We start from the raw sequence: 71,356 nt of genomic DNA, 5'->3' as shown, positions 1-71,356 counted from the left end.
GCATTTGAGGTTCGCTGGTCGTGTGCAGCTGAGAAATTGTTTTTTAAGGGGTGCATTTCAGTGAGATATATTTTTCCAGGCGAGGTTGTTCTGGCTTGTGTGAGAAGTGGTCAAGTAGAAGAGGATTTCAAGAGTGGCTGGGATTTCATTGCCACTTTTAGCAGCCTACCCACTACTGCACAGTGCAACAGCATTGGACTGAGGATATTTGTTTCCTTTCGTCGCATTGCATGGGCAGCTCCAGAAGCAGTATCTTGGGTAGGAATGGGCAAGCCTTTTGTTTTTTGCCCACTGGGTCAAGAAGGGAGAAGGGAATTGATGTCTGAGCAGCCGCTAAGGAAATCAGTACACCTCTGTTGGGGAGCTGTGGTGGAAGAGGGCTTTATGCTTGGTAGTTGCAGAGAAATGAATTTTTTTTTACCTGTCGAGGGGGCTGTGTAGCATTTTGATATTTGTTTGGTTGAACCAAATTGGATGTTACAGTTGAAAGTGGGAATAAAAAGCTTACACTAAAAAGTTTGTCATCCCCATGCCTTTAATTCTATGGAAAAAAGTAAGGTTAAACCTGGGCTTAATTGTATTGTCAATGCCAGATACAACAGCATACAGATTTGTTGACCAAATATTGTGGTACGAGCTTAAAGGTTTTAGAGGTTTGCATTTGGCAGCGGTCACATTTCCAGTAGCTTGTTTACATTAGCTAATTTTGGTTCATTGTACAAGTTGCATGAATGTGCAGTTGGGATGTCTTTTTGTGTGGCTGGGGAGAATTACTGGCATGAGAACCATCAGAAGGCATAAAGTTGGGTGTGTTTGGGGCTCCTGCCATTGATGATTTTTAGACATGAAATTAATAGACTTAACAAGTAGCATTGTCGTACGGTATGGAAGTGGCTTGAAAGAATTTGCAGGTATGGACATGAAACACTGGTCACAAAAGCTGCTGATATGCACTCCTACCAGCTGCCCCCCAGAAGTGCCTGTATTTTATGGAGGCCTACTTCTTTCTTTTCATCTTATTAAGTATAGGAGCTCACCTGGATATGGTAGATAACCTATTTTGTTACCTGGATGGGAATGTAAGCGATGTGCTGTATATGTGGCCGCATATATACAGCGAGTACGCTTGTGGAGACATGGGTGTTTTTGGTTGTTAGCCAGGTGAGCTCTGCAGTGCAGAGCTCTCTTTCTTCTGAAATTCACTTTACAGTGTGGTAACGGTGCAGTCACTTTTTTTTATTTTGAATCGTCACGTCATCGCGTTGAATGATGCTCTGCCACCGCCGCTTCCGCAGCTGCTTGCTCCTCTTTCCAAGCATCACTCTAGTGCAGTCACTCGCGGCAAGTCTAGGCATGCCTGGTGCAGCAGTGGCGCACCTTCCCTCTTCCCCTCCACTCTCGTACTCTGGCTCCTTCATGCTAGTTCCAGCTCTTTCAACTTTCTTCAACCTCTGCCATCACTGTGTCTACCCTCTCTACCGTGTTTCTCAGATTGTCTTCCCATTTGTGCATGCTGGCGTCACTACTGCAGCCGCACTGCAGTCTCAGGGAAAGGAGCCATTAACAGCTCTTGCTGTAAGATTGAGCACAGTGCAGGCGAAAAAAAGCTTCTTTACATCAGAAAATCAGTCCAATTCACCCTCTCAATGTGTTCATGTAAAAAAATTGCATTCATGCTCGACGTGATTCTTTAGAAAAGTACAATGCCTTTTATAAAATACGTGTCGTGCTATATGGCACAGCGCAGTCTTCCAGACAAGCGCAGTCTTCCAAGGGAATAGTGGTAAAATGCTATTCATGAAGGGTGAGTCTAGTAGGCATATCTCCCCACTGCTATTCATTGCATGTCTACAGAGGTATTCAGAAGGTTGGATTGGAAAGACATAGGGATAAAAGTTAATGGAGAGCATCCCAGTAACCTCACATTTTTTTTATGACATTGACAGGCTAAGTAACTCAGGGGAGGAATTGCAGTGTATAACTGAGTACTTGGAGACTGAAAAGAGAAGTCGGACTAAAATTTAATACAAGAGCGTAGACTGGTGGGCGAGTTGGTACGACATTCTAGGAAAAAGCAGCGCACAAACACGTGGGGAGAAGGGATGAGACACAGTGCTGCATCTCGTCCCTTCTTCCCTCATGTTTGTATTAGTGCGCCGTTTTTTCCTAAAATTTAATGTAAGAAATTAATGCGCCACAATTTAGGGAAGAAAACATTTTACAATTAGACGGCAAGGTTTTGGATGTGGTGAGGGAATACATCTATCTAGGGCAAGTAGTGGGCACAGGTTAGGACCATGAAACGTTAAATAGCTAGGAGAACAATAATGGAGTGGGGTGCAATTGGTAGGTACTCTCAAATCATGACTTGCAGCCTATCAGTACCCCTCAAGAAGGAAGCATATACTAGCTGCATCTTCACAGTACTTGATTATGGAAAAAACTTTAAGGCTAATAAACATATTTGATATGAAATTGTGAACAGTGCAGTGAGCTAGGGATAAGGAAGTGATAGGGTTGGGATCCCAACCAGCGGCATGCAGTTGTTTTTTCTTCTGCTTTCTAATAAGTTATATTACAGGGATAAATTAATTACACTAACAATTTCCCACTGATCGAGACCACAAATTAGAAAAAGAAACACTCCCTTTCCTTGCTCCTTGATTGCTCCTTCGTATGTATGTTTTAATGAGCCCCTCATTTCCCTACTTTGTCTGCTCAGTAGCTTAACGAGGGCCTTGGTCCTGGCAGTCCCAGTGCCATAGGAAGCATAAGCGGGTTCTCTCCCAGCTTCCATGCTTGCCGTTTGATCACGTTATATGTGACACTCGCAGTAATACAGGACGCATTATGTCCGCCGCTGTGGACGAGGGCGCCACTGGTGAGCACTCTCAGGTTTATTTTACATGTAACATAAATACCCCCTGAAGTAGAAGATTGGCCAGCTGCTGCCATAGCTCAGTTGGTAGAGCACCGGACACTTAATTCGGAGGTTGTGGGTTTGGATCCCACCGGCAGCATGTGGTTGTTTTTCTTCTACTTTCTAATCAATTACCTTTAAGCGACAAAATAATTGCACTATTATTTTTCCACTCATCAAGACCACAAAAAAGATTTAAAAAGAAACACTCCCCTATGCTCCTTGGTTTCGGTGACTGTTGGCTTTCTTCAAACACATAGCAGAATAGGCTAGAGAACTAATGCAGAGCAGGGAATGTGGTCTAGAGAGTAGATAGCTGGTGGCCACTCGGGATAATAGAGTGGATTTTAAGAGATGGCAAAGGTAGCACGGAATGGGAGTGGATCATTGACAGGGGGCAGTTGCAAGTGGCAAACACCGATTCATGTCAAGCTTAGAAAACTGCGTGCATATTTCTGAAGGAAGAAGTACTGTACGTAACCAGTGCATGTATTGTACTGTGCATAACCTACCTGTGTGGCCAGATGGCAAGGGCTAACGAAAAAGGTCAGAAGGAGACTAATACCCGTGCCGCATGTACACAAGAAATGGCAGTAAACGCTTAAGGCCTTAAGTTTCTTAATGCCATTATTTTTGGAGTTGGTGCTATACCATTATTGTAGACGTCCACATTTAATGTCATTAGATTAAAGTCACGATGGCGATGACACTTTTGAACCAGTCAGAAATTTCACCTGTATATAAACAGTGCTAGGAGCACAGTATCTCGGGAATGTTGTTGAAATGTAATATAAAAATTATTTTGCAGAAAACACCGCTGTTCTTGCCTGACAGGTAGCAAAAGTAGCCATAAACTCGCATGTCAGCACACAAGTCGAGAGTACCTGTCAGAAATGCTGGTAAAAATCGCGGCATTCACATCGGATACTCAGTAGAGATGCATCATCTGACTGAAAGGCATGAAATAATCATTTGCTATTGGTTAGGAATTTGCTGCCAACAAAGTTGCATGCTTTTCGCATGTGGAATGAAATCAATTGCTTGGGGGCATTCCCCCAAGCAATGCTGAGTTGTGGCGAACTCAGTAGGTCGCAAATGGCACTAAAGCTAATGCCATTAAATTTTCATATGTCGCACTGTACAAATGCCATTAAACTTTAAGGCAGTAAGCATTTACTGGCATCAAACTTGCCTGTATGGCATGGTTATAAGAACAGTGTGGCGAGGGATGGTAATAAAATGGCCGGGTTGGTGGGAAGAGAGCTGTGTTTATTTATACAATTAAAACAGGTATGGGATACCCTGTTGTAAATTTTGAAAGATCGAGTGGATGTGGGAGGGACATGTATTGCAGAGGACAGATAACCAGTCTTCTGTTAGGGTACCGAATGGGCTTTACCTGAAGCCCATGGTGGATCAGGAGCTTTGACGAACTAGTGATCTCTTGAAAGGTGGTCGGCCAAAGGCCCTTTTCTCAAACATTTCACCCCTGAAAGCCGAGCACTAGGCAAGGGAAAGCTTGTACCCATTAGAAAATGGATGGGTAGCTGGTGGCACTTGGAATCATGGATTGCAGTTAAAGGGAAGCATAGACATCGTGAGGTCAAATTTGGAAATTTGCTGGCGTCAGTTGGTGCAGGACAGGGTGACTGTAGGTCATTGGAAGAGGCTTTTGCCCTGCAACCGACTTAACTCAGCTGAATTGTGCATCTGTGTTGGTGCTTTCTGGCATTTAGAAAAGGGACTAGTACTGTTATTGTGAGCTGGTGGAAAGACTTATAGCCAGGAATTTTTCATATCTGTGGTTAGCATTTTGTCAACGTTAAAATAGAATTGAGTGTAATGGTTACCATTTGTACGGAGCGCTGTGATACAGGATGTTGCTCCCTGAATGGAAAGTTCTCATACAAGAAGTCATTTTGCTTTTGTTATCCGATAGCACGAGGAGCTGGTCGGCCCAAAAGGCGGTGTGGAATGTCACACTCAGTTGGGATGTGAAATGAAAGAAGCAGAGCGAGCAGGATTAGAACCTGCAGTGACATGAACAAATCAGCTTTGATGGCTGCTGATCACAGCAGGTTACCATCGTGTTTAGGCTGCCAGTCTCTCACGCTGTGTTTTGGATGTCGTCATCTTCATCGTCTTCTTATCCGTGCGCAAGGCAGTCCGAAAATAGCATGCGGGTACATGCACATGCAAGCCAATTTTTGAATGCGTGGCCCCTTTACTGACAGGAAAAATATATTTGGCCCCCGATTTACCTAGTTAAGCTAAATATAGCTGTTTGCCTTCGTTTAACGTTGTTTATCTTTGTTTATCATTGTTTACCTTTTTATCAGCTTGAGAGTTCAAGTTGTACCGAAATGTTCTCGCAATTGTTCCTCAGTTTTCCTGTTACGATAAGCCACCTGAGCTGCTTGTTGCAATTTGAGTTGTTGCTCCCTGTGTTCGACGGTCTCTGAAGCAACTTTTACTCAGCTGTCTACTACCCATTGCTCCATCGACTTCATCATTCGCCTCTTTCTCATTTTTTATCTGTTTCCGCGTCCCGTTCAGCAAGTTTGTACTGTCTGCCACTTTGCTTCGGCTTGACGCCTCACTACAGCCACTGGATTGGTTGACTCACATTGGTGCTCTCTTCTTTTGCGTTGCTGTTCAGCTCATCGTGTACATTGTTCATCTTCAGAATCAGTCGAAGGACTGGTTTGAACCGTGATTTACTGTTTACTGCGCTGCACATTTCTCCAGTGACGTTATCCTTCGCCTCTTCTTTCTGGCATCTGCATGTGCACTCAGGCACGTTTCTTTCTCTTCATCTTCACACCCAGCCGCCGCGGTGGCTGAGCGGTTATGGTCCTCGGCTGCAGACCCAAAAGACGCGGGTTCGATCCCGGCCGCGGCGGCTAGAATTTCTTTGGAGGAGAAATTCTAGAGGCCCGTGTACTGTGCAATGTCAGCGCACGTTAAAGAACCCCAGGTGGTCGAAATTTCCGGAGCCCTTCACTACGGCGTCTCTTATAGCCTTAGTCACTTTGGGACGTTAAACCCCATAAAACCAAACCAAACCATCCTCTTCACACCCTCTCTCCACTCAGCTGGTGCAACGCAGCTTCGAGCTTACCAGAGTTACTGCAAGGTTCACATTGATTTAACAGTGACCCATCTAGTGCTGGCGCACTAACAAGCGCCATCTCGCAGGCATGCAGCAAATCACACGAAACAGTGGCAGATTTGAAAGAACAAATTAAATTTTCATTGCTGTGGATTAATTCTACGCTATCGCATTTTGTGGTGGGCTTGGCATCTGTGAATGTTGTGACCTTTGCCTTCCTGCTTTTCAGAGGCTTTCCGCAGCTGTTTCTAGCAACACTCCTCCAGAAGGTGAGGAGAAGGGCAGTATATCTACTGAGTTGATTTGTATCAGTGCCACAAATATGGTAGACACATGGCTAATTGGATTCCAGTGTCTACTCAGGGAAGTTTCTTTTCTGTATTTCCTTCAGGTGGCAAAAGTCTCACTGCTGTTCCAGGACCTGTCAGGCCTCCATAGTTCTGCCCTGCGATTTTTTACTCTTGTGTTTCCTTGTTGACTGTAGTGGCTGTTTTCTGGGTGTTTTTAAATGAATTTACAGTACTTGAAAAAAAAGGGGGAGGGTTCTGGGTTATATAGCGCTGAATATCAGTCTTCTAGTCAAAAAGGCTGGGTAGTCTTTTCGTTGCATTTTGTGGTGCCAGATCGTTCGAACCTTTGTGATTAATTTGCGTGTCATGTCTAGCTTTGCCAGGTCTAGACAATGCATGTGCACTGCTGTACCTGCACCATTTGTTTTAAATTTTCCAAAATCTCGGATGTGTGTGTGTGGGTGGGCATACACAGATACAGAACACACACACCTATTATGCATTCACTTTGTTATTGTTCTGCTGCATTAAGGTTGCCAGTGCAGTTCTGTACATGCTTTGGTAAAAGCCCTACCTAAAATTACTACTTGTGTCTGATGTAATTGGTATGTGATGGCAGATTGATTGCATTTTTCCCCGTAACTGTTCAGAAAGTACGGTTTATGTAACCGGCTTCGCCTTTGCCACAAGGTGGCTTTCAAATGCATCTTGCAGCTCAATTTTTTGTACCCGTGGGAGGGGGAGAGAGAGAGGTTCAGTTACCAGCAAAGGCAGAGAAGTTGGCGCAGCTTTGTGAAAACTGGAAAACTGGCTAATATAGGCTAATTTTAGTCTGCGTAAACCTGCTGGTGCAAATGTTATCCATATGATGATGCTGTAGTCACTTCCTTCCACTGCTATAATTTATTTGTGGTTGTGGCTCTCTCTGAAAGAATTAAGGTGCAAAAACTAAGTACATAGTGAGTTGTGGCAGTAGTGAAAGTAACTTTTAAAGGGGCACTGGTAACAACTCCATTATTGCTCTCGATAAAAATTTATTCTTTGGCTCCTTCTGGGTATGTTGACGTTTGTCCAGCAGCAAAAGATGCATCAATTGGTGAGAAAATTGAATTTAAAAATCTTCCTGCCAGTGTTCTTAAACTCGTGACATCCTTAGCGGAAGGGATGGGTTGCCACCGTTTTGTTGAATTTAATGGCAGAGTAGCGTAGCTTCTGGGATCCATGTCCGACAGTTGATGCTGATGCATGCATTTTACTTGTGAAATTGGCCAGTGATGACGGCACCTGTACTGGCCTTTTCTAGCTTTTAAAAGGTAAGCTTAAGGTTTCGGTGAGAGTGGTCTGTTTGTGATTTCAATGTGGTACCCTATCAATACAGTCAGACTTACACGTGTCTTCGGTGTCCCGTTAAATCACTCAAACGGAGGTTTCTGGGTGGTACAGTCGAGCCCAGATATACTCAACCAAGATATTTTGAGATATTAGATTTATCAACAAGGCAGATTATACCCTTGAAAATCCTGTGTAAAAGTATTGCAAAATTGCATAGTGCATTGAACTATAATTTTGTGGTAGGTACCTGCAGGTGGCGCTTCTCTCAACTATGCTTTTCGATCACTTTTCGAGCCCTGAGGCGGGTCAGATACACGCCCTTGGGTGCCTGCTGTCAGTGCTAGCACTGCGAATTCTTGTGACGAGGTTAATGGGGACCGTTCTTGAGGGTGGCCTTTGATCTGCACTTCGCATCGCTGTCATGTGGTGAAGCCAACTGAACTAGAGCCTATAGTGGTAGCCTTTCGCTTATGTGCTTTGCTACCGAAGGTGTTACTGAAACCTACTGCACTTTAATTTGTGTGAGTGATTAGGTATTCTATACATAGTGTACTGGTAACAGGATTAGGCATCTCATGATAAGCAATGGCTAGTTCCAAGCAGCCATCTGCTGCAGCTGTGACGTTAAGCAGGTTAGGCTTACCAACACCTATCAAGTGGTGCGCTACCATCTGGCTGGCAGGCGCACGTTGTGCAGGAAGCACATTACTAGCATGATTGCAACATATTCTTGCATGTAGGTTACAGGTAAGCCTGTCTGTTACCATGTTTTATATATCGAATAATCGACGTATCGCCACGAATCCTTGTACTGTTTGTTCACGCTCAAAGCCGTTGACACTCGGCTTTACGATTTTGTTTCTGACGCTAGGATTTGCCAGCCTTATCTCAATTGATCACGGCCATGCACAACTGCTTCCGCATTGTTCCAGATCATTGCAGTTGCTTTCGGTAACTTATCGAGAAGTTTCCTTGCCAGAATTACGTTGAGTCCGGCCGAGAGTGGCAGGAATTCTATTCGACGACCGCCAAGGCCGCTTGTTGCTGAGTCATTCAGTTGTTTGTGGGTGTAGGTTAGCCCAATAAACAGCTTCTTTAGTAAACCCTTTTTGCTATCTTCCAAACTGCCAGACTGCTCCACCACTACATGAAACTATAGAACTATTTCGCAATCCTCTTTGATTTCGATATAACGGGGTTTGACTGTATACTCCACTTACACCATGTGTTTTTAGCTGCTAACAGGTTCATTCTCGTTTATTTGTCAAGAGGTATGTGATGTTGGCAAAAAGTCAGATCAGAATATATATTGGGGGTATTTGTCATCTTGGGCTGAGTGCACTCCAAGATTACCACTATGTCTGGGTGTGGCCTTCACTTGTGCCTCCACAATGTGGGCTGATGTCCGTGCAGATATTTTGGGTGAGTTCCCCCGGGTGTACAACTCGGAAGATGTGGAAGCTGGCCGGATCGACTGGTGGGAGGCCATGGGGCTGCATGCGCCCTCCAAGCGGAAGGTGAGTGCAAACATGTGCCGCCATAACCAACACCTTGCTCCTTGTGTGCAATGTGGAGTGTTGGAAATATATTTGCATTTGTTGCCACTTTATTTGCTGTTGCAGAAAGGTCTTGCTTGGCCCTGAAGTTGAAGCACCTTCTTTTCCACTGTGATTGGTGGCAGTCCTGATCTCAGGCTATCATTGAATTGGGCTTGGCCCTCCATCGCTGGTAGGGGCAGTGTGCTGTAGTGTTGCTTAGAAAGCTGTTCATGATTGCAGCAGAGCAGTTTATTGCAGACAGTGAGGTACTGAAGTTGTGAGGCAGTACATCTATCGATGCCACGTGGCTTCCACATGTCCACATTCTTGTATGACAAAGACATCACCGTGAGAGTAAGAGTGTGTTGAAATGCAACTAGCAGGGACACTCAGGTTATGCACAGCAGCTGATATTCCTCAAAAGAGAAATTAATTTTTAGAAACATTGTTATACTTTTTCCAATTTTTTTATTATCATTACTTGTTCGTTTTCTCACTTTCTGTCATCATCGTCACATCACAGTATATCCAACACATTCTGCCAGTACTAACCTGTTGGGCCAAAACTCTGAGCCTAACTAAGAAACCCTGAAATGAGACTGAGGATAGCAGATACAATGTTTGGAGATAGGAGAGCAGTGTGGATTAGAGAACAAACATATCAAGAGGATGCAGTGGACACTGGTATGCCATGGAATGTGCAGAGATGATGGTCTCTGAGAGACATTGGGGATACCAAAGGAAGGAGCGACAGAGCTGGAAGTGGTAGAGTAGTGTGTGGAGGAGAGATCTGGAACCTTGGCTGTGGCTGGTTGCGGAGAGTGGTAATTGAAGAGCACTGGGAGCAGCTCTTGAGACGCAGTGGATTTAAACAGGTTGACAACTGAACGAAATGTGTTATGAGATGAAAGTGAAAATGAAAAGCCTTGCTTTCGTTGATAGACGCATGTGTAATATTATGGGTTAAACAAAGAATCCCTTTTTAATTCAGCACAGAAAGTCACCTGAAGTGATGCCATCATATGGCTTTTTATCAGCTTGCATTCACCCATATATGCCTAGTTTTGTGAAGGAGCTCTAAATACCTGTTGCGTAAATGCTTGCATTCTCAAGCATAGGTTCAAGGGGCTTTAATCTTTTCCTGTGCAAGCTTTGCATTGTGTGCATTCAGTTTTGTGCATTCTGTGCACCAGAAAGAGCTGTTGTTCTCTGAAAGCACTGAGCAGATACGGCATTGTGGTTCTGCAAGAAAATCGGACAAGGTTTGCTCATTGTTACGAGAAATCCGCCACACTGGATGAGAAATGTGACGGTGTAACTTAGAGGTAGCTGTTTTGCCTTGTGTCCTACATTGTAGGATGGCTCAAAAGTTGGTATTGAGAAAAATATTTCTATCAATTAATGGATAATTCTAATTGCCTTAGTGACTGACATTTTGTGTGAAAAGTATATGCATTTTTTTAATTTCGGAAGTGTCGGCGGATATAGGTTAACGTAGGTGCTGTGAAATGGATCACGTTTTTCTTATAAATGGCAGGTTGTACTTTATTACCGTTTCCACTTTTTTCAGAACGTCTTCAACTGCAAAGATTGTTTATGTTGAAAAGTGGTCCTTCATTTGCTTTGAGTAATAATGAGGAATAGCAAAAAAGTGGCAGCCCTTGTATCATGACAAAGCACATAACTACTTTCACACACATGTGAGGATGAAAGAACATGTGATACTGTATGTGCAGAATTCTAAGATGAACTTCAAGAGAACAGAAAACTTCAGCGCTTTATCAGAAGTTTGTCTTATCAGGAGTACCCCCAGACGAGATGTGTGATCATACCAGGCATGGCCAAATATCTCTTGTAGGAAAGCAATGATTGAAAAAGCCTTGCAGTGAGGAGATAATGACAGAAAGAGGATTATTGCATTGTAAGCTGCTGCGGTGGCTCAGTGGTTATGGCACTCGGCTGCTGACCAAAGGATGCGAGTTCGACGTCGGCCGCGGCAGTCACATTTCAATGGAGGTGAAATTCTAGAGGCCCGTGTACTGTGCGATGCCAGAGCATGTTAAGAACCCAAGGTGTTCAAAATTTCTGGAGCCCTTCACTACGGCGTTCCTCATAGCCTGAGTTGCTTTATGACCCCCATACACCACAAACCTGTTACATTGTGCATTTATTAAAAACAGTCAAGCCCATGATCAGAGTGTTGACGATGAAGCTGTAGGACTTAGAGTACCACACTTATAAAAGATTTCAATGTTTTTCCTAGAAGCTGAATATGAGTTAAGCGAGTAATACTTTTTGCAGCCTGCGTTTTGCTTCTTGTCATTTTTATGCTGGCCTCCTCAAGCCCAGATGATTGCAAATGTGTACTTTTTTACCGTCTGAGCAGTACTATAATCCTCTTTGAGCAGAAAAAGCTGTGGTCTCTGTCTGTCTCTGAGTGCGTGCGTGTGTGTGTGTAAAGTCTCCCCCCCCCTAGTGTCCTGCTGGTTTGGGGCACACCCTTTAGAGCACCCTCTGCAGGTGGGTGGGGCACCCATTGGTACTGTAAAAAGCATCCGCCATCTTCAAGCCTCCTCCCTCTAGAAGCCCACACAGCAGTGGAATGCAAAAGGGATGGCATAATGAAATTCAAAGATGCGGTTAGAAGGTGATCAGTGTAAAAGCAAAATGTACAACTGTTACATTTTCGGTTTCATGTTTGTTTTGTGGCGCCACCCGGTGCCGACGGGATAGAACTTGCGAGACAGCAAGGCAATAAAAAGGACACAGCTCTAGGAGCAGTTGTTCGTTGCGCAGTGGAGCGCGGTGCATCATCGTCCGTTTCTTCGAGCCTAGCCGTTGACGGCGACCACCGAGCCGGTCCGCCTCTTGGCATTGCTCGGTCCACTAACTCGTTACAACAACTTATACTGCTAACACAGATTTGTTGCATCACATTGCATGATTGCCTGTGCATTTATTGTTATCGTCAATTGCCGCCACCCTAGTCATCAGTACTCCCATAGCGCACTGCAAATATTTCCAACTTTTGGAAGTGTCAGAGCTGCTGTTTTTCAGTTTGTGGTCTGCACCATGCAGTACTGTTTGCTCTTTTCATCAGGAAAGCACGTTATAGCAACTTAATGCATTTTTCTTCGTGCAGTGAACTGAATGGTTCTACACAAGGCTCCTATGCCTACAGTGGCGCACGTGAACAGCTCCGTGTATTTGTGCTTCTGTCGCCAACCTATGCGTTGCTTGTTTCCCAACAGGCGGAAGCAGGCACAATCAGCATGGTGCTGCCACCACCCAACATCACCGGTGACTTGCACTTGGGCCATGCATTGACCGTCACCACCCAGGATACACTTGAGCGCTGGTATGAGCAAGTTCTCTGTTCCGAGAGACCACTGGCTATGGGTATCAGATGTACAGATCTCATCACTGGCAAATGGAATACGTATCTGAGATGAGGTTGCGTGGCTGCACAACGCTGTAAAGCTTATTAGGTGCCTTTGTATGTGTTTCGATGTCACATTTGAGTGCCATCATAGTGTGTCTATGACCTTACAATGCCCTGCATGCCAGCACCGTTAATTATCAGAGGAAACATGGAGGAAGTGTGAAAATTGACAAGGGCGTTCAAGGTGAGCAAATGACGGAATGGGTGCTGGACTGTGAACATTCTTCACACATCAACAAAGCAACCAAGGCCACTGATAACTCGGAACACTACGTTTCGTTTACTGTCGATGCCTCTGGTTAATTACCACTGCAGCTGCTTGCCATTGTTTTGCTTCTGTACTCTGTCTCTTTCTCTCTGCTTGCACTGTGTCTCACTCAGATTGGGCCAATCCAGTCATTTTGTCTGTCCATTATGCGTGTCTGAAGGCGCAGTGTTTTCTCACATTCATATTATTCAGCACAAACGACAGGGCGAAGGAAAGGGAAAGATGAACGTGGGCACTACTGACAACTGATTTATTGAAGGTTGAACAGAATGGATTCCAAGAGAAGGCAAGCATAGCAGGGGCGGCAGAAAGTTAGGTCGGCGGATGAGATTAAGAAGTTTGCGGGGATACAGTGGCCGCAGTTGGCAAAGGACGGGGTTAACTGGGGAGAAGTCATCATTAGGTTCTCAGTTGTCTTACCGGTCTGTGCTTATGGTTTTTGAAGAGAGTCTGCTCTTGAACAGTGCAGTAAGTTAACATTTACAGCACCATCAATGTTTGGTTGTACGACTCTCGTTCAGGAACTTTTTTGGTTTTAGCAATCACGGTGGTGTGAAGTGAATTGAAAGAAAAATGGAGATGAGAAAAGCATTGGTTCCAATTTTCAGCCAAACTTCATTGAAGTTCACAGGCTGCAATTTCATTCGCAGTCAGCTATCAAGACTATAAATATTACTAGCTTTCTCGCTGCCAATCTTACCTCTACCTTGAAGGATATAATAAGGGGCTAATAATGCTTTACCGTTTGCAGCCATTAGTCGGCTCCCAATTGACATTAAAGAATTCGACAACTAAACTTTTAGCTTTCTGTGCCTTTTCCTACTGCACATGTAGTTTCATCATTTGGAGCTCTTCCTGGACATGCTTTTTTTCGCTTCTTTTTCTTTTATTTTCTTTTTCTTCCTGTGGGGAAGCGCAAAGTCAGTCATGGTGCTAGTTTCATGCTGTTCATTTATGGACTCATCTTACGGTGATTTTTGTGAGGAGGGGCCATATTGACAGTACTATAAATCATTCTTTTTTCTCACTTCATTGTTTTCAGAACGTAAGTTCGTTATATCTGGAAGTAAGGTGCGAATATAGCACAATTTCTTTTTTTATCACTGCTGCTGAAGATAGTAGCTGTAGCGACGTTCACCACCACACTCACGAGCTGTTAGGAGAAGCCAACTTTTTGATGACCTCGGGGCAGCATGGCTTGGCAACAGGCACGCACGGGTGAAGGAGAGGGTGGGCGTGAATGTGGAAAGAAGGCCGATTGTTGAGAAGGAGAAGGTATTGAGAGATTTGTGCAGAGTACGGAAGCAAAGAAGGGTGAACAGGCAGAGCACTAGGCAGCACTAAACACGTAGCAGCGGTCGCACGGCGATGACAGTGCGACCGCTGCATGCGTTGAAGGGCAACTGAAGAGGTTTGAGAATTCGGTGAGCTTAACCCTTTATGAGGCGTCAAAAATCTACTGATGGTTTGTGCACAAGATTCTCCCAAATAAATTGTACAACATGTATGAGCCACCAAAAAATTTATTATTGCTTGTAAAAGAATATTTTCAGAAAAATGGGCGGGACAACACTTGTCCCATTGGCAACTTGGCGACATTAGCAAAGGTGGGACATGCGCTGTCCCTCTGCAGACATTGGCGTTGATCTTTTCTGTCTGTAAGCATTATCCCTGCCAATGGAAAGGCTCAAAGCAAGTAATGCAAAGAGGCACTTGGCAGGCTATGCATAGAAGCTTTGTGCGCTTTTCCTGTGACACCGTCGAGCACCATCGGCACCTTTTGCGCGTAGTGGTGGTGCATGGGAAGTGCCCTTGGCCATTGAAGCGAACATCTTTCGGCACCCCGCTCATAACTGAGCAGTTCTTGCTTCCTCGCTTGTGAAGCACTAGGCTGCGCCGACCTTTCCGAAAGCTCCTTCCACTGATGAGCTGTCTTCCCAGCATGACCCGAAAGAGCAGGTATGCGATGGTGTTCCTGTAGCAATGCTGGATGTAAGCGCTGACAATCGCTGCGTCAAGAATGAAATAAAAAATGCGACTCCACGACCTCTTGGAGCGCCTGTCTAGTGGATACGCATTTCTTTTTTGGTCGAAGCGATCCACCCCTCCCATCCAGAGGTTGTAGTCGCGCACTGCTGCGGGGCACTTCACGGCTTTTTTATGTCCCTGTGGTGTAGTTATCTCGACTTGAACGTCTTGACAGGGGTCATGATAGTTCGACATTATGTGAACGTGCTTGGTGTCCCGCCACTGGTAGGCGGTAACATTCTTTTTTCTCCTCCAGATGTATTCACCACGGTCAAGCTTGTTGTTCACCTTTACTTCTGCTGGTAGGTCCTTTCGATGTGTGCGATATGTACCGCAAGCTAAAACATCTTTGTCACGGAGCTGCTGTAGCAAAAAGGTTGAACTGAAGAAATTGTCAAAAAATAGTTGACTTCCTGGTGTTGAGATCCCTTCTGACAATGACAAGACAACATGTTCTCCAAGTGTTCTCTTGCTTGGTCGCTCCTGGTGCTTACCTGGGTAAATTTCAAACTTGCATAGGTATCCTGTGGACGAGTCCGCAATGCACCACGCCTTGTACCCGCGTTTTATTTTGGGTTTCATAGGCATATACTGCTTCATAGAGGATCTTGCCTTGAATAAAATCATACTTTCGTCGACTGCGAGATGAGATGAAGGCGTGTACTCATTACGAAAATTTTCATTCATCTTCTCGATGAGCGGCCGAACCTTGAAGCAGCGGTCATACTCTTTTAAACCTTTCTTTGGCATCTGCGTGTTGTCATTCAAGTGCAAATGGTTTGTGATTTGTTGAAATCTCTTGTGCGGCATGACCGCAGCGATTTCTTTCACGCAGAATAGGCTGTCAGAACTCCAATAGAGATGTACCTGGTGCATAGGATTGGCACTCATAAGTACCAGCATGCCAAAATAGGACTTTAGTTCCTCGGGAGTGAGTGGTATCCAGCTCCGTGTTCCTTCCTGAGTGGCATAAAGATTGGTATGATGAACTATGTGATTCACCACTTCGTCGGTGAAGAAGAGCTCGAAGGCATTCAACGCCGTGCTCTCCGACGATAGCTTCGCAGAAAAAGTCGGCTCAGTGTCCGTCGGCATCACATCTGCTGGTGTCGTCTCCCACTCGCCTTCTAATACAGAATCATCTGCAGCAGCTGACGAGCCAACAGTTGAGCCGCAACGCCTTTTCTTCTGCTTGCCAGTATACACTCTCCGCGTTTTTTTCTTACGTTTTACAATAGGAACTGGAGGCTGAACATCATCACTTTCACTGTCATTTTCGCTTTGAAGATCACAAGGCAGCTCTTCACAAGATTCTTCACTATCATCGTTGCTTGCACTTTCAAGATCCGGAAGGCTGAAGTGTAGATCAAGGGCCTCCTCTGCAGTCAGATTCCTCTTCTTTCCTGCAGAAACAACCGGCAACAATTTATATAGGCCCCAAGGTTCCACATGAATAATAACTGTGCAGTACGCTCTGTCGAATTATTTGTGTTTTGGTGATACATAGCAGCACAAAATATGAACGAGAATAGCAAAACCGACTTTGAAAATGTCTGGGCATGAAAATTATCTCTCAGGGGGGTTGTTAGGCCTAACCAACCACCACTACGTTCGGAATATTTGCATGCAGCTCGAACAAATTCCTTAGTCTCATGTCAAACCTGCCTACAATTGATCTAAGCGCATTACAGGAGTGCAAGATGCAGTTTTTGCACTTACCGGACATCTTTTTTATGGTGATGGAGCAAGCAAACTCACGCACTTCATGAGCGACGGCACCGAAAAAAACAAGGCAACAGAAAAACAACACGAGCTACTAGCGCCACCTACCAAATGAAGCAAAAACTTAAAAAATAGTTGCTCTATCTTCTACATGATGGCGCTACCCATTTCTGTGGGTCTACATATTTCCCTCTGAGCAGTGGAGGCAGTTTTTGGTTAAGGTTTCGGGCGGGACATATATGTCCCTATGGCCGACAAAGGTTAAAGGCGTAGAATCCGTGAAACCTGTAGTTAAAGCATTCAAAGCCTTTTGGGGCTACGTAATCGCCGATTAAAACTGCGACGGTCTTCAGGCTTCTCTTCAACACACACCACCGAGGAGGGGGGGGGGACCTGACAACGTCATATATGGTAGTCGATTATTTCCAAAACAGAAGTGATTGCTTTTAAGAAAAACAATGCCACTGAAGGCAAAGCCTGTGAAGCGTTGTTTGCCGCATCCAGTGACGCACACCGGGCTGTGGGCGAAGGCAGTGAAATTATAAATCCCGCCTTCCACAGCGTCACCGCCAAGCTTCTCCTCACTTCTCCGACGCTGTGAAGAGAAGTGTGAGAGTTAATCGGTGATTACGTCAACATTTTAAATGTTGGCACAAAAAAAAAAACTTGGCATGCTTTACCTACAGGCTTCATAGGTTTGAATCCTTGAATATTGTGGAATTTTGAAAAAGTGGTTCAGCTGCCCTTTAACGCTGCGGAGGCTTCGCTGCGGTTTGTAATGTTGCGCAAATTTGTGAAGTCTTGTCTATCAAAAAAATGTTGGTGTATCTATTGCGTCAATATTTTTGTGTGCCATCTTCAGTCTTCCAAGCCCTTGGTGTCTTTTCTCTAGTTGGCTTGCACAATAATATGTTGTCACGCCATGAGGTCTCTCCATGAGTAGACAGGAATTGCATGGGGTGACTGCAACGAAAATAAGTCCGATATAAAAGTGATTGCGTTGCACTGCAAGGCATAGCATATGCCCTTGCCTTGATCCAGGAGTACGCTTTCACTGCTTGCATAGAAAGTCGCAGGTTATGCTCGAGTGACGAGCAGACTCATGGGTGTGGCTCAAAAAAACTTTTGTGCACAGCTATCACCTTCACCTTGATATCTGAAATTTTCATGATACATAGTGACCGTAAAGTTGGTAAATTATCGACGATTTGATGATTTCTCTTGTGCTTTGCTGTAGCAAGGCTTCAAACAGGGCTCCACAGCCGCCACCACAGCTGCATCGTAGCTGCCAAGAAATGGGAAAACTGGAGAGTTAGAGAGCCGCTTGCCACTGGAACATGCATGAGCAGCAGGTGGAAAGTACTGCCGGGTCACATTGCACCGAACGGTTGTAGCTGGGGGAGTGCTGAGTATTGGCTGCGTCTAACTGTGTGTGTCAGTTTCCTTTTACCTTTTTGGTCCCCTGACGTAATGGTATCTGAGCGGACTGCCCTCAGAGGCCTCTCTGGGCCAAATTGAGGCCTGCTTCAGAGTGCCACTTGGGCTGACCCTCGTGGTTCTCCGGGAGGTTAAATGAGTCAGGTGACCCCTGGCTTAACTCTCTCTCTACAGCAGCTCGGGATTCCACCCTTTGGTGCGTCGCTCACAAGTGGGGTCTGGTGGTAAGCTGTCGCGGCATTGTGCAGGCAGCGGATGTGTGGCAAGCAAGTCGTTTGGGTCCCCGGGTGTGACCAAGCGGGCATCTCCACCCAGTGTCGCCCACACTTCACGCACTTTTACGTGGGAAGTTCCCTGACACCCTTAGAGCATGTGGGGGTAGTGGTCTCGGACTCAAAGGAGATGCCCTCGACTCAGTGTGGCAAACTCAGCGGAGACCAGCTACCAAGTGACAAGAGGTTTTTGGTCGTTTGGTGCCCAGCTTTCGCCGGTCGCAAGCCAGAGAATGGGTCAGAGCCAAAGGTTTACAAAACAAAACAAGGTTTATACAGCGATGAGACGATACAGAGGATTTCACAATCACTAGTACAGACACATAAAAAGTGATTAATTGAACAATGCAACACATGCAAAGTTAAACTCGAGAGAGAATGCAATACAAAGGCAATATTGCACCTAAAGTGCACTAACACACGAGAGAGAGGTAAACAAACAAAACACAATTTGTTCAGCGGGCACTGCGGCAGTCCGACGACCAGAGTTCCACGACGATGCCGTCCCGCAGACTGGCGAACATTGCCTCGTTGGTCCGATGCTGGCCGAGTGGTGTTTTCCCGGGAGTCGAACGGGCGCGCTTCGATGAAGCTTAAACGGCGGTCCGGACTGACTGATAGTGGTTAACGCCTTCTTTTATAGGCTCGCTTCCACGTCTCTTTGTTCTACGCGCCAGAGTAGGCGCGCACATACACTTAGCATCGGCAGTGCTGTCTCTCTTCCCTCTTCTCACCGGCCGCGCGTCCCCATTGGTCAGAGTACGGGGATCGCATCTCGAAGTTTCGAGCGTGTTCTGGCGTGGCGCCGTCGCCGACGGGCGAGGGGGACGTGTCTTAGTGCACGCAAGGCTTCCCCCTTTTCCCCCGGTCAGCGGTAGAAGCGACTCGGATGTTCTAGAGAAATCTTCGGCATGGATGACTCATTCCCTCGGCGCACGCCGCGTCTGTGAGCGGTGGTGGAGGGGAGAGAGAGCCACGCGCTCAGCGGGGTTTTCCTTCTCCCCCGTTGGCTCGCGCCGGCGAGACGCCGTGCGCGCGGCGGTGTTTTTCTTTGTTTGTTCTGAAAAATGCGCGGAATTTTCTGACACTGCCCCTTCCTTTAAGAATATTGTGCAACAATATTCACAAATCACAAAATTTGCGCGCACATGCATGCGCTCACAAAGTCAAGGGTGAATGCCGAAGTACACACATCAATACCTTGATGCTTTCAAATACATAACACAGTGCAATAGACAGGTTGCCCTTCAAAACTTCACATCAAAACAAGCCGCATTTCGGCGGTGCAATTCGCGCGCACATGCATGCGCTCACAGTCAATGGCGAAGGCCAAAATACATACATCAATACAATAATATTTCCACATACGAAACTCAATTCAATGTTCACAATGCACATAAAAACACACCGCGATTGGGCAGTACATTAACACAACATTGCAAACAGGAGGCACACAAGTATGAGGCATACTTTCGCTTATACTTCCCCGTTCGGCCTACACAGTAGGTTCGGAACTGAACTGTTTCGCTCAAGCTATCGGCCGCACTCGTGGTTCTCTTCCTTACGCGACTCCTTCGCTCTGTCAATGTTTGCCTCTGCCCTTTCCGTCCTGAGAAATTCTTTCATATCGCACGCGTACAAAAAGGTTTCGGGGCGGCATGCACCTGCGAACAAGAAAATCGACAGGTTCCAAGGCACTTGCATCACAACGCAGAGGCTCACGATAAGAACCGGTGTGAACACACTCTTGGTCACCTTCCCGAATTCGACAGTGCGGCAGGAAAACAGCCGAAGCAATGTGCCGATCAGCACGAGAATCATTTTCAGAGTGTGTCTTGCGCTGAACTTATCAGAAATTCTAGACACGTTGTTTCCGCGTGTCCTTCTTTCGCTTTTCCTTCCTTCCTTCGGCATTCGTGCTCCGTTGCGGCCACTTACTGGCTTATCCGCCAGCTTCTCACAGCTGCTTACTTCGTTCCCGCCTGTTTTTTGTGAAAAGGGTTTCTCTTGCGCGGAACGTTCCTGCGCTACATTTTGCCGTTCTTCCTTCTTGCGTGATTCTTTTATTTCCTCCTTTCTTGCGCTAGCTCGCTCGCGCTTCCTTCGCCGCTTTTTTTCCTGTCGATCACTGCGACGCTCTGATGTGCAGGATTCGGATTTTTCACCCTCGCGGCGACCGTCTGGGTCCGTGGGAAATTTTGCCCCCTTGATGTTACCCAGTATAAGGTCGTATATGGGGCATTCCATGCACAATGCAGTCAGTTTTCCGCTGTAGTACGGAGTCTGCACCTGCACTCTGGCTTCCGGTAAGCGCTTAAAGGAGCCGTCTACTAGCCGCACAAGGCTCTTCGTTCCAGTGAGATCCTTATCTCGCACCAAGCCTCGCTTTATGATGACCGCGCTGCTTCCTGTGTCTCGCAGCACTGAAATTCTTTGCGGCCCTACTTTCCCTTCCGAGACAGGCATCCTGTGCATTCCGGCTTCGGGTCGCGCGTTCACAACGGGCACCTTCTTGCCGTTCTTCAGTTCAACAAAGCCGTTTTCGTCTTCTTCCTCCAGGCATCTTGAATTTAAACGGAGTCAGCGGGTGCTGACCAGGGCTTGAATGTTTGTTCGTCATTGCCATTCGAGATAATGTTGCGCTCTCCATTCCCATTGAGTTGGCCTACACAGAAGGCACGATCGCGTTGAAAATGGACTCCGCTGATGCTTGTAATCATTCATGTAGCTTGCTTTGTTAGCTTTTGTTCTTTGGATTACTCGACTAGAGCTGAATCAGGTATGTAGCAGCATCAAGAGCACTCTGGATTCGAAGCCGCGGTCGTATACTAAACAACGACATGTGTGTAATTAATTAATTGGAGCTTTCGCTGATTTTTTTGCTGCGCGTCTTTGGCTCAGTTTTCCAGTGCCCTCTGTGTCATGTTCCATGCGATTGATTGCAGCGATCACCCGGAGAACATAAACCAAATAGGTCCATATTTGAAGTTCATGTTCAAAATTTCGAATATCCGCACACGCTTAGTTCTCGCTTTTCACATGGAGACCATGAAGAGGGCATGTCACATGAACAAAGAATGAAAAAAAAACCACCACTGGCTAGCAACATCATTTTGGCTTTTGTGCACTTAGAGATTACTGCAAGGCCTGCTCGGTTTGGGAAACGATCTCATGGGACAGAGAAGTGGCATGCCCATGGGTTATGAATGGTGCCTGTCTTCCCGTTCAAACACAGTACACCGAAAATATCTTTATGGTGAGTCATAAAAAGAGTGTTTTTCAGATCCAGCTGAAAAAAACTGTGGGAAGAGACAGTGCTGTCCATGTCTCCTCACTTGTGGTTCAGTTTGGTTGCATCTTTCTCAAAGTCTGATCATCCTGTTGCGCAAGGTTTTACAGAGGCATTCAGTTGAAATGTCATTCACATCGGCAGGGCACTGAAAAGATGTTCGATACTTGCAGATGCCTTTGAAACATGGGCTTACATATCCTCCTTGTGTAAACAAAACTGTGCTAGCAGATATTGCTCTGGGTTAGCAAATTTAGGGCGGACTGCATGAAGTAGCTTTTTTTCATTATTGTGGCCAATGCAGCTGCACTACATGGCAGCTCAGGAGACCACATGCAGTCTCATTGGTGTTTGGCTTTGCTGTCTTCTCACTCGCATAGTGGCAGCTATCCTCCATGCAGACAGCCTTCATCAGCAGCGCCACCTTTGTACTTTATGTTTGAAAGATAGCTACGGTGACGAACACGCAAAATGAGTTTTAACAGGTGATCACCCAGAAGCACTGTGATGAAAACACCAGTGCTGATGGACATTTAAAAACTTGTACGCTGAACATGAAAAGATAGACATCGTTGATTCAAAGTCATTGGGACTGCGATAAATATTTCAATTAATTGGGTTTTTGAATTAACCAAACATGGTAAAAAAGATGGGACTGAGCTGAAATACTCTTTTGTTGTGGGAACGCGCTACCCTTTACTGGGTGAACTTTGTAATTACTGCATACTGCCTCATAAAAGCCTACCCCCCCCCCCTATTTGTAGCCCTTGCTGGCAAAAGAAAAAAAAAAGATTACTCCAAATATAAGTCTATGCATTCAACCCCTCCTCCTCTCGCTTTGGGGCCCTGCTGGACCCTGTTTTGTCGCGGCACGCATCCAACTCAATTCAATAAACACGTAATGATGCGATCACAGGGACAGCAGTTTGAAGCCAGTTGAGGTCAAAAGCAAGCAAACAGTCCTCCACCCTGCCTTCCAGACCCGTGTGGCCCAGTTGTCTAGCGGCAAAAAAAAAAAAACTGCAAACGGTCCTGTAGTTACAGTTTTCGGCACGACACATGCCTTGGAGATTATCGGAGTTTACTCTTGCGATACTTACCTCTGGTTCGAGGAAGCAACTGTCAGCGTGAACAAGCCATGTAAAGCGCACGTAATTCCAGTTTTCTTTAGCAGAACAATTTACATACGAATTTACGTTTTTTTTATGCCTGAAGCCCCATGCATCCTTGTGGGAAATGGCGCCGGCCCGGGGCACTTACTCCCTGCCGTTCGTCCAGAACTGCCTTGGACACTGCAGATAGGTCAGCTACACTTATAGGTCAACCCCCCCCCCCCCCCCCCCCCCCCCAGTTTCGGATAGTTGTTTTTCTGAAGAAAGGTCGACGGCACTTAGGAGATGCCGGTAACCTAATCCACTAACCACTGAACTCCACTGAAGGAAACAGCTCAAGGCAGTGTTGCACGCAGGCTACCTTTCGCGGGACAAGCACTGGCACGCTTGTGCTGGGATAGGGGATATTCAAAATTCCGCAAGTTCGCTTTCCCGCATAACAATGTTGCCCCTAAGAAGATGGCCGACTTCGCTATAAAGGAACTACATGGGCTTCAGGACAGGCGCTAAAGGTGTGGATAGAATGTAAGAAACGTATTTTGGAAGAATCAAACAAAAAACCAGTCTTTCTTGCTTTGTTTCAGCTGGAAACGCATGGTCCGCCATCTTGTTGGGGGCAACATTGATATGCGGGAAAGCGCACTTGCGGAATTTTGAATATCCCCTATTACTGGGGCTGGGGTGCTTCACATACCAAGCATTGGCATTTGATCGGCATTGCTTTGCTGCGTCACCTGGCGGCTTGTGGGGGTCGTTGCTTCACCGGTTTGGGGCCAAAGTGGGATTGGACTTTCCCTCATAGCATCCCAGATCTTTGAATTCACTGGGCTTGTGTGGGCCACCGCCTCGAATTAGCCAGTCTAATTTGCATGAGAAGGTACAGCACAGCAGTTCTTTGCTTTGTCCCCCCCCCCTTATGTAATGCCTCAACAGAGGCCTTTAAGGGTAAAATAAATGATGATGATGATGATGAAAATTATCGAGGATTTCGAATTAAGATTCTTGGAATTATCAAGGTTTTACTGTCGTTTATTTTCCTGGACCTTGCTTTAGTGACAATTCTTGATGCTACCATCTCAAGTGCTGACTGCTAAAGAGTCAGCATAACTGCCATGCAAGCAGAGCAGATGAATATAGCAGCGAACCTCCTGTGCTTTGCCTCCTTTTGTGTGTGCTCCAGTACTTCTGGCTTGACAAGCTGCAAGCCGGCGAGGCACTTGCAGCAGTGTGGGTTTCTCATAAGCACGTGCCTTTTGTCTGTTTGGAAATGGCGCAGCCTATGAGTGAAGCAGTTACAAAGGCCTTTGTACGGCTCTTCGATGGGGGCCTTATCTACCGGGACAAGATGAAGAAGAGAAATCTTAGGCGACCCTCAATGGATCGTTTGAATGTGTTAAATCATTATATCTGAGGTTGACACATGATAGTTCGTTATATCCGAGGTTAACACACGAAAGGATTTTATATTCAAGGTGACATACTAAGGTTCTGTATATCTGAGGTTAACCCACGAAATATCGTTATATCAGAGGTGCCATAGTATGGTTCGTCATACCAAATGCAGTACAGTAATTCTGTTAATAGTCCAGTGGGCAGGTTGCCACCGTGGCGGGTGGGCTACTCACAGATGGCGGTCGCCATTTCCGCCTGCACAGACCCCTCTAATGCCAACGCATTAATAGCGCGCATTGCACGTGTATTTGCTACGTTGTTTATGTTTCTTACTTGATATGCGCAGCGGATATCGGCAGCGGCAAAGCCTACGTCCACTGTGCGCGTACGGAGTCTGCGACGAGACCGCCCTCGAATCCGCTGTTACACGGGAAGCATGCCTCGCGGCATGCCCCTGTGGCGCCGGTACACGAGGACTGGAAAGGGAACGCCGCTACCCCGAAGAAAGCCAGTGGCGTCACTCCTGGACCAGCACCAACATTGTTATCAATTAGTGTTATGGAAATTGGATTATTAGTCTTAACGGAATTTTAATTTGTTAATATGCCAAGGCTGTGTTAAGGCTATGTTAACGCACGTTGCGTCCAAGATCCACTGGCTGAAGCTATACGTCCAGAGGAACTACAAATTAAATTAACGCATTAGACACTACCTCGAAGGCCTCGAGCCGACGCTGCGAAGCCTGGCTTTTTGCAGCAGAGCCAGATACCACTGGTAACGCCATGTTTCGAGGGTTTCACGGACAATGTGTGGTACCGCGCCGTGGTGTCCGCCTGGCCGCGCAGCGATGACACTTTGGCCGAGGTGACGTTCATTGACTACGGCAACGTGGAGGTTGTGAGCATCGCCGAAGTACATGTAGTGTGTGTGCAGTGCAAGGCAATGTGTCCATTGTACAAGAATAAAGAGATTTTAATAGCCTTGTGTAACGTGTCGTACAAACTTTGTATGTCTAAGACAGTACGTTTCGGAAAGGCCATAAAGCTATACCCTCAGTGTAACCGTAAGTATAACCTCAAGCTAAACGCCGAGCATCGCCGCAGCTTTTCGCTTCGAGATATCCAGGCTTAACCTTAGCTAAGCCACGGCCAATTTTTTTTGTTCTATATCCTGAAATGGCATCGTTCATTCTGAGGCTACGAGCTCGCCAATGACACGAGCCACCCGACTGTTACTTCAACGTTTAGTTACGGAGTGCTAGTTTATTAAATAACCAATTAGCTTGATTATTAGCACGTTTCTCAAAAGGTCTTTCTATTGAAACCCCCTATTTATAGGAAATTTCGAAAGTGCTCACTTATACATCCGGTAGAAATAGCTGCCAACATACTCGTTCGTATACTGTTGGTGTCATTAGCCAAATAAAATTGCGCGTACTTATAAGGGGGATTGACCATGACCAAGCGGTGACTACCAGTTTTGTTGATTGCATGCGGCAGAGGTCGATATACAAAATTTGAGCACCTAAAATAAATGTTGCACTTCATTAAATTTCTAGAGGTAAGGAACAAAAGGAAAGAAGAACATGAATAGTAATAATAGCATAACGAAAGCTTGTGATGGAACACTGATTCTAGAGAAAAATTTTGAACTGCGGAGCAAGCATTCCCGTTGGTACGTCCAAACGTAGAAGCGCCAAGGAACAGAATAACCACCGAAGACAGGCGCAAACTATGTTTTTCGAAGAGAACTTTTAACAGACTCCTCCTTAGCGATGAGTAGCTATGTCATAACAAAAATGATCTGCTGTTTCTGGCTCTGCAAAATATGGTCACAATGTGGAGATTGCGAGACCAGGTGTGTAGCGGTAAAAATCTAGTTTTGGCACACGACAACATGGTCGCGTACAGGAAACTTAAAGTTTGCGAAATCGCCAAGCATTGCTCCAAGGGAACCGAAGGTGCTGAAAATCATTCAAGGAAGTGTGCGCTGATGCGCCAAATTCTGACATTAATGTGTATGTACGAACCCGTGCCGCCGTGATGAACGCTCGGGTTGGAAGAGGGTCAGCGATTGGAGCACTCAGGGCTGCCTTTGCTAAAGCATCGGCTGGTTCAATGAAATGAAGGCCCTGTGTCCAGGGGCCTTTATTCGAAATAGCCGAAAATTTGTTGGGCCACTGCGCCGATAGTAATTGTGTTTTTGACATTCTATTAAAATTGTGTGAACGGTGGGCTACACACCTGTCAGTAATTATGGAACCCACCATATCTTAGAACGGGCTTCAAAAAGGGAAGAAAAAGTTAAAAAGTTAACTGTTGAGTATTAGTAACCACCCTGCTAGTTAGCACATCTTAGCTGTATTCTGATGTAGTACACCGCTGACAATGCTGTGCCAAAAAAGTGCTCTTCTAACACAAAAGGCCTATTTTTAAAAATGCTGCCAATCATTAGATGAAACACCCTGTATGCTCTATACGTGGTTTTGGTTCTTGTTTCTATTTAGTGAACTGACAAGTCTTGTCTTGGTAGGTGTTCACTTTGTAAATGGCTGCTATACGTGCCATGTGACTGGAGGGTATAAATTTATACATTGGTGTCCTCGTATAAAAAAGGTCTTTTCGTTGGTTGGTTGACCTCAAATAAAATGGCACAGACCCACTACGGGGCTGATCAAAAAGAGAGTACCGCAAGCTAACTCCACTCATTGTCTGAGAAAAGCATTCTGAGGACAGCCACGTCGAGAGAACAAAGTTACGGTGGCCGACATCGTCAACGCGCGGTCCACGGAGAACCGCCGCTCTGGAATCAGTCTTATCTCTAGCAACCAACTTCAGATATTTTCTTGTTCACTTATTAAACAATTAGTTCAGTGCTATGATTAACTTATCTGAAACTTTTAGCTATGATTTCAAAAATTTTTATTTGCTTATTATTGCTGTGACATAGTGTAGTTCGTGCTCTATTGTAGGCTTTGTAGATTCGAATCAGTGATACACTCATTCCATGCTTTTTATTCCTCCATACTTTTCTTACAAAATATAGTGCAAGCTCACAGACATCTGCATAACGACTGTTTTCCTCTGAATCGAGGTTAGACTACGTAGTAAAACGCATGAATGGCGAGTCCAATGCAGACTGCTTGTGTAGATCATCATATGCGATCATTGTAAACAGCTGTGTGCCATATTAGAAAAGTGTAAATTTGTCCCTGCCTTGCTTTTGCACATGTGCGACGCAATTAAAGCTCGATTGACTGACATATCAGCATTGTAAATGGGACGGTAGAATTGCAGAAATGTTAGCCTATCCGATAGTACGAGGTCTCTGTTGATAAGGTGGACTGCTGAGCTCTTAGTACGCGATTAGTTAAACACAGCAGCCGAGAGAAATGAAGACCAAGAAGTAACACAAACACGTCGAGGATAATGTTGCTCTCGCATCATCCTCATCGTGTGCGTTACTTCTTGCCCTTTATTTCACTCTGCTGCTATTAATTGGTCGGTGTTGATAGCTGCAGCATTAACTGTTGTTGTTGTTCGGGGCTATTTATTGGTAAGAAAAATGAAAAATAAAAATAAACATGGAACGAACAGACGTTGCTAGCCGTGGCATCTGCCATCGAAACCTGAAGCACCTGAGTTGTGGCTAGCGGGAATAAAAGGACAGGGAGAGGGAAAGAAACGGGGGAGCGATAGAAAGGATAGGGGTAGGGTTGCAATAGAGAGTTATAGCATATTGTTACCGTGTGACCGGACGCCGAACTTTACGATTAGAGCTGCGCACGCTAGATGACGTTTTAGCATACCGTCCCTGCTGTAACAAGTTACGGTAAGGCGAAAGCGAGTAATGATGATGGCAGATGCCCCGGCATTAATTACAAACAAAAATACGCTTGCATTACAAGCATTTCTTTGCAGTGAGATGCTACACGGATGAGATTAAGAAGTTTGCGGGCATTGGTTGGCCGCAACTGGCAAAGGGCAGGGTTAACTGGAGAGACTTGGGAGAGGCCTTTGCCCTGCAGTGGGCGTAGTCAGGCTGAAGATGATGATGACTCAGCATGACCTTGCACACAACCATTAACTTATGATCACGATTGACATGCGCGATCGCGAAGCTCGGATCGCAGTCGACTCGATCGGGATCGAGTAAAATCGCTATTAAACGTTTCCATGCTGCAGCAAAGCGAATCCTAATCGAACTTGACAGTTCATTCAAACGACTTATTGCGACGCACGTGTCATGTAAGGTTAATTCATCGCTGGATATTGAACATTCAATATCATTTTTCTCTTTCACTTCAACACAATGAATAAAACAAAAATAAGTGCATCAAAGCAATTAAGCCTCTAAGCTTGAAGTATGAGGTGCCTCAAGTGTAGTGTAAGTCAAGTTCACACAAACAATTCCGAGTACACTTCTGAAAACGTTAGAGGGCACTGTGGAAACCGCACAGGAGTAATGCGAAAGCACTAACGCCTCCTCGCCGCCTGTAATTGCTCGCTTTGCCTCTATGTCGATTGTGACGATGCGTCTGACAACCGAACCACATATTCCACCTTAAACCACAGTTAATGCAGATTACATTTGGAATTAATTCGCATTTAATTCACATTTATTTATTTACACATAATTCACTTAACTCACAATTTTACACAATTATTTCACAAATAATTCATTTATCACCTATGTCATTTATTCGGATTTGTATCATTTATTCCACACTTCTTTCACAATTGATTTACTTTATTCACCTTTAAATCATTACATTGTATTATTAAGTCACACTATACACACATTAATCCAACTTAATTTATAATAATTCATCTTAATTCACTCAAATCACCTTATTTCATCTTGATTTACTACTGGCATTTCTATAATTTTTTATTATTCATTAGCTTTCGATTAACTTCAAAGCCCCTATCGTTTCACCTCGGTATTCTTTTCTGACTTTCAAATTTCGCGCCGCGCGTTAACTCCGCCCATCTTTCCGGTCACGAAGTGGCAGGGCTGCCAGCCTCCAGAGCCGCTTCTCACCCAATTTGCAACCAAAAATTCCCTAGATTTCCCTAGATATCAAAAATATTGTTCAATTTTGAAAAATTGCATATTTGTGCGTAGTTCAGTAGCACCTTTTATCATGCAGCTACCCTTTTACGAGACGTTTTTAAGCAAATTACCTGTAAATTTGAAATGAAGGCTCTAAAATGAAGAACTTCGACTTGAAGCTACCAGATAAACCGTAGCGTTCTTTAGAAATTACAAATTAAAGGCTCTATATCGTGCATGTGTTTTTTTTCCCACTGTACGCAAGGTATTAAACATGCATCGCCATGTGGAATGAACTGAATTTTTTCCCCCATATTTTGTCGGTTCAGGCTTCAGTCAGAGGATACCATGTACAAAATGCCTGGAGGTCGCTTGAGGAGTCTACGGAAACTGCGATATTAAAGCTGTTTGTTCGTTTGCTGGAATTGCTGTAGAGGTTGGCTGGCGTAACAGACTCAATTACAAAAAAATGAAGCAGTGATTGTTACAGCTTTTGTATACCTCATGTGACCTCAACTCACTTTATTCGTCGTGGTGGAACTGCTAATCATGGTTTATGGTTTTGGGGCGTCTAACATCCCAAAGCGACCCAGGCTATGAGGGATGAAATAGTGGAGGGCTCCGGAAATTTTGATCACCTGGTGCTCTTTGACGTGCACTCACATAGCGCAGCACACGGGCCTCTAGAATTTCGCCTCAAAATAAATGTTTTCCACCACCACCACCAACGAAATTCGACCGCCGAGGTCGGGATCGAAGCCTCGTCTTTCGGGTCAGCAGCCGAGCGCCATAACCACTGAGCCACCACGGCGAGTCAACTGGGAATTGTTCCCCTCGTTAGACTAGCTAAGATTTTAAACACGGCGCTCCTTTATAGAAAAAATAGCGCCCTTGTTCTTTCCTAGTTATAAAAAAAAAACATACAGATATGCTTACTAAATAGGAATTTCACGTCGTGCAGCGAGCTTTAAATACAGCGTGAGGAAGCGGCGCGCGTGTTGAGGGACGGCGCGGTGGCGCGCCAGAACAAAGCAGCGGGTGCCACTGGCCACGTCAGGGATCGTACACGTCCGACTACGTCCGCGTAAAGGCTAGTGCACATGCATGCAAGCGACTGAAAATTGAGCAGTGCAACGCGGCGAAAATTTTATAACTTTTGGAACATCGTCGCTCTGACTGCTGGAGCCGCCGCGATGGCTCTAAACAGCTTTTGCACCGCAGCCGTTTTCACTTGCATGTGAAACAGGTTTTACTCGAGCGGGCGGCGGTGTTGTGCGGGCCTCCGTCAGTTGTAGAGAAAAAACAACGAAAAGCTTGTGGTGGTGGTGGAAAACGTTTATTTGCACTATTTTACAATATTTTTTTGCGGCTTCAGATGGAGTCTTCAATCTTATCATGAACTGTCTTTCCAATTTGAGAGAGAAGAAAAAGAACTTTCCGAGCAAGTGAACTTTGCCTAGATTATACAGAAAATTCCTTTTCCCTTAAACAACGACGAAATTCTCTAGATCTAGGGAAAAATCCCTAAGGTTGGCAGCACTGCGTAGGGGCGTCACATAGTACGCCACTTTTGGCGATTCAAATTTCACGCCACATGCGCCCCGAGAACGCCTACTTTTGGCCGCTTTTTGTTGCGGAAGCAACAGTACTCTAGGTGTGAGCGATTTCACGGATCCCTGGAGAGCCACAATTGCAAATACGCGAGGAGCGAGTGTGAGACAGTGACTGCGTAATTTCCTTTCCTCAAATACGATTTTCATTTTCTTCATTATGGACCCTTCACTCCCACTTCCCCCCTTCCTGTGCGGTGCGATTCAGGCGTCCTCCAAGATGACAGAGGATTAGTGTCCTCAAAAAGCGTTGCGTTCAAAGGGCAAGGCAGCGCGGCGAACGGGCGATGGCGTTCCAAGGACTCCCTGGCAGTGCTACAACACGCTGTTACAGTGTACTAGATTAGGGGCAGTGTGTTCAGGCGGCGGAGCGCGCCACGCACCGTCGTGAAGCCGGCAGTGTAGACAGGTCCCGGATGTATGTGGTGGCGCTGCAGTCGCACCGGCTGTACGGACGCGTTCTCCGTGTGTTGCGGCGGGTTGCAGCGTGCTTCTTGAGCTCCACCTTGCTTGTGAAGAAACGGGGTGTTTCGGCCGCACGGGCAGTGCTAGCGGTGTGATGTTTTGCTGCGGTGTTCGCGAGTGAGAGCCAATGCCTAATCGCCGACGGCAACGTCATTGCTTTGCGCCGGGGTGCGACACCGGCTACAAGTGGGCCCAAGGCGAGCAGCCTTCCCTCTTCGCCGTGCCGAAAGATGAAGGAAAAAGAAAGGTTTGGGAACGAAACCTGCATCGAAAAGATAAGGTCCTTGATGAAAGTTGCTCGGTCTGCGAGCGTCATTTCGATCCTTCTTGTATCCTACGGGATTACGTCCACATTATAGAGGGGAAAGAGGTACGCATTCCGCGAGGAAAGCCAGAGTTGCTGCCGGATGCCGTACCTACGCTCCTACCAAACACGCCGGGCTATTTATCGAAGAAGACGCCGACGCCTCGGGCGCCAAGAAAGCGGAAGAGCCCTACGGTGTGTTCTGCTGATCCCAAGAGGCCTTGTACTGAACAAAACAGTCACAATGACGCTGTAAAGGAACTCGCTTCACTTGACACGCCATATTTGCAAGGCGACGCACTTGAACCGCAACTGTTTGAGGCAACCTCTGTGTTAGGCCTTCGCTCTCTCGATGTGCCTTCGGTGTACTGGAGTTCACACAACCCCAATCAACCAGTGTACATTCACTGGACGTCCGAGGTATGTCCTTTACTGGATATACGGATATCCGTGGGAGATCCGCCGACGTCCAACGGCTCTCGCACGGACCTCCGACGGAGGTACAAATATAATTATTTAGACTGCCGACAGATATCCATCTCGGATATCCGCCGGCGGATCTTTTGAGGATATTTGCAGGTAATGCATTCTTCACCATTATGAGGCAAGCCAGAACTACAACCACCAATCGGTGCACCTCCCAGGGCCACTGGGCTTATTAAAAGCCCGCAGTGTCTGAAATCGGACATACACCTTGCTGTATGTAATCTGCATGAATCTGTAAAGCAATCGACCAAAATGGCAAAGCATATCAGTCGGGATGATTTTATTATGACATGAATGCCGTCTTCAGTCTTCATGAGGAATTCATCAAGCCGGCCATACACAGCAGCAGGAAGGATACTGTACAGAATATGATGAATTTGTAGACAAGCCGGGGACGTCTTCTGCAGAAAACAGTAAACATTAAGTTCAGAATATGTAATTAAAGCAAGCGAATTTGACAGACACCATTCAGTTGTATGCAGTAACTCCACCGTGCCAAGTAAATTAGTCATCTGCAGCTCCGAAAGCATGTTTACATCTTGAACAACTAGTAAGTTGTAAGCAACAGAGGTGAGAATATTTCTTGCAATACAAAATATTTTGCTTTTCCAAAAAAACTGCAAAAACAAATGCCCCACTGCAAAGCTTTGTACCAGTTCATGAAAAATGCGTATACATTGCAAGCTTGAAGGAATTGGTGAGCGCTATAAAAACACGGAAAAGGGATGAACACACAGGACAACTGTTTAATCTCAGAAGAAACATGACTAAATACACACATTTGACTTCATATCATACACAGAAGAGGGAGGAACACACGCACTGACAAGAATGAAGGAAAAACAGGTAAAAACTATGCGAGCTTACAACAGCCTAAGATTACTATTCTTGAGGTAGGTTAATTCTGTTCCCCCTAACATCACTGAAGGGGAGCTGACGCATTGCTTATCTGGAGCAACGTGCATTGCAAAATTTTCGATAATTTCTCGTTCCCGTCAGTTTCTAGCCCTACCTATTACCTTGGTGTTTTTTAGTAAGGGTATGCATTTACAGTGTGCGAAATGAGGTGCCAGATTCCCGGATTTCACAAGTTGTTCGCATGATCTTTTGTGTTCCCGGAGCCTCGTAAGGCATCTTCCTGTTTGCCCTAAGTAAGTTAGTTGGCAGCTGAGCGGAATGCTGTAAATGATGTTTTCGTCACACTTTACATAGGTGTTTTCGTGTTTGATGTTGCACCCAGGTTTCTTTTTGTGGTCTTCATTCTCGTTGATCTTTTTACACATTCCAATGAGCTTATTGGCAGCTGAAAAAACCACCTGGACTCCGTACTTGTTAGCTGTCCTCCTTATTCTGTGGGAGATATTGTGAACATACAGCATCACGGCAGGGCGTCCCTCGTAGCTCATTTTCTTAGTTTTGTGGGACCCAGTAACTTCTCTTAGTAAGCTTTCAGCAGTACAGCAAAGTAACTGCTATGGGTAACCGCTCTCCTTCAATCGGGAGACCTGTTGGTCTACGCTGTGAATTATCAGTCATTCCAGAATTGTAAAGCGAGCTGTAGCTACGTCTTGCCTGAAACCAGCTATAAAAAAATCTTGCCCCCACTCGATAATTCACAGCGTAAACCAACAGGTCTCCCAATTGAAGGAGAGCGGTTATCCAGAGCAGTTACTTTGCGGCATTGCTGAAAGCTTACTAAGAGAAGTTACTGGGTCCCACAAAACTAAGAAAATGAGCTACGAGGGACGCCCTGCCGTGATGCCGTATGTTCACAATAACTCCCACAGAATAATGAGGACAGCTAACAAGTACGGAGTCCAGGTGGTTTTTTCAGCTGCCAATAAGCTCATTGGAATGTGTAAAAAGGTCAAAGAGAATGAAGACCACAAAAAGAAACCTGGGTGCAACACCAAACACGAAAACACCTATGTAAAGTGTGACGAAAACATCATTTACAGCATTCCGCTCAGCTGCCAACAAACTTACGCAGGGCAAACGGGAAGATGCCTTAACAAGAGGCTCCGGGAACATGAAAGATCAAGTGAACAACTTGCAAAGTCCGGGAATCTGGCACCTCATTTCACACACTGTAAATGCATACCCTTGCTAAAAAACACCAAGGTAGGGCTAGAAACAGACGGGAACGAGAAATTATCAAAGCTTTTGCAATGCACATTGCTCCAAACCAAACCAGATAAGCAATGCGTCAGCTCCCCTTCAGTGATGTTAGGGGGAACAGAATTAACCTCCCTCAAGAACAGTAATCTTCGACTGTTGTAAGCGCGCGTAGTTTTTACCTGTTTTTCCTTCATTCTTGTCATCAAATGTGTGTATATAGTCATGTTTCTTCTGAGATTAAACAGTAGTTATAAAGCGCTTCGTCCTGTGCGTTTGTCCCTTTTCAGTGTTTCTATAGCGCTCACCAATTCCTTCAAGTATGTATTTCCAACTCGCCCCAGTAGTAGCTCTTTTGTCTTTTACATTGCAAGACACCACAGCTACTCCCACAGGCAGTCACTACCACACTGATGGTCAAAAAAATTCAAGTGCAAGAGTAGGGATCCTTACCACATCGTTGCAAGCTAGCTAATGACTTAGGTTGGGCACAAGGTACACTCATAGAGAAAAGTTTGCTGGATGTCGATTTTCCGAAAATATTTATTTTTGCATTGCCTCACCAGGCAGTCAGCTGAAATTTGTTCAATAAGTTCGAATATCCATGTCCCCTCCTGGTTCTAGGCTTTTGATTAAATTGCTCTGGCTAACAGCACAGAGAAAATGTTTCACAAAGAACCCTCATCCCACAAATTTTTATCCATTATTGTACAAGTACACTGCAGTATAGCTAGATACCCTCCGCTGCACAGAGCAAACAGAAGGAAAGTATCCATTATGTGACAGGGTCAAACTTGCACTGTAGTTCAAACTTACCTGAAGGTTGCTGCTGTAAGCTGCAGGTACTATATAGCTGCTAGCTTTGGTCAGTCACATCCACACTGTATGGACAAGAAAACAAAGTACGAGTGAGCACCTTATACAGCACGTTGTCAACGATGCAGCAAAACACAATCTCTGTCGAAACTACAATGCCCACAGGGTTCACTGATGAATCACGCATCAGGGCACTGACAGCATATTTGTTGATCCACAGCTGCACAGGAGTAAGGAAGAGAGGTCTGGTCACAATCCAGGAACATGTGGCTCTAGGGGTGCCATATATGGTCCTGCTATCTGGCTCAGCATTGAGCCCTGTGGGCATAACATGTTTGGCAAAGTTATACCAAAGCACTGCAAGAGCTCATTGCACTCAGTGATTGGGAAGTAAGTGAAAAATGTGACTGAAGCTCGCAAATTTAACACAACAGTTAAGCTGTCCTAAACAATGCCACTGCACAGTGCAAAGTACTGTGTAGTGAGTGGATGGTTGGAGACTTCCATTTGGCAAGCCTAATAAATAAATTGATAAGCTGTGGAAGTATGCACTTTTATATGACATTTTCAACCTACCTGTGCTTTCCACGGCTTGGCATAATTAATGTAGGCACCAATACACTCGGTAGCCGGGCCACATCCACACTGCAAAGGCAACAGAAAAGTAAGAAAAACTAAGTCGCGAAGCACTGAAAAACTAACACCATCCTGGCACTATGCTTTTCGTGCATTCTGTTTTATCGTAATTATGAACCTACGTGCAATTGCCATAAGATTCACACCATATGCAACTACACACCGTCTCAACTTTTTTTCACAAACACGAGAAACACGTTTGCGGCAGCTAATGCATAGTGCTTGCAATTTCCACTCCGTGGCAAACAAGTAGCGCAACAGAGTACAGCTGCGTTAATGCGGTTTAGTCATCCCACAGCAACACCCTGAAAGTAATTTTCAAGCACAGTTACTTACCTCGCAAGTGTTAACACCATGGCCGCTTCTTTCATCCAAAGCAACAAAGCATGTCTCGGCAAGGGGTCAGGCGACACCGGAGCTTTTTCACGAGAGCTTCAGAATCAAACGAACGTCTTTTCGAGCGCGTAGATGACACAACACATTTGTAGCACAGCCAAGCAACCACAGAGCGAACAAACCGCACATTGCAGCAAAAGTAAAGGTCGAAAGGAGCACCACGCGACGAAAACCAACGAGACCATCGCGCCACAAATATTGGCTTGGCTGATAGATTGGATTGGGTTGACTTTTAGGCTTACCGCTCTGCCGCGGCCATGGAGGAAAAAAAACTGAGGAGGGAGCGTCCGGCGATGGCCGCGGCCCCTGGTAGGAGTTTATTAGGGTTTGTTTTATGGAAGGCAGCATGCATGGCTACATGCCTCGGTTACCTCGAATATACCTCGAAGGAGTGCTGCAGGATAAAAGGGCGTTAATTATGAGCACTGGCGCCAGAAAGCCAAGCGATTCGTTTAATTCTGGTTCTTTAACATCAACACCATAGTTGAGTGATCTTAATCAATCTGAATATTAAACTAGTTGGTGGTAGAAATGTGATTGTGTGAATTTTGGCTTTGGCAAAATAGAATTTGTTTTAAAATGTTCGTCTGAGGGAAAACAAATTATATATCCCATGTAAGCTCACATCCCAAGAGGGATGTTTACGGATACTCCTCGGACATCCGCCGGCGGATGTCCGCCAGCCATCCAAAAACGAACGTCCCTCGTACATACACAGAATCTCCGATGCGTATATCCGAATATGGACATACGTAGGCATGCCCTATGGACATCCCAGCCTGGCACTGGAGATTCGGACCTTACTCGGACCTACCACGGATATCCGTGGTTGACTGGGACGTTCCGGGCCATAATGGATTTGTATACTGCAAGCTCATAATGTGCAAGTCCGAAGAAGTTGTCTGTGAAAGGGCGGTTATATTTACAGAGCACGACGGGCCTGAAGTCAAGTACACGGCGCATCTCTACGGCAGCATCGTCGAAAAGGGAACCATTCTGAGTCGTGAACAAGCAGCGGACGTTCTTTTTAGAACTGATTCGCATCGTGTCTGCCTTGGTGCCTTGCCAACGAGCCAGATGCCCAAGTCCAACTTAACAGAAGGCCTAAAGCAGCAGGTCACCATCCGTAATGGGGCATACTACAGCAAAAAATGCGCAGGAAAGGAACAATCTGAAGGTATGATTTTTTGTGTTCTGTGCGTAAAGAATATAAATGCACGCAAGCACATGATAATTTACAAAGTCATTTACTATGGTGTGTGCCATACTTTTTATAAAGTCAGACTAATTTCAATTCCCGGAATAAAGTTTTGTTTCACTTGCTCTTTGCAGGACAAGCATGCATCTCCTGCCGGTACACCAGAAAGGCACTTCAGTCACGAAAATCAAGGCTGAAGGGATTGATAAGAAAGCGCACCCGGACCAGTGCTGCTAGACTCCGAGCAGCAGCACAAAAAAATAGGAGACTGTTTTCTCGCTGTGCGCGGTTAAAAGACCGGTTGAAGCAAATGCAGGAGGAGAACTCCCTAAAGCCTGAAGAAGTTTTACAGGAACAGATTGCATCCCTGCCTTTGAAACAGCAAGATTGTGTCCGACAGTGCTTTTCAGCTGCCAAGAAGAAAAGTGCGAAGGGTAATGTGTACTCAAAAGATTGGATCTTAGAATGTATCCTTATGAAGATGAAGAGTGCCAAACTCTACGAGCATTTGCGTAAGCACAATATTCTCTCACTTCCGAGCAAGAGCACACTGAAGCGTTACTTGAAGCTGTACAAGAGTGGCTTTGGCTTCAGCACTAAAATACTGAGACAACTGAAGCAGAAAACAAGACACATGAGCACATTTAGCAGGCGTGGAGGGCTCTTGGTCGATGAACTCAAACTGTCGGAGCACCTGAACGTGACGTCGTCCGGGCATATTGAGGGATTTGTCGACATGGGCTCTTTTACCGAAGGAGGAGAGAGCGTTCCCTGCGACCACGGGATGGTGGTAATGTTCTTCCCCTTTACTGGGAAGTGGACGCAAATAATTGGTTGCTTTGCCACTCGAGGAAATGCGAAAGCGGAACTCCTTGCTAAAATAATAATAGAAGCAACAGTACTTGCTGAAGCCAGTGGACTTCTTGTTGATTTTATTACATCTGATGGAGCCTCATGGAACCGTCGCATGTGGAAGATCTTAGGAATTGGTGTGGAGTCAGGAAAGGTGACTTGCAAGTCTGAGCACCCTGTAGATCCTGCTCGTCACCTGCATTTTCTGTCTGACTTTCCCCACTTAATCAAGTGTGTCAGGAATACATTGCTCAGCCACCCACTGAACACTCCGAATGGGATGGTAAGTATTTTGTCTTCATAAGAAGTGTCACTTAAATTCGGTTTGTTCCTGACTATTGCCTTATTAATTGCTATTCGATTTCATGTCGATGGCTTATAATAACCTGCAGATTAATGTTGTTGAGTTGCACTGAGCGAGTGAGTATACATTAAACTCTTACTACTTACAACTATAATTTCAGGTTTCCATCCAACCTTTGAGGCAAGCGTTCAGAATTGACAGCGGGAACATCACTCTCAAGGCGATGCCCGGCCTCACGCTGGTACATCTGCAGCCGAATGGCTTTGAGAAAATGCGAGTGACCCTTGCATTTCAGCTGTTTGGGGAACGTGTTTTGGATGGTCTGAATTTCTACAAAGACACGTTGGAATCGTCGTGGGGGAAGATTGATGCAACGTTATCATTTTTCACGTAAGCAGAAATAACTATTAACGTTTCAGGACAAGTGAGCAGCGAGTACAAGTGAATTTTTTAAAGATGCACTTTACCATTGTGACATTCTGTCTTTGCTTCTTCTTTAATGTGGTCTGTTCATGTTCTCGTCCTTACTTTTCTTCACCGCAATGTTTCTGTCTAAAATAGGAAAACCTTTCAACTTCATGCATAATTATATTCTGTGCTCGTTGCAAAACATTCTTATGCTTGTCGAACCACAGCCCATTACTGAGGATCCCATGTGTTTGTGAATGTCGTTGATTGATTGATGGGGTTATGCACCACGAAGTGGCACAGTGGGCTTTGAGGAGCGCCGTAATCGAAAATTGTGGAATAATTTAGTCCACCTGAGATTCCTAACTGCACACAACAATATAAGCACATAGATGTTTGCAATGTGCCCCCATAAGAATATAACCGCCGCTGGTCCGCTGGATACCACTTCATGTTGAGCAACAGAAAACCGTAGCCAATGAACCACTGTGGTGGGTGAGCGCTGTTCAGAATTACCGCCTTCAGGAACGTGCATATCAACTGTGTTCCTAGTTTCCCTTACAAGCGTTGCAGATAAATGATAACTTTAGCCTATTTATGAACTTCGCACTGTTTCAGGGCTATCAACAAGCTGATCAAGATCATGACTTCTCGGTTCCCAGCCAAAGCCCTTCGTCCAGGATCCGAAAATGTGAAGACTCTGAAGGAATTCCTCGAGTTTTTGTCTCGCTGGGAATCACATGCAAAAGGAGTTGGCGGCTTCTTGAGCCAGTCGACGGCAGATGGGCTCCGTGTGACACTGTGCAGCACTTTGGCCTTGTTAGAGTATTTGGGGGGAGAGGGTTTTAAATACCTATTAACATCTCGACTAAGTCAAGATAAGTTGGAGAACTTCTTTGGTATTGTGAGGCAGTCGTGTGGATCCAACGACCACCCAACGCCATCTCAATTCTTGATTGTCGTCAACTGCCTGTCTTTCTATAACTTGGCAAAAGCAATGCAAACAGGCAACACTGAGGCCAATGAAGATTTGGTCTCGCTACTTCACTCACCTGATAAATCTGATATGGAAGGGAACGTTGCATCTCTTGATGAGTTAGTTGAAGCTGGAAATCTGACGGTGGTAGAACAAAGGCTAAACAGTACTCCAGCTGAGCACCGGGCTTACGTGGAGGAAAAGAGCGATGACCGCCTCGTTCATTACATGGCAGGGTATGTTGCGCGGAAATTTCTTACTCGCAACAAATGTGAGCACTGCCGCTCTCTTCTTTTGCAGAACTCAAATGTCAGCAGCAGAGTCTCAAAATTCACAGAAATTTGTGATAGGGGAGGCTTGCTGTATCCCTCCAAGTTGCTTTTTGAAGCAGTAAAGAAACTTGAGGGGATATTTACAATCTTCTTCAGCCAAGAGGAGCTCTGCAGCGACAGCATAGTCGATGTCATGATTCTAGTGAAAGCCAAGTTTGGCTATGCCATAGGGTGCAAATTGCATGCTGATGATTTCACATCAGCAGTTGTGCGCTTTTATGTCTTAACAAGGCTGCACTTTTACGTTAAAGGTCTTAATCAGTCAAGAGAAGCACGACGAAAAAGGAAATTGCACTTGAAAGTTAGCCGTTGTTCTTAGCAGGCTTGTGCAACACATATGCTGACGCTCCTTTGCGTTTTTTTTATCTAAATACACGGCTTTTTTGTGCATTCCAAAGCCAATTTTGTAAATATAATTCAAAAATGAATTAAGGAATTCATTTAAGCACATTAATTCCGCTGTAGGTCTCCGTTGTTTGGATTGGAATGTACTCGCTCTTTTTCTGTGTTTAATCCCTTTTACTTGGCCTCTTTCCTACCTGTTTTATTCCTTTCATTCAAATGTGTGATGTTGGTGTGTCTCAGACTCGTACATGAGCCTGACGTTGGGGAGCTGTTCATGACGTAAATAAAAGTCACGAATAAACTGTGCAAATCCAGCCCAATCAACCAGTGTACATTCATTGGACGTCCGAGGTATGTCCTTTACTGGATATAAGGATATCCGTGGGAGATCCGCCGACGTCCAACGGCTCTCGCACGGACCTCCGACGGAGGTACAAATATAATTATTTAGACTGCCGACAGATATCCATCTCGGATATCCGCCGGCGGATCTTTCGAGGATATTTGCAGGTAATGCATTCTTCACCATTATGAGGCAAGCCAGAACTACAACCACCAATCAGTGCACCTCCCAGGGCCACTGGGCTTATTAAAAGCCCGCAGAGTGTCTGAAATCGGACATACACCTTGCTGTATGTAATCTGCATGAATCTGTAAAGCAATCGACCAAAATGGCAAAGCATATCAGTCGGGATGATTTTATTATGACATAAATGCCGTCTTCAGTCTTCATGAGGAATTCATCACCCCGGCCATACACAGCAGCAGGAAGGATACTGTACAGACCATGATGAATTTGTAGACAAGCCGGGGACGTATTCTGCAGAAAACAGTAAACATTAAGTTCAGAATATGTCATTAAAGCAAGCGAATTTGACAGACGCCATTCAGTTGTATGCAGTAAGTCCACCGAGCCAAGTAAATTAGTCATCTGCCGCTCCGAAAGCATGTTTACATCTTGAACAACTAGTAAGTTGTAAGCAACAGAGGTGAGAATATTTCTTGCAATACAAAATATTTTGCTTTTCCAAAAAAACTGCAAAAACAAATGCCCGACTGCAAAGCTTTGTACCAGTTCATGAAAAATGCGTGTACATTGCAAGCTTGAAGGAATTGGTGAGCGCTATAAAAACACGGAAAAGGGATAAGCACACAGGACAACTGTTTAATCTCAGAAGAAACATGACTAAATACACACATTTGACTTCATATCATACACAGAAGAGGGAGGAACACACGCGCTGACAAGAATGAAGGAAAAACAGGTAAAAACTATGCGAGCTTACAACAGCCGAAGATTACTATTCTTGAGGTAGGTTAATTCTGTTCCCCCTAACATCACTGAAGGGGAGCTGACGCATTGCTTATCTGGAGCAACGTGCATTGCAAAATTTTCGATAATTTCTCGTTCCCGTCAGTTTCTAGCCCTACCTATTACTTTGGTGTTTATTAGCAAGGGTATGCATTTACAGTGTGCGAAATTAGGTGCCAGATTACCGGACTTTGCAAGTTGTTCACTTGATCTTTCGTGTTCCCGGAGCCTCTTGTTAAGGCACCTTCCCGTTTGCCCTGCGTAAGTTTGTTGGCAGCTGAGGGGAATGCTGTAAATGACGTTTTCGTCACACTTTACATAGGTGTTTTCGTGTTTGGTGTTGCACCCAGGTTTCTTTTTGTGGTCTTCATTCTCGTTGACCTTTTTACACATTCCAATGAGCTTATTGGGAGCTGAAGAAACCACCTGGACTCCGTACTTGTTAGCTGTCCTCCTTATTCTGTGGGAGATATTGTGAACATACGGCATCACGGCAGGGCGTCCCTCGTAGCTTGTTTTCTTAGTTTTGTGGGACCCAGTAACTTCTCTTAGTAAGCTTTAAGCAGTACAGCAAAGTAACTGCTACGGGTAACCGCTCTCCTTCAATCGGGAGACCTGTTGGTCTACGCTGTGAATTATCAGTCATTCCAGAATTGTAAAGCGAGCTGTAGCTACGTCTTGCCTGAAACCAGCTATAAGAAAATCTTGCCCCCACTCGATAATTCAGAGCGTAGACCAACAGGTCTCCCAATTGAAGGAGAGCGGTTATCCGGAGCAGTTACTTTGCGGCATTGCTGAAAGCTTACTAAGAGAAGTTACTGGGTCCCACAAAACTAAGAAAATGAGCTACGAGGGACGCCCTGCCGTGATGCCGTAGGTTCACAATATCTCCCACAGAATAAGGAGGACAGCTAACAGGTACGGAGTCCAGGTGGTTTCTTCAGCTCCCAATAAGCTCATTGGAATGTGTAAAAAGGTCAACGAGAATGAAGACCACAAAAAGAAACCTGGGTGCAACACCAAACATGAAAACACCTATGTAAAGTGTGACGAAAACGTCATTTACAGCATTCCCCTCAGCTGCCAACAAACTTCGGGAAGATGCCTTAACAAGAGGCTCCGGGAACACGAAAGATCAAGTGAACAACTTGCAAAGTCTGGGAATCTGGCACCTCATTTCGCACACTGTAAATGCATACTCTTGCTAATAAACACCAAAGTAATAGGTGGGGCTAGAAACTGACGGGAACGAGAAATTATCGAAAATTTTGCAATGCACGTTGCTCCAGATAAGCAATGCGTCAGCTCCCCTTCAGTGATATTAGGGGGAACAGAATTAACCTCCCTCAAGAACAGTAATCTTCGGCTGTTGTAAGCTCGCATAGTTTTTACCTGTTTTTCCTTCATTCTTGTCGTCAAATGTGTGTATATAGTCATGTTTCTTCTGAGATTAAACAGTAGTTAGAAAGCGCTTCGTCCTGTGCGTTTGTCCCTTTTCAGTGTTTCTATAGCGCTCACCAATTCCTTCAAGTATGTATTTCCAACTCGCCCCAGTAGTAGCTCTTTTGTCTTTTACATTGCAAGACACCACAGCTACTCCCACAGGCAGCCACTTCCACACTGATCGTCAAAAAAATTCAAGTGCAAGAGTAGGGATCCTTACCACATCGTTGCAAGCTAGCTAATGACTTAGGTTGGGCACAAGGTACACTCATAGAGAAAAGTTTGCTGGATGTCGATTTTCCGAAAATATTTATTTTTGCATTGCCTCGCCAGGCAGTCAGCTGAAATTTGTTCAATAAGATCGAGTATCCATGTCCCCTCCTGATTCTAGGCTTTTGATTAAATTGCTCTGGCTAACAGCACAGAGAAAATGTTTCACAAAGAACTCTCATGCCACAAATTTTTATCCATTATTGTACAAGTACACTGCAGTATAGCTAGATACCCTCCGCTGCACAGAGCAAACAGAAGGAAAGTATCCATTATGTGACAGGGTCAAACTTGAACTGTAGTTCAAACTTACCTGAAGGTTGCTGCTGTAAGCAGCAGGTACTATATAGCTGCTAGCTTAGGTCAGTCACATTCACACTGTATGGACAAGAAAATAAAGTATGAGAGAGCACCTTATACTGCACATTGTCAACGATGCAGCAAAACACAATCTCTGTCGAAACTACAATGCCCACAGGGTTCACTGATGAATCACGCATCAGGGCACTGACAGCATATTTGATGATCCACAGCTGCACAGGAGTAAGGAAGAGAGGTCTGGTCACAATCCAGGAAGATGTGGCTCTAGGGGTGTCATATATGGTCCTGCTATCTGGCTCAGCATTGAGCCCTGTGGGCATAACATGTTTGGAAAAGTTATACCAAAGCACTGCAAGAGCTCATTGCACTCAGTGATTGGGAAGTAAGTGAAAAATGTGACTGAAGCTCGCAAATTTAACACAACAGTTAAGCTTTCCTAAACAATGCTACTGCACAGCGCAAAGTACTGTGTAGTGAGTGGATGGTTGGAGACTTCCATTTGGCAAGCCTAATAAATAAATTAATAAGCTGTGGAAGTATGCACAACTTTTATATGACATTTTCAACCTACCTGTGCTTTCCACGGCTTGGCATAATTAATGTAGGCACCAATACACTCGGTAGCCGGGCCACATCCACACTGCAAAGGCAACAGAAAAGTAAGAAAAACTAAGTCGCGAAGCACTGAAAAACTAACACCGTCCTGGCACTATGCTTTTCGTGCATTCTGTTTTATCGTAATTATGAACCTACGCGCAATTGCCTTAAGATTCACACCATGCAACTACACACCGTCTCAACTTTTTTACACAAACACGAGAAACACGTTTGCGGCAGCTAATGCATAGTGCTTGCAACTTCCACTCCGTGGCAAACAAGTAGCGCAACAGAGTACAACTGCGTTAATGCGGTTTAGTCATCCCACAGCAACACCCTGAAAGCAATTTTCAAGCACAGTTACTTACCTCGCAAGTGTTAACACCATGGCCGCTTCTTTCATCCAAAGCAACAAAGCATGTCTCGGCAAGGGGTCAGGCGACACCGGAGCTTTTTCACGAGAGCCTCAGAATCAAACGAACGTCTTTTCGAGCGCGTAGATGACACAACACATTTGTAGCACAGCCAAGCAACCACAGAGCGAACAAACCGCACATTGCAGCAAAAGTAAAGGTCGAAAGGAGCACCACGCGACGAAAACCAACGAGACCATCGCGCCACAAATATTGGCTTGGCTGATAGATTGGATTGGGTTGACTTTTAGGCTTACCGCTCTGCCGCGGCCCCTGGTAGGAGTTTATTAGGGTTTGTTTTCATGGAAGGCAGCATGCATGGCTACATGCCTCGGTTACCTCGAAGGAGTGCTGCAGGATAAAAGGGCGTTAATTATGAGCACTGGCGCCAGAAAGCCAAGCGATTCGTTTAATTCTGGTTCTTTAACATCAACACCATAGTTGAGTGATCTTAATCAATCTGAATATTAAACTAGTTGGTGGTAGAAATGTGATTGTGTGAATTTTGGCATTGGCAAAATAGAATTTGTTTTAAAATGTTCGTCTGAGGGAAAACAAATTATATATGTCATGTAAGCTCACATCCCAAGAGGGATGGTTGCGGATACTCCTCGGACATCCGCCGGCGGATGTCCGCCAGCCATCCAAAAACGATCGTCCCTCGTACATACACAGAATCTCCGATGCGTATATCCGAATATGGACATACGTAGGCATGCCCTATGGACATCCCAGCCTGGCACTGGAGATTCGGACCTTATTCGGATATACCACGGATATCCGTGGTTGATTGGGAGTCATTGCGGGTAATTCGCGAAACCGGAGGATAGAACGAGGGACAAATGTTTACCATGTTTACCGCGAAAGAAGGTAAATACCAAGCAGGGAAGGCCTTTGGCTTTGGGCCGTGTACAGTTTTGTGTTTTCTACAACAGCGGCTGCATTTTTATGAGTGCGAACTGCGCAAGAAAATGCACCTGGAATCCGAGTTGCTTCAACTCAATCGAAGCCCTTTACTACGGTGCTACTTGAAGCGCGAGTGTTGCTTGCGGATATTAAACCCATTAATCAATGTTTTTTTTACGTTCGAATAACTTCTGGTTACGTTGTAGCGTGGCTCAACAGATTTAACGGCTTTTGCCCACTATTTCGGTGTCTCCAAACCCTTTGCTGTCAGGTTTGTTAATAAATCCGTCTAATGAGCGTTGTGATGCGCTAAAGTACACATATAATTAATCTCTTATGTGAACGTCAGTTCCAAGCATGCATCTCCACATCCTCCGAGCATTTGCACGTCTGTTCGAGGCGGAGGATGATTACAACACTTCTAAAAACGCGCAGCGCCAGCGCTGCGCCGTTGGTTCCGTACAGCCCATGCTCCTGTAGCGCCATCTCGTGCTTTCTGCATGAAGCGCCTCAGCGGCAAGCGCTCCTGAACACACTGCCCCTATTCTAGTACACTGTAACGCTGTCGCGTTCTACTCGTAAAGGCGAAGCTTAATCGTCATTAATTAGCAAATAATTAGAGTTCAGTAATTATTAAGTAGTTATACATCAATTAGTAATTTGTCTTTACTTATGGTGTCTTCGACTGGTCGTTTCAGATCGCTCTAGAGCGCTCTGAGATGCAGCCGCACGTTCGGCTGGTCGAAATCAAGCGCTCTGACTACATTCGGCTGGTTCTTTCAGAGCGCCCGCCTCCAACTCAGAGCGCTCTGAGGCGCTCCGAGAAAAAAGTCGGAGCGGCCCCGAGATCTGTTCACGTGACAGAGCCACTTCCGCCGTTTCGCGGAGACAGATGCGAAGCCAGGGTAGCCACTATAGTGAACTAGAATAGTAGCCAAGCCACGGCATCAAGCGGCCGTGCCACGGCACACCACGACCGGTCTGGCGAGGCCTAACGCGTCAGTTTTTACCAAGGAGGATATATAAAACTTGCTGGAGTGGAAGCCGCCTATACGCGCCTATGCGGGAGAGTGAAGCCTTGGCGGCCATCTTGCCAGTGGCAAAAAGCAGCAGTGCGCAACCGCGCTCGTGCTTCTTCGCGCTGCCTATGAAGTTGCTCGCGTTTACAAAACAATGAAAGCAAGCGGTTGGGGTTGTAAACGTTTATTTTTCATCCATCAGTAGCCAACTGGCATGTAGGAAACAGTTAACCTGAACAAATATTAAGGAAAAAAAGCTTAATAATCAGACGCACAGTAAAAATAAAGGTGAGAGGCAACCTACTGGTGATTGAAGATAATCACCCTTGACAGAACTGGTCTGACTTTATTCTTGATCAATTCCCGATTTCGTTCCTTTGTCATGTGGTGTGTCCTCACTTTCACGTACTCTTCAGCGATTTTTTTGCACAAATTGTAGATATGATTGTCAAGCGGATCGAAGTCAAGGATGTGCTCCTCCAGTTTCTGGAACCACTTTTTCTCTGAGGACACACCCAGGACTTCCAAAATAAGGTGTTTTGCCATTGCCAGCACCGTTGTAATGGCATCACATTCAGCCTGCAGCCGTCGCAGCCCCTTCTCAACTGCTTCACACAGGCCAATGACGTCTTGCGACGGCGAAACAAGTCCACCCCGGCTCTTCTGCTTAATTAAAGGCGCAAGCGCATCAGAGTGCAGGGCTGTGATGCACTGATCGCATGTTGTCGTTGCACTAACTTTTCGCACAATGAAGCCTGCTATATATGGCACCACGGCACCGACAAAAGCAGAAAGACTTTCGGGCCAGTCAATGCGATGTGTGTAGTCGTGGTCATCGGGCTGCAGGACTGATGACCTGCGCATGTCAGTGACCGTGCTTTTTGCATCTACCATGGCTACAGTAGTGGTTGAATTCAAGATGGAGACGATGTCTTGGGAGCAGTTTCCAGAATTGGAAGACGTCACTTCCGTCTGAACCAACAGACGCTTGTATGCAGCCATGAACTGCGCAGCTGTTGGATTGTTGTTATGTCCCCCTCGTCCACGTATGGACCTGAAGAAGTTCTCGGCGTGATCTTGACTGAGGCGTGATCTTGACTTTTTTCCACGAACACAATTTTTCAGCACGATGCTAAAAAAAAAAACCACTAGCGACAAGAAGCTCAGACGTTTCCTTCCATTTGCTTCCATCCACTATCCGACAAGAACCTTCGTCGAATCTGGACTTCGGCAGCCGTATTAATGCCACGAACACTTCTCACGTGAGAAAGGCGAGAATTCTGCCTAGCGTGTCATGGTTTAACATTCTCCAGTAATACTCACGGGCTTCTGTAGGTGCTGCGGAAAAGCAGGAAACACAGAAGGCACACTTCCCGCGCGCAGCCGCGTCGTCTGTCCGGTGCGGTCAAAGCACTCGGGCGCGAAGTGTACGGAGCACAGGCGATCTCCATCTTTTGCATGCCATCTTTCACGGCGAACGGCCCGCTCCCACAGGCTCCGCAGCTCGGGATCTTTTGGAAACCTGCCAGTAATTTAGGCACTATTATTTGTTGCACACATCTACCACATCAGTTTGCGCCGCTCGACAACGCGCGCGTAGGGCTCAATTGAACACGTTTTCGTGTACTTACAGGTGGAATGTGAGGCCACAACCCTTCTTCAGCCTGTTTGCACATCCGTAGGCAACGCAAGAGGCAACCATTATCAAACCGTTGGTGTTTGCATGCCCGTCGCGTCAGCTTGCACTCAAACAGCGCGCCAAAGCAGCAGCGCGAGCCGGCGTCAAGCGCGCTTTCTGCCACTGGCAAGATGGCGGCGGCTGGCTTCACTTGACAAGCGCCCCCTCCACTCCAGCAAGTTTTATATATCCTCCTTGGTTTTTACGCATCCGTAGAAGCAAGTTTAGCAAAGCGGAAAGTTGGGCAAGAATTGGATAACGTTCATGATGTAAAAAATTGTCTACGTCGTTTACTTTCCGTCCCTTGTGTTCCCTGTGCGCTATTTTTTACATCATGAAGCAAGTTTAGGCGCTTTAGGTATTAGAGGCAGTTAAAACGTCCCTGCTGTGTGGCTCTGTGAGGCAAAATGTCGAAAAAAAAGATGAATCATTACGCTGGGTACGCCGTCACGGAAGTTACGTCCCAATCAACCAGTGTACATTCACTGGACGTCCGAGGTATGTCCTTTACTGGATATACGGATATCCGTGGGAGATCCGCCGACGTCCAACGGCTCTCGCACGGACCTCCGACGGAGGTACAAATATAATTATTTAGACTGCCGACAGATATCCATCTCGGATATCCGCCGGCGGATCTTTTGAGGATATTTGCAGGTAATGCATTCTTCACCATTATGAGGCAAGCCAGAACTACAACCACCAATCAGTGCTCCTCCCAGGGCCACTGGGCTTATTAAAAGCCCGCAGAGTGTCTGAAATCGTACATACACCTTGCTGTATGTAATCTGCATGAATCTGTAAAGCAATCGACCAAAATGGCAAAGCATATCAGTCGGGATGATTTTATTATGACATAAATGCCGTCTTCAGTCTTCATGAGGAATTCATCAAGCCGGCCATACACAGCAGCAGGAAGGATACTGTACAGACCATGATGAATTTGTAGACAAGCCGGGGACGTATTCTGCAGAAAACAGTAAACATTAAGTTCAGAATATGTCATTAAAGCAAGCGAATTTGACAGACACCATTCAGTTGTAAGCAGTAAGTCCACCGTGCCAAGTAAATTAGTCATCTGCCGCTCCGAAAGCATGTTTACATCTTGAACAACTAGTAAGTTGTAAGCAACAGAGGTGAGAACATTTCTTGCAATACAAAATATTTTGCTTTTCCAAAAAAACTGCAAAAACAAATGCCCGACTGCAAAGCTTTGTACCAGTTCATGAAAAATGCGTGTACATTGCAAGCTTGAAGGAATTTGTGAGCGCTATAAAAACACGGAAAAGGGATAAACACACAGGACAACTGTTTAATCTCAGAAGAAACATGACTAAATACACACATTTGACTTCATATCATACACAGAAGAGGGAGGAACACACGCGCTGACAAGAATGAAGGAAAAACAGGCAAAAACTATGCGAGCTTACAACAGCCGAAGATTACTATTCTTGAGGTAGGTTAATTCTGTTCCCCTTAACATCACTGAAGGGGAGCTGACGCATTGCTTATCTGGAGCAACGTGCATTGCAAAATTTTCGATAATTTCTCGTTCCCGTCAGTTTCTAGCCCTACCTATTGCTTTGGTGTTTTTTAGCAAGGGTATGCATTTACAGTGTGCGAAATGAGGTGCCAGATTACCGGACTTTGCAAGTTGTTCACCTGATCTTTCGTGTTCCCGGAGCCTCTTGTTAAGGCACCTTCCCGTTTGCCCTGCGTAAGTTTGTTGGCAGCTGAGGGGAATGCTGTAAATGACGTTTTCGTCACACTTTACATAGGTGTTTTCGTGTTTGGTGTTGCACCCAGGTTTCTTTTTGTGGCCTTCATTCTCGTTGATCTTTTTACACATTCCAATGAGCTTATTGGCAGCTGAAGAAACCACCTGGACTCCGTACTTGTTAGCTGTCCTCCTTATTCTGTGGGAGATATTGTGAACATACGGCATCACGGCAGGGCGTCCCTCGTAGCTCGTTTTCTTAGTTTTGTGGGACCCAGTAACTTCTCTTAGTAAGCTTTCAGCAGTACAGCAAAGTAACTGCTACGGGTAACCGCTCTCCTTCAATCGGGAGACCTGTTGGTCTACGCTGTGAATTATCAGTCATTCCAGAATTGTAAAGCGAGCTGTAGCTACGTCTTGCCTGAAACCAGCTATAAGAAAATCTTGCCCCCACTCGATAATTCAGAGCGTAGACCAACAGGTCTCCCAATTGAAGGAGAGCGGTTATCCGGAGCAGTTACTTTGCGGCATTGCTGAAAGCTTACTAAGAGAAGTTACTGGGTCCCACAAAACTAAGAAAATGAGCTACGAGGGATGCCCTGCCGTGATGCCGTAGGTTCACAATATCTCCCACAGAATAAGGAGGACAGCTAACAAGTACGGAGTCCAGGTGGTTTCTTCAGCTCCCAATAAGCTCATTGGAATGTGTAAAAAGGTCAACGAGAATGAAGACCACAAAAAGAAACCTGGGTGCAACACCAAACACGAAAACACCTACGTAAAGTGTGACGAAAACGTCATTTACAGCATTCCCCTCAGCTGCCAACAAACTTACGCAGGGCAAACGGGAAGATGCCTTAACAAGAGGCTCCGGGAACACGAAAGATCAAGTGAACAACTTGCAAAGTCCGGGAATCTGGCACCTCATTTCGCACACTGTAAATGCATACTTTTGCTAAAAAACACCAAAGTAATAGGTAGGGCTAGAAACAGACGGGAACAAGAAATTATCGAAGCTTTTGCAATGCACATTGCTCCAGATAAGCAGTGCGTCAGCTACCCTTCAGTGATGTTAAGGGGAACAGAATTAACCTCCCTCAAGAACAGTAATCTTCGGCTGTTGTAAGCGCGCGTAGTTTTTACCTGTTTTTCCTTCATTCTTGTCGTCAAATGTGTGTATATAGTCATGTTTCTTCTGAGATTAAACAGTAGTTAGAAAGCGCTTCGTCCTGTGCGTTTGTCCCTTTTCAGTGTTTCTATAGCGCTCACCAATTCCTTCAAGTATGTATTTCCAACTCGCCCCAGTAGTAGCTCTTTTGTCTTTTACATTGCAAGACACCACAGCTACTCCCACAGGCAGTCACTTCCACACTGATGGTCAAAAAAATTCAAGTGCAAGAGTAGGGATCCTTACCACATCGTTGCAAGCTAGCTAATGACTTAGGTTGGGCACAAGGTACACTCATAGAGAAAAGTTTGCTGGATGTCGATTTTCCGGAAATATTTATTTTTGCATTGCCTCGCCAGGCAGTCAGCTGAAAGTTGTTCAATAAGATCGAGTATCCATGTCCCCTCCTGATTCTAGGCTTTTGATTAAATTTCTCTGGCTAACAGCACAGAGAAAATGTTTCACAAAGAACTCTCATACCACAAATTTTTATCCGTTATTGTACAAGTACACTGCAGTATAGCTAGATACCCTCCGCTGCACAGAGCAAACAGAAGGAAAGTATCCATTATGTGACAGGGTCAAACTTGCACTGTAGTTCAAACTTACCTGAAGGTTGCTGCTGTAAGCTGCAGGTACTATATAGCTGCTAGCTTAGGTCAGTCACATCCACACTGTATGGACAAGAAAATAAAGTATGAGAGAGCACCTTATACTGCACGTTGTCAACGATGCAGCAAAATACAATCTCTGTCGAAACTACAATGCCCACAGGGTTCACTGATGAATCACGCATCAGGGCACTGACGGCATATTTGATGATCCACAGCTGCACAGAAGTAAGGAAGAGAGGTCTGGTCACAATCCAGGAACATGTGGCTCTAGGGGTGTCATATATGGTCCTGCTATCGGGCTCAGCATTGAACCCTGTGGGCATAACATGTTTGGCAAAGTTATACCAAAGCACTGCAAGAGCTCATTGCACTCAGTGATTGGGAAGTAAGTGAAAAATGTGACTGAAGCTCGCAAATTTAACACAACAGTTAAGCTTTCCTAAACCATGCTACTGCACAGTGCAAAGTACTGTGTAGTGAGTGGATGGTTGGAGACTTCCATTTGGCAAGCCTAATAAATAAATTAATAAGCTGTGGAAGTATGCACAACTTTTATATGACATTTTCAACCTACCTGTGCTTTCCACGGCTTGGCATAATTAATGTAGGCACCAATACACTCGGTAGCCGGGCCACATCCACACTGCAAAGGCAACAGAAAAGTAAGAAAAACTAAGTCGCGAAGCACTGAAAAACTAACACCGTCCTGGCACTATGCTTTTCGTGCATTCTGTTTTATCGTAATTATGAACCTACGCGCAATTGCCTTAAGATTCACACCATGCAACTACACACTGTCTCAACTTTTTTTCACAAACACGAGAAACACGTTTGCGGCAGCTAATGCATAGTGCTTGCAACTTCCACTCCGTGGCAAACAAGTAGCGCAACAGAGTACAACTGCGTTAATGCGGTTTAGTCATCCCACAGCAACACCCTGAAAGTAATTTTCAAGCACAGTTACTTACCTCGCAAGTGTTAACACCATGGCCGTTTCTTTCATCCAAAGCAACAAAGCATGTCTCGGCAAGGGGTCAGGCGACACCGGAGCTTTTTCACGAGAGCCTCAGAATCAAACGAACGTCTTTTCGAGCGCGTAGATGACACAACACATTTGTAGCACAGCCAAGCAACCACAGAGCGAACAAACCGCACATTGCAGCAAAAGTAAAGGTCGAAAGGAGCACCACGCGACGAAAACCAACGAGACCATCGCGCCACAAATATTGGCTTGGCTGATAGATTGGATTGGGTTGACTTTTAGGCTTACCGCTCTGCCGCGGCCCCTGGTAGGAGTTTATTAGGGTTTGTTTTCATGGAAGGCAGCATGCATGGCTACATGCCTCGGTTACCTCGAAGGAGTGCTGCAGGATAAAAGGGCGTTAATTATGAGCACTGGCGCCAGAAAGCCAAGCGATTCGTTTAATTCTGGTTCTTTAACATCAACACCATAGTTGAGTGATCTTAATCAATCTGAATATTAAACTAGTTGGTGGTAGAAATGTGATTGTGTGAATTTTGGCATTGGCAAAATAGAATTTGTTTTAAAATGTTCGTCTGAGGGAAAACAAATTATATATGTCATGTAAGCTCACATCCCAAGAGGGATGTTTACGGATACTCCTCGGACATCCGCCGGCGGATGTCCGCCAGCCATCCAAAAACGATCGTCCCTCGTACATACACAGAATCTCCGATGCGTATATCCGAATATGGACATACGTAGGCATGCCCTATGGACATCCCAGCCTGGCACTGGAGATTCGGACCTTACTCGGATATACCACGGATATCCGTGGTTGACTGGGGTCCTTTTTCTGCTTCCTGCGCTTTCGCTCTGAAAACTTGCTGACCATTCGGCTTGACCGGTCTCGCTACGCGCTCGGAGCTAGAGCGGCTCTCACTTTGCCAAATCCGAACCGGATCATGGGAGCGACCAGTCGAAGACACCATTATTAATTAGACTTAATTGTGTGTGACGTCATCCAGCGGTGACGTCACCAGTGCCACAGAGGCAGTCATAGTGGTGCGGAAAACGCTTTCGCCTCTACGCACTTTAGACAAAGTGCATTCTGAGATGCCGCCGCTGCTCCAACTGACGGCGAACATTGCGTCACGGCGCAGCTTTGTCACGTGAATTTGAACTTCCGGGTTTTTTCTGTCGTTTGGTTTGTATGGGCATTGCTCGCAGACGTGCGGTTTCGGTCTTTCTTTCCTTAATACTGGTGCTCACATTGCTGGAAAAAGGATGTTGTGCGCTGCCTCAACCTGCAGAAACTTCATTGCAACGGAATGCAACATGTTCCGAGTGTCATCAAGTACAGGGAATGGCAAAAACAGTGCGCCGTTGCGATCCGCTGGCAGACTGCCTGCGGCGGTCAACCCTATGCTATGCTTCGAGTATTTTGTTGGTGGCAGAGTTTGAGAGCGTTGTGGAAGTTGAAGAATTCGGTAAAGTAGGTTGTTTATCTCCTTGAGGAGCACCAATTTCTCGCTCGGAAGACTTCGGCTATGTGCCACAACCGTTCTCACATGACGGCGGCAGCACCGCACGGGCTATGTTTGCAAATATGTGCTGTTCGGCCTCCGTCAGTACACCGTGACAACTTAAGATGTTAAAGGAGAGGACGATTATTCCTCAGACATTTGCGCTGAATGCGAGTAGCTCGAATCCATAGTTAATACTTCAGGCGTGTGTGGTCACTGCCGTCAGCTGTCGAAACGGCGACACCGCGGCCACGTACGGCGGCATCTCGGTCGCTGGCACTGCACTGGTCGCAGTGTTAAGGCATGTTTACGAGCACTTGTAAGAATTATAAATTGTTCTATGAGGCCATTTTCGCTAATTTCATGCTCAAACTGAAACACGTTTTCACTAGAACACTAGTCGACATGAGCACGCAGCAAGTGTGGAAAATTATAATAAGCAACCTGTTACATATAAGTTCCCTGTTTGTGTGGACCCGCATGTTGCAGTAATGTTTCTTCGTTTCCTGTGTGCGGAGAAGGAGGCTGACAGACAAGGTGATCGCATTAGAAAGTGATTAGAATTATTAACCGCCTTTCTTTTCATACTCGGAGTCAGTAAGTTGGGAAAAGCTTCACTTCAGGATAACACAATTAAAAAAAATTGCAGCCAACATAGCCTAGCTGTTTTTCACCTTTCATTGTACAGAACCTAGTAGAATTGACATCTGAGACAAATGCTATAATACTGAACTGTCACTGTGCAGCAAAGTGTCATTCGCACACTGTTTATGTGCTGAGCATGCATATGAAGTAAATAAATGTCTACGTCTATAGCTTGAATATGTGATGCATTGCATGCTTGCATGTAGTAATATTGCACTTAATGATTGATTAATTGAGAGGTACATTGGAGATTTCAAGAAGTGCAAGATGCTACAAGGAAGGCAGAGGCTGGTCTTGTGGTCGTTGGGTTCATAACGATCAAGAGTAACAATCATGCTATAAAATTACGTTTTTTTTATTAAAAAGCCAAGGAATGCATTGTGTTGTCATTCCAGACTTTTTGGTATCACTAGTGTCTTAGGGATGGTTTATCAATGTGCAAGCTGTGCCGCATTGTTAAAGCCAAAGCTAAAACTGGATGCAAATGCCTTTTGTTCAACATTGCACAAGACTTTGTAACAGGAACTTGTAAAGATTCTGAAAACAACTCGTGTCAAGCTTCTGTGTGTGCTGTAAAAGCTAAAGCATATTTTTTTTATGCTCGACCATACTATTTATTATAATTTACTATTTGTCACAAAGATCTCCTGCATTAAACTCATTTATTACATGCTGTAGAAAATGCGCTGCAAAAGGTTTTGCAAGACAAAGATATGATGTTATACCTACAGGACAAGAAGAGTTTCTCGTTAATAGCTGAGAAACTTGCTCATCTTGCAGTTCAACAGTAAAGCTGCCCACGTCAAGAGCTTGTTCTGCTTTTGGCTCCTGTTGCTTAATGTTTTATACTTGTGACTTTGTTTACATTCAATAAAACTTCTTTTGGGGCTAGTTGGTGCATTTTGAATCTAAGAAAAGGAGCAGCACCAAAGCATGCAAACACAAACAAAGAAAGGAGAACAGACAAGCGCTGTAGTGCGTGTTGTGGTGCCTGTAGTGAAGCTCTGTAGCAGGCTTTGATGCCTTGTTTTGGCTTCAGGTTTTTATTAGGAAAAACACAAGGCAAGCTCATCTTTTGCTTAGCTGCTAGTGTTGTTACTTACCTACTTTACCGTGAACACTGTGCATACAGTGCGTAAGTTATAGATTCCCACATTTCTATACATAGCTAGGCATCAACAGCTGAGGTGCCAATCATTGGCGACATCTGTCTGTACACAGGCTGGTGGTTCTCCTTCAACTGGGCTTAGAGCACGAAGTACACGACAGCAAAATGGCTACAGGCTCTCCTCTGCTTTCATGGGAAGCAACATTGATTTTACATCCTTGAAGCTAGTGAACGTTCAAGAGATGACACAAAACAAAGCATTTATTTTTGTACATTTTTTTCATCTACCTAATGCAGCAACCAGCATCGGGAAATCGAGTACAGAAATTCTTAACATTCAGAGGTGCAAGTTACATAAATGGCTTGTAATGTCCCACACCACCATGCAGGGTGTGAAATGCATTGCAGTGCAGTTGCAGTGCATAACTATGTATAGTTAATTTTAGAAAAGGGCAAATACGGGCTGGTTGGTACATGTTTTACGAATTGGGAAAACAGCGCAATCAAAGACGAGAGACAAGAGAAGGACAAAACACCAGCGCTGACTAACAACCAAATGGTTTATTGCTACGGGTGAGGCAGCATATCAATGAAAAGGCACGAGTAAAAATACAAAATGAGCATGAGAGAAAGATACCGCACAACCACACAACTTGACTTCCTTTCCTTGAGTTTCTTTGATAGTGGATTTATCGATGGGCTGCTGATACAGGTGTTACCGAGCTTTCTGGTATGGCAAGCCTCCGAAATGAGCCTTGTGGTCTCATCTTTATAACGGGCGATGATAGTGGTCCAATTGAGGTGCGCTTCGCAATCTTCACACTCAGCACAGTGCACAGCAAGATGGTTTCTGTGAGACTTGTTCTCTATATCTTAAATATAGAGATAAAGATATAGAGAACAAGTCTCGCAGAAACCATCTTGCTGTGCACTGTGCTGAGTGTGAAGATTGCGAAGCGCACCTCAATGTAAAGATGAGACCACAAGGCTCATTTCGGAGGCTTGCCATATCAGAAAGCTCGGTAACACCTGTATCAGCAGCCCGTTGATAAATCTACTGTGGAGGCCAGTGTAGAGGTCGCCCAGGAGGCGACCGTGGCCACATTTATTTGAGGCTTCCTGAGAAGAGGTAGCGACAGAGCAGCGGCGGCAGCGTCCGGCGAGGCCGAAGTCCCGAGCGTTCTCTTCTGCGCGAGCCAGCGTTCTCCTGCGCGTGTCCACCGCTTCGTCGTCTTCCACGTGCCGAAGCGGTGGCGCTACACTACTATCAAAGGAACTATCAAAGGAAAGGAAAGGAAAAAGGAATCAGTGACGTGCTTTTTTAGTCAAGTTGTGTGGTTGTGCGGTATCTTTCTCTCATGCTTATTTTGTATTTTTACTCGTACCTTTTCATTTATATGCTGCCTCACCCGTAGCAATAAACCATTTGGTTGTTAGTCAGCGCTGGTGTTTTGTCCTTCTCTTGTCTCGTCTTTGCGCTGTTTTCCCAATTCGTAAAGTAGTTAATTTTGTTTGTGCGAAAAGTTCTTGTGCATCCACCAAAGCTGCAGTAAGTGGACGCCTCTCACTGCTGGAATAGCTGCCATGTAACTTCCAATCTGGGCTCTTGGCGCACATAAGTAGAGGTTTTCAGCCACAAAGTCTCGGTGCATGCTTGTCGGGGCATAATTCGTACATACAGAAAGACTACACTAGTGCTAAAAATTCAACACATTTGTAATGCAGTTGCATTTTTGCATTACAGCTCAACTAAAATTAAATCACATGAAAGAGTTGTTAAGAACGCCAGCTTCTGCAGTAATTATCCCATAAAGCATAGCAAATATTCAACCAAAGCAATTAAGCTGACAAGTATACAGGAACCAACAATAAAACAGATTGTGCCCCTTGCTAAGGTTGTAAAACATTGATAAGTTCACAGACTTTTGAGAGGAGGAGCGACACGCGGGCAATCAGGGACGCCGTACTAGAGGCCTCCATATTAATTGGAACCACCGGGAGCTCTTTAACGTGCGCTGACATCGCGCAGCGCACGGGAGCCTTTCGCGCTTCGCCTCCATCGGAAACGCGGCCGCCGCGTCCCGGATCAGGTCCTCCAACTTTGTAGCCGAGCGCCCTAACCGCTAGGCCACCGCGGCGTGTATAGAAAAAGTACCGAAAGTCCCCCGTGGATTTGCACGGTTCAAGCTCCTTGCCGTCGTAGCCACCCTGCTACAATGTGCGCACCAGTGCGCTCGTACGTAATGCTAGGCTGCGGTTGCTGGTAGTCCATATATTCAGCGCCTGGAAGCGCGAAACCTCAAGGAAATATGTACTCTAATATATATTGGAGAACTATGTAGCAGCCATATGATAACCGTAACAAGAAGCGGACTTTTCAGCGAGTGAATGAAGCGTCCTAAACTTCAGCGCGAACAGACGACGCATGCCAAAACGTTCGCACTTACAACTCTTTTCCGCCCTTAATTCCAGTACGGAACGTCGAGCGTGGGCATGATAATTACATTTTTACCGCTACAGACCTGGTCTCGCGATCTCCACATTGTGACCATATTTTGCAGAGCCAGAAACGATCATTTTTGTTATTATGACATAGCTACTCATTGCTAAGGAGGAGTCTGTTAGAAGTTCTCTTCGAAAAACATAGTTTGCGCCTGTCTTCGGTGGTTATTCTGTTCCTTGGTGCTTCTACGTTTAGACGTACCAACAGGAATGTTTGCTCCGCAGTTCAAAATTTTTCTCTAGAATCAGTTTTCCATCACTTGCTTTCGTTATGCTATTATTACTACTCATGTTCTTCTTTCCTTTTGTTCCTTACCTCTAGAAATTTAATGAAGTGCAACATTTATTTTAGGTGCTCAAATTTTGTATATCGACCTCTGCCGCATGCAATCAACAAAACTGGTAGTCACCGCTTGGTCATGGTCAATCCCCCTTATAAGTATGTGCAATTTTATTTGGCCAATGGCACCAACAGCATACGAAACAGTATGTTGGCAGCTATTTCTACCGGATGTATAAGTGAGCACTTTCGAAATTTCCTATAAATAGGGGGTTTCAATAGAAAGACCTTTTGAGAAACGTGCTAATAATCAAGCTAATTGGTTATTTAATAAACTAGCACTCCGTAACTAAACGTTGAAGTAACAGTCTGGCGGCTCGTGTCATTGGCGAGCTCGTAGCCTCAGAATGAACGATGCCATTTCAGGATTTAGAACAAAAAAAATTGGCCGTGGCTTAGCTAAGGTTAAGCCTGGATATCTCGAAGCGAAAAGCTGCGGCGATGCTCGGCGTTTAGCTTAAGGTTATACTTACGGTTACACTAAGGGTATAGCTTTATGGCCTTTCCGAAACGTACTGTCTTAGATATACAAAGTTTGTACGACACGTTACACAAGGCTATTAAAATCTCTTTATTCTTGTACAATGGACACATTGCCTTGCACTGCGCACACACTACATGTACAGAGGCGAAGGAGAAGACGCGCGTGCAGTGAATACGGTGCTGGCTGTCTTAGAAGGTTGCTTTAGAGACATGTAGTGTGGTGTTGATTCCTTTCGGGTGTACACCAAGATATGAGAGACAGGCATTTGCTTTCCTTAAGAGCAATTGTAATTTCATTTCAGTTTCCTTAAGGCCCTTACGGCGCGGTTCGGGTATCCACCGAGAAATGAGAGAGACAGGCGTCGTTGCTTTTCCTTAAAACCAATTTTCTTTTCATTTTCGTTCCCTTACGGCGCGGTTCGGGTGTTCACCCAGGTGGCGGCGGCGGCGGGCACCTGCGCCGTGCGTGATGTCACTCTGCTTCACGCATGCGCAGAAGTGGCAAATCTGGGCTCCGGCTCACGCGGAGCGCAGTGTTGACTAGCCTAGTGAAGCTTTTCGCTTCAAAATTCCTCCTCCAAAGCCCTGGGCGCTAGGAAATCTGCTTCTTTTTCTCTTACAAACCCAAAACTGAACACATGAAGAGCGCAGGAAGCCTGGTGAAAACTCAACGTGTCTGTGGAGACATGGTGCACCTGCTGCGGCGCCAAATTCGAACTGCCTGCTCTGTTGTGCCACGGCGTTTAGTTTCCTTGGCTTAGTAGCCCCAAAAATATCGGCCACACACCAACTGAGGAACCAAAGGAAAGTGCATGCCTTGGTACAGTAGCGCAGGCAGTTCGAATTTGCGCCATAGGCAGCCGACGTTGCATTTGTATTTGGCTTGCTGCGCTTCTTATGTGCAGAGGTTTGGTTCTGTACTGAAAAAAAAAGAGGCACTGAATTACCTTGCACTGCAGGGCTTGACACGGCACAGTTTCGTGCGGTGCAACAAGCTCACCATCAGCATTGACCACCAAATTACTTCATTTAAAAAGTTAAATCGGTCCCAGAATAGAAGGTTGTTCAATTTCATACACGATATCTTTAGAAGATTCTTAAAAAATGACTGCTGAAACATCTGGCATAACCTCTGATAATGACGCGCCTACGGCACGACCGCGCCGAGCTAAAACAAAAAGCACAACAATCAACATTGAACGGACATTTTGGTGCACATCATTTATTGTTCACTGATGGCAGGCCTTTCCAACTATAAAACGAGCTGTGCCAAACATAAATGTCAAACATTTTTGGCTGTTTCTTGTCAACGCGACCAGTTCGTCGGCGGCTGTGGGCGACACTAGGCCCAAGTCGACCTCATCAAAAAAGCACTCGTAAGCCACGGGCGGCGTCCTAAAGATAGCGTCGTGGCCCTGGAACACTTCGGCGAAGCTCACAACCTCCACGTTGCCGTAGTCGATGAACGTCACCTCGGCCAAAGTGTCATCGATGCGCGGCCAGGCGGACACTACGGCGCGGTACCACACATTGCCTGTGAAACGCACGAAACACGGCGTTCCCAGTGGTATCTGGCTCTGGCGCAAAAAGCCAGGCTTCGCAGCAAAGAATAGAATCGCAATACACTACTACAACGTTAGAGAGTGATATTGCGGATATTAACAAATTAAAATTCCAATGTTAAGACTTAATAATCGAATTTCCATAATACTAATTGATAACAATGTTGGTGCTGGTCCAGGAGTGACGCCGCTGGCTTTCTTTGGGGTAGCGGCGTTCCTGTTCCAGTCCTCGTGTACCGGCCCCACAGGGACATGCCGCGAGGCACGCTTCCCGGGTTACAGCGGATACGAGGGCGGTCTTGTCCCAGACTCCGGACGGGCGCAGTGGCCGTAGGCTTTGCCGCTGCCGGTATCCGCTGCGCATATCAAGTAAGAAACATAAACAACGTAGCAAATACACGTGTAATGTGCGCTATTAATGCGTTGGCATTAGAGGGGTCTGTGCAGGCGGAAATGGCGACCGCCATCTGTGAGTAGCCCACCCGCCACGGTGGCAACCTGTCCACTGGACTATTAACAGAATTACTGTACTGCATTTGGTATGACGAACCATACTATGGCACCTCTGATATAACGATATTTCGTGGGTTAACCTCAGATATACAGAACCTTAGTATGTCACCTTGAATATAAAATCCTTTCGTGTGTTAACCTCGGATATAACGAACTATTGTGTGTCAACCTCAGATATTCAAACGATCCATTGAGGGTCGCCTAAGATTTCTCTTTTTCTTCTTGTCCCGGTAGATAAGGCCCCCATCGAAGAGCCGTACAAAGGCCTCTGTAACTGCTTCACTAATAGGCTGCGCCATTTCCACGCAGATAAAAGGCACGTGCTAATGAGAAACCCACACTGTTTCAAGTGCCTCGCCGGCTTGCAGCATGTCAAGCCAGAAGTATTGGAGCACACACAAAAGGAGGGAAAGCACAGGAAGTTCGCTGCTATATTCATCTGCTCTGCTTACATGGCAGTTGTGCTGACTCTTTAGCAGTCAGCACTTGAGATGGTAGCATCAAGAATTGTCACTAAAGCAAGGTCCAGGCAAATGAACGACAGTAAAACCTTGGTAATTCCAAGAATGTTAATTCGAAATCCTCGATAATTTTAAGAACTTCTGCAGTGCTGTACCTTCTCATGCAAATTAGACTGGCTAATTCGAGGCGGTGGCCCACACAACCCCAGTGACTTCAAAGATCTGGGATGCTATGAGGGAAAGTCCAATCCCACTTTGGCCCCAAACCGGTGAAGCAACGACCCCCACAAGCCGCAAGGTGACGCAGCAAAGCAATGCCGATCAAATGCCAATGCTTGGTATGTGAAGCACCCCAGCCCCAGTAATCCCAGCACAAGCACGCCAGTGCTTGTCCCACGAAAGGTAGCCTGCGTGCAACACTGCCTTGAGCTGTTTCCTTCACTGGTGTGCAGTGGTTAGTGGATTAGGGTACCGGCATCTCCTAAGTGCCGTCGACCTTTCTTCGGAAAGACAACCATCCGAAATTGGGGGGGGGGGGGGGGGGGGGCGTTGACCTATAAGTGTAACTGACCTATCTGCAGTATCCAAGGCAGTTCTGGACGAACAGCAGGTAGTAAGTGCCCCAGGCCGGCGCCATTTCCCACAAGGATGCATGGGGCTTCAGGCATGAAAAAAACGTAAATTCTTATGTAAATTGTTCTGCTAAAGAAAACCGGAATTACGTGCGCTTTACATGGCTTGTTCACGCTGACAGTTGCTTCCTTGAACCAGAAGTAAGTATCGCGAGAGTAAACTCCGATAATCTCCAAGGCATGTGTCGTGCCGAAAACTGTAACTACAGGACCGTTTGCAGTTTTTTTTTTTTGCCGCTAGACAACTGGGCCACACGAGTCTGGAAGGCAGGGTGGAGCACTGTTTGCTTGCTTTTGACCTCAACTGGCTTCAAACTGCTGCCCCTGTGATCGCATCATTACGTGTTTATTGAATTGAGTTGCATGCGTGCCGCGACAAAACAGGCTGCAGCAGGGGCCCAAAGCGAGAGGAGGAGGGGTTGAATGCAGACTTATATTTGGAGTAAACTTTTTGTTTCTTTTGCCAGCAAGGGCTACAAATAGGGGGGGGGGGGGGGGTAGGCTTTTATGAGGCAGTATGCAGCAATCACAAAGTTCACCCAGTAAAGGGTTGCGCGTTCCCACAACAAAAGAGTATTTCAGCTCAGTCCCATCTTTTTTACCATGTTTGGTTAATTCAAAAACCCAATTAATTCAAATATTTATCGCAGTCCCAATGACTTTGAATCAACGATGTCTATCTTTTCATGTTCAGCGTACAAGTTTTTAAATGTCCATCAGCACTGGTGTTTTCATCACAGTGCTTCTGGGTGAACACCTGTTAAAACTCATTTTGCGTGTTCGTCACCGTAGCTATCTTTCAAACATAAAGTACAAAGGTGGTGCTGCTGATGAAGGCTGTCTGCATGGAGGATAGCTGCCACTATGCGAGTGAGAAGACAGCAAAGCCAAACGCCAGTGAGACTGCATGTGGTCCCCTGAGCTGCCATGTAGTGCAGCTGCATTGGCCACAATAATGAAAAAAAGCTACTTCATGCAGTCCGCCCTAAAATTTGCTAACCCAGAGCAATATCTGCTAGCACAGTTTTGTTTACACAAGGAGGATATGTAAGCCCATGTTTCAAAGGCATCTGCAAGTATCGAACATCTTTTCAGTGCTCTGCCGATGTGAATGACATTTCAACTGAATGCCTCTGTACAACCTTGCGCAACAGGATGATCAGACTTTGAGAAAGATGCAACCAAACTGAACCACAAGTGAGGAGACATGGACAGCACTGTCTCTTCCCACAGTTTTTTTTTTCAGCAGGAGCAGTGATGTTAAACACTCTTTTTATGACTCACCATAAAAATATTTTCGGTGTACTGTGTTTGAAAGGGAAGACAGGCACCATTCATAACCCATGGGCATGCCACTTCTCTGTCCCATGAGATCGTTTCCCAAAGCGAGCAGGCCTTGCAGTAATCTCTAAGTGCACAAAAGCCAAAATGATGTTGCCAGCCAGTGGTGTTTTTTTTTTCATTCTTTGTTCATGTGACATGCCCTCTTCATGGTCTCCATGTGAAAAGCGAAAACTAAGCATATGCGAATATTCGAAATTTTGAATATGAATTTCGATTACAGTGGTGGAACTGGCTTTTTGAAGCAGCTTTTGTAACAGAAGAAATCGCAGTTTGTAGCAGCAATTTTAAGTTTTGTAGCAGGAAAAATGGCATTTTGTAGCAGTATTCGAGCTTTTGTAGCACAAAAAAAAGCTTCGTACCAAAATTTCATGCCACAAAACAGTTATTTTAAATAAAGGAGCATTGCTGTATTTCTGGAACAGGCATTTGCTCAGATGTTTTTAGCAACCACAGCCATGCAAGAGCAAGCTTCAATCCCAAATGCAGTTTAAAGTGCTTGCTTCTTTAAAAAGAGCCGAAAATAAGCAAAACAGGAGGTTCTCCTAAAAACACAGCCGTTTTTATTCAGAAGAGCGACGTACGAGATGCTCAACAGAACTATAAAAGATGATACCGTTCTTAAAACAAACTTTCAGGTACTATTTCTTCCCTTTTCTTGATGACTCCAGCTTAGACAGTGCCGCTGTGAGCTTTTCCTGTCCATTCTTCAGAAGGGCTTGTCCACTCCCAACGTCTGCAAAATTTTTAGACTTGACACCTTTTGTGAAAAGCAGCTCAGCATTGGTGATCATATTCCTGGCCAGTCTGATCTCTTCTTGTACCTTCTCTTCATTCTGACCTCTTTTCTGGGTGTCTTTGTCCTGTACATCACAGTCTTGTTTCGCTTGTTTTGCACGGGTCTCTTCTGTTGCATCCGCCTCCAACCGTTGCAGCTGACGCTTCCGCGATCCTTTCACCACTCTGATTAATCCTTGTGTCATAGGAATGGCAGCTGGATTTCGGCCGAACCGCTGGGAATATGTCATGACAGACCGAAGCCCATTTACACTTTCTATTGAAAGGGACGATCGGTCTCTCAGCACTCGCCGATTTTCACTGAAGCCCCTCTCCAAATCAGCATTGCCGTGCGAGAGGCACAGAAGTGCTTTTACGAGTGTCGCCAACAAGGGATATTTTGGAGCCCCATCTTCGTGCTTGAGGTCGAAAATTTTTTGCCAGAAGTCATCAAGTCGTTCAGACTGTGTCTGGCTAACGTCTTCTGCGGCACAGAGACTAAACTCATCCATGAGGGCGGAGACTTTGTGTGCTGCGATGAGGCAGTTCCTTGGCCAAGCTCCTCAGGTACATAGTAGATATTGCTTCTTTGATGTGGCTTGGATGTATGGAGGTTCCTTAAGACAACATTTTCCAACAGCAGCCTTGAAAGAAGGTAGCCAGCTGTGTTTATATAAAAACTCCTTGTAGCAATTCAGAACTGCTGCTTTTCATCTGGAGTCCAGTCAGTAATGGCAGCTTCAGTGTCTGCACCAATTTCTATCTTTTCCCTCCAGTTTGCTGAATTCTGAACATCAACCGTCTTCAACTGTGCACCAGACTTATCGCGGTATACTTCCGCACGCAGAAAGCGACTAAGCACTTTCTTAACTGAGCTTTCCATTTCGGAAAAAAGAATGTGCACAAGGGGCTCTGTCCGCTGGAACAAACTCATGAATCCTGTGAAGAGGTCAACAGAGTTGCGCAAGAAAAGCGCCTTTGGAAGAAGACTCTTGTCACTAAGGGACATTCTAAGCCGTGTATAAAGTGTACCAAGGCGAGGCTTCTGGTCAGACATAACTACAGCCTTTACTGCAGGCAACTGCTGTATGAAGCTGTCTAATGCAGGTCCAAGCGTCAGCCAGCGTGAGCTTGCATGGCAAATGAAAACGCTCTCTGGTAGACCACAAACATTTTGTTGCGCTTGTAGGCATGCACTCTGAACTGCAGAATTTTTGAAGTAATGGTAGCAGTCTAACAGAGCAGCCGCTACCTCGCTGCCAAAAACAGATAATCCCTACCCAAACGCATTATGCTCCTTGTGTAATGAGCATTCACCAATATCTAAAAATGTTGTGTTCATTTCATCTTTCAGCTTTTTTTTCAGGCTCTTCATAACGTTGGGTCCGTCACTATAGAAGCACAGCAAGTTATTGTTCGGAAGATCTTGCATGGCCTCCATTACAGAAGAAAGCAAAACGTCTGAAGTTGCAGAACCCAAGTAAAAAGATTTCAAGTGGTCAACAACAACTTGGTTCTGACGCTCTGAGAAGAATCTAACCAAGACGTCTAACTGTTGGCAACGCTGCACCGGCAGTGGTGTCTCATCAATCTGTATGGTGTAGAAGGTCTTTCCCTTGTTCAACTCTTGCACTATGCTATCTTTGAAATATGGCCTAAACCATCAGAAATAATATGACAATTTATTTCTTCCACAAGAAAAGTTTTTCACAACAGCCGAGTCTGGAAACATTAGGGGGAAAACTGCAGAGGCTGTGTCTCCCCAGCTGTATGGAATGCCCGAGAGTGCTACTCCAAGGGCGAAGTAGCCATCGGCTACAGTCACGCGGTCAGCCTCAGATATTGCTGTTTTTGCAGCAAAGCAGACGTCGACTTGACTCTGAGAAGTGGTAGGTCCATGCAGCTTTCCATTGGTTCTGTGTTTTTTACAGGTCTCCAAGTGGCGCGTACTTGTAGCATGTCTCTTCACTGCAGTCACACCATGCTGCGAACAGTTTATGGTCGCATTGCAAAAAATGCAATAGGCTTGGTGTTCTTTAATTCCTCTTTGCACCACGTTCCAATGAGATCTCCATTGAAGTCTGTTTCTTCCAGCCACTTCGAGTTGAAAGTGCTGCTGCGGCCTATGTGAATGAAAACAAAGACATAACTGAGGAACACAGTGCCTAAGAGATGATTTTAAGCACAAGCACATAAGTAAGCACATGCTTATTTATGTTAGGGCCTATTCACATTTGCAAATCACACAAGTTTTGCAACTACTCTGGTCTAAAAGCAGCAGTCGCACGCCAGTCGCTCTGCACGATTTTTCTGGCGTGCGACTGATAGTCGCTTTCTGGTGAACCAATCAGCGATGCCCCTGCTCTAATGCACAGTTGTCCGCAGTCGCGATGTCTGCACTCGATCCAACAGTCAATGTCTAATTGTGCGGAGGCAAAGCCACGACATTTGGGGCAGGGAAAACGCGTGTGAGAGACTAGAAATGAAAGCATACATTAGTAATACTACTCATCCTGCCCTCACAGCACTGGAAGTAGGCGGCTAGCATATGTCCGGCCAATTGCCGTGAACGAAGGCATGGGCGGATTAACCAATGCTGCCGCTACCTCTCTGCATCCATTTGAAGTGCTTGTACGGAAGCGGTGCAAGTGAAAGCGGCCACGACATCCTCCAATTTGCTCAGGCCGTCATAGAACAATCGTGAAAAGCAACTAATTAGGCTACTTTACAACACAAAGCGCCAGCGCGGGAGACACTGTCGATGCAGACGAGCCCCTCGAAAGTGCGCTCACGACGTTGTTCCCGATGGTTCTCACTCGAAACGAGAAAGCGACCACGCAGTCGCCTTGCAAGTGTGAATGTACCATTACACACGCGAAATCACGTGCACGAAACAGGCAAGTCAGCCTGAAAAGTACCAATATAGTTGCAAGTTCAGGGAAATTAGGACAACCCATGACTTTCGGATATTACATCGAAAGGCAAATGCGCGGCACGAATTCAATAGCAAACCATACGCACATGGTTTTCAAAATATGAATATTCGCACACAGCTATCCATGAGACTGGTGGCAGCTAAACATAGTAAATGGCGAGCTTCTCATAGCCTATCACCAGATCGAATCCCGGCCGAGGAGGCTGTATCCAATTAGAGAGAATGCAAAAGACGCGCCCACGTTAAACAACTCCAGGTGGTTAAATTCCAATAGCACCAATAGCTTTCTTCTTTCAATCCCTTCTCCAACAACTCTTCTACCACGCTTCTGTCATCAACACGCTAGCCACCTAGAGCGAATTAGAAGCCGGCGGTTTGCTTCAGTAGCTCCCACTGCAGTCACACAGACATTTTCTGCCCGATATAAGTTAGTCATAAGTTTTGTTACCTTTCAGCTTTGACAAAGACATCGAAGACGTGAAGTGTCCATCCACACAGGCAGTGCGCTGACAGTGGTCCCTTTGTTCACCTTCGGTTGCAAAGCAGCGATGGCGATATGGCTGCCGGCAGATGCGTTGCCGGAAGTGTTGCCGGCAGACATCAGTTTTGGTTTCACGGAAATGAGTTTCAGTTTCGTTCTCAGCAGAATTATTGGAGTTATTCAGAGATATTTCGGCGCAGGCGTGGCGCAAAAGTAGGCAAAAAACCGATTTTGTAGCAGCATGTAGCAGGATTTCCCATCTGGCGCAGTTTGGCGCAATTGGCGCAGCAGTTCCACCACTGCGATTATGAACCTATTTGGTTCATGTTCTCGGGGTGATCGCTGCAATCAATCGCATGGAACATGACACAGAGGGCACTGGAAAACTGAGTCAAAGACGCGCAAAAAAATCAGCGAAAGCTCCAATTAATTAATTACACACATGTCGTTGTTTAGTATACGATTGCAGCTTCGAATCCAGAGTGCTCTTGATGTTGCTACATACCTGATTCAGCTCTAGTCGAGTAATCCAAACAACAAAAGCTAACAAAGCAAGCTACATCAATGATTACAAGCATCAGCGGAGTCCATTTTCAACGCGATCGTGCCTTCTGTGTAGGCCAACTCAATGTGAATGGAGAGCGCAACATTATCTCGAATGGCAATGACGAACAAACAGTCAAGCCCTGGTCAGCACCCGCTGACTCCGTTTAAATTCAAGACGCCTGGAAGAAGAAGACAAAAATGGCTTTGTTGAGCTGAAGAACGGCAAGAAGGTGCCCGTTGTGAACGCCGTAGTGAACGCGCTACCCGAAGCCGGAATGCACAGGATGCCTGTCTCGGAAGGGAAAGTAGGGCCGCAAAGAATTTCAGTGCTGCGAGACACATGAAGCAGCGCGGTCATCATAAAGCGAGGCTTGGTGCAAGATAAGGATCTCACTGGAACGAAGAGCCTTGTGCGGCTAGTAGACGGCTCCTTTAAGCGCTTACCGGAAGCTAGAGCGCAGGTGCAGACTCCCTACTACAGCGGAAAACTAACTGCATTGTGCATGGTTGGTTGGTTTATGGGGTTTTACGTCCCAAAGCGACTGAGGCTATGAGAGACGCCGTAGTGAAGGGCTCCGGAAATTTCGACCACCTGGGGTTCTTTAACGTGCACTGACATCGCACAGTACACGGGCCTCTAGAATTTCTCCTCCAAAGAAATTCCAGCCGCCGCGGCCGGGATCGAACCCGCGTCTTTTAGGACAGCAGCCGAGCACCATAGCCACTAAGCCACCGCGGCGGCTTCATTGTGCATGGAACGCCCCATATACGACCTTATATTGGGTAACATCAAGGGGGCAAAATTTCCCATGAACCCAGACGGTCGCCGCGAGGGCGAAAAATCCGAATCCTGCACATCAGAGCGTCGCAGTGATCGACAGGAAAAAAAGCGGTGAAGGAAGCGCGAGCCAGCTAGCACAAGAAAGGAGGAAATAAAAGAATCACCCAAGAAGGAAGAACGGAAAAATGTAGCGCAGGAACGTTCCGCGCAAGAGAAACCCTCTTCGCAAGAAACAGGCGGGAACGAAGTAAGCAGCTGTGAGAAGATGGCGGATAAGCCAGTAAGTGGCCGCAACGGAGCACGAATGGCGAAAGAAGGACACGCGGAAACAACGTGTCTAGAATTTCTGATAAGTTCAGCGCAAGACACACTCTGGAAATGATTCTCGTGCTGATCGGCACATTGCTTCGGCTGTTTTCCTGCCGCACTGTCGAATTCAGGAAGGTGACCAAGAGTGTGTTCACACCGGTTCTTATCGTGAGCCTCTGCATTGTGATGCAAGTGCCTTGGAACCTGTCGATTGTCTTGTTCGCAGGTGCATGCCGCCCCGAAATCTTTTTGTACGCATGCGATATGAAGGAATTTCTCAGGACGGAAAGGGCAGAGGCAAACATTGACAGAGCGAAGGAGTCGCGTAAGGAAGAGAACCACGAGTGCGGCCGAAAGCTTCAGCGAAACAGTTCTGTTTCGAACCTACTGTGTAGGCCGAATGGGGAAGTACCTACGCTGGATGTGCACGCACGAGGAAGTCTGATGGGAGGCAGCAGGCTCTACCTCGAACGAGGATCTCGGCTGCTTTTCCCCGTAGATCTCGGTGAGTGGCATTTCACAGAACCCTGGATATAGCTCGTCATAGCCACCTTCATGTTAGAGTAGGAGCAATTACTAGAGAGAACACTACCTACAACTCCTCGTAGCCAGCACTGTCTGGCGAAACAATGGCGGCGGTTTGCATGTCGGACGCACGCCCGACCGAGGGATCTTGCTGCCAGTTCGCTTGAATAAAATGCAGCAACCGCGCATCTTTTATACCGTGCCCAGGGTTCGTCAGGCTTCGCCGTAGGCACAGAGATTGCAAAAATAATGCCCGAAATAACGCAATGAGATGTCAGCGAAGCAATTTTTTCTATGCTTTCTTTTCCATAAATATTTGGGCTGATGTCCTTTCCTCTCTTCTATGCAGTGTGACGACGTGCTCCTCCTGACCACTTTGGCCACTCCCTACGGCACCCAGATGAGCTTATTGGGTGAAGGCGGTACTTCGAATTTTTTGGCTCAGGAATTTTACATAAAAAGAAAAAACTGCACTTTGATATTGATGAACGAAGTAATTAAATTTCCATTAGGAAGCAATGGACTCTTCTGTCAGTTTTATGCAAAGACTTAGCGGCACTTTACGAATACGAAACAACAATAATAGGAACAACTCATTCATGCATTATAATTCGTTATTCCACGTGGCAAGTATTTTAACTCTAATCGTAGATGTGAAAAGCTTCGAGTGCTGCCATGTCATTCTATCCTAAGTACAATTAGTTTGTATTAAGAAATGCCCTCACTCATTAGAACTCGTAAGAATAAGATTTGCAAATCCTCTTATATTTTGCTAAATTTCTTTCCTAATATGACTCACTGATACAAACTGAGAGAGCAACCGTGGCAAGAGAAAAGAAAGAACCGCAAAACAAAAATTGCAGGAGACACTTAAGCTACACCTTAAGGCTACGACGCGGTAGTGTAGAGAGTTAATTCCGATATATCATCATCATCATCATCATCATCAGCCTGACTACACCCACTGCCTGGCAAAGGCCTCTCCCATGTCTCCTCTCCGATTAACCCTGTCCCT

General features: G+C 45.7%; 2 protein-coding genes and 3 long non-coding RNA genes across 6 annotated transcripts in view; 2 read left to right on the top strand and 3 right to left on the bottom strand.

The window, feature by feature from the left end:
* LOC149355669 (uncharacterized) overlaps positions 1 to 12,551 on the top strand; it is a 17,344-nt gene extending 4,793 nt beyond the window's left edge. The window contains exons 2-3 of the long non-coding RNA XR_016289743.1: positions 9,068 to 9,171; positions 12,444 to 12,551. This is a non-coding gene — a long non-coding RNA (uncharacterized LOC149355669). The remainder of the gene's footprint in view (positions 1 to 9,067; positions 9,172 to 12,443) is intronic.
* A 1,691-nt stretch (positions 12,552 to 14,242) lies between these two features.
* On the bottom strand, positions 14,243 to 16,656 carry LOC149355668 (uncharacterized). Its single transcript, XM_089576157.1, has 4 exons — positions 16,650 to 16,656; positions 15,494 to 16,333; positions 14,436 to 14,500; positions 14,243 to 14,305 (listed from the first exon to the last, which is right to left on the bottom strand). Exons 1-4 carry the CDS (start codon positions 16,654 to 16,656, stop codon positions 14,243 to 14,245), a joined length of 975 nt encoding a protein of 324 aa, XP_089432283.1.
* Positions 16,657 to 31,393: 14,737 nt separating this feature from the next.
* On the top strand, positions 31,394 to 38,785 carry LOC149355666 (uncharacterized). Its single transcript, XM_089583974.1, has 4 exons — positions 31,394 to 31,970; positions 36,876 to 37,214; positions 37,370 to 38,370; positions 38,552 to 38,785. Exons 1-4 carry the CDS (start codon positions 31,412 to 31,414, stop codon positions 38,783 to 38,785), a joined length of 2,133 nt encoding a protein of 710 aa, XP_089440100.1. The 5' UTR covers positions 31,394 to 31,411.
* On the bottom strand, positions 32,447 to 36,288 carry LOC149355667 (uncharacterized). The gene is made up of 4 exons (XR_016291554.1): positions 35,978 to 36,288; positions 35,582 to 35,650; positions 35,006 to 35,070; positions 32,447 to 32,475 (listed from the first exon to the last, which is right to left on the bottom strand). It is a non-coding gene; the product is annotated as an uncharacterized LOC149355667 (long non-coding RNA).
* A 10,457-nt stretch (positions 38,786 to 49,242) lies between the features above and the next one.
* Positions 49,243 to 53,579, bottom strand: LOC149355665 (uncharacterized). Of its 2 annotated transcripts, XR_016291553.1 has the most exons (4): positions 52,882 to 53,579; positions 52,488 to 52,556; positions 51,909 to 51,973; positions 49,243 to 49,378 (listed from the first exon to the last, which is right to left on the bottom strand). It is a non-coding gene; the product is annotated as an uncharacterized LOC149355665 (long non-coding RNA). The 2 variants fall into 2 exon arrangements; XR_016291552.1 differs by lacking the exon at positions 52,882 to 53,579 and having other exon boundaries at positions 52,488 to 52,702.
* Between the last annotated feature and the right edge of the window lie 17,777 nt (positions 53,580 to 71,356).

The sequence above is a fragment of the Amblyomma mixtum genome, chromosome 3, assembly GCF_055824585.1.
Source record: "Amblyomma mixtum isolate Tamu chromosome 3, ASM5582458v1, whole genome shotgun sequence".
Lineage (NCBI taxonomy): Eukaryota > Metazoa > Arthropoda > Arachnida > Ixodida > Ixodidae > Amblyomma > Amblyomma mixtum.
The sequence above is the reverse complement of the archived record's forward strand: the minus strand, read 5'-3'. Positions and strand labels throughout refer to the sequence as shown.

Bases quoted from the DNA above. Each gene is read 5' to 3' on its own strand.
- LOC149355668 (XM_089576157.1), bottom strand. The intron at 14,501-15,493 runs GCGGGTACAAGG...CACCTTTGCTAA, and splicing joins TATGAAACCCAAAATAAAAC to TGTCGCCAAGTTGCCAATGG. The intron at 14,306-14,435 runs GCAATAATAAAT...AAACCTCTTCAG, and splicing joins CTGAAAATATTCTTTTACAA to TTGCCCTTCAACGCATGCAG.
- LOC149355666 (XM_089583974.1), top strand. From the start codon at position 31,412: ATGCCTAATCGCCGACGGCAACGTCATTGCTTTGCGCCGGGGTGCGAC. The intron at 31,971-36,875 runs ACCCCAATCAAC...TGGTTGACTGGG, and splicing joins GGTGTACTGGAGTTCACACA to ACGTTCCGGGCCATAATGGA. The intron at 38,371-38,551 runs GTAAGTATTTTG...CTATAATTTCAG, and splicing joins TGAACACTCCGAATGGGATG to GTTTCCATCCAACCTTTGAG.